Below are 70,050 nucleotides of genomic sequence, written 5' to 3' on the forward strand. Positions count from 1 at the left end.
CCCCTAATCAAGCTGAAAGGAGTCGGCCTCAAGCGGCTGCATGAAGTCCTGGAGGAACACGGGTCGGGTCGCGCTTTCCCAGACTTCTCCCTTAGGCTTCTCCGGAATTGTTGTTTCCAAAGTTCCAGCAGGAGTGCATTGGGTTGTCGGTCTATTTTCTTCCGATCGACCCCTGCTGCCACGAGATCACGCCACATCCGTGCGCGCGTTACTCTCTGAGGCCCGCGACCTCGCCCCTTTACCTTTGGTTTGGGCTTCCAGGTCTCAACTGCGCGGACCTCCTGTCTTAACTTCCTTCGCCTCCGGCTTTCAACATCCCCTACGGTGGCCATGGCAGTTGTAACTTCATGGATCCGTCGCCCCACATACGGTGTAAGAATAGCCACCGAGGATCCCAAAGCACTCGCAGGTGCAGTATCCAAAACCAGATCTCTCCTGCTGGCTGTTAAAAGCTCGTCATCCGGCCCCTGCATGTTAAGGTGAAAACTAGCATGTCTCATACCCATCTCACGGATGACCTGCGTAAGTTCCGTATATGACTGCCATTGACTCACAGTGTCTGGCAGCTCGCCAGCCTGTCCCCATACTGTGCGTACCGCAGCAGTCAGCCACTCCATTAGAGAATGGTTGCCCTGGTCGTGGGCCAACCTATGGCAGTGCTGTAACCTTTGTCGCAGGGACGGATGCACTGTCACGAAGGCTAGCTTTTCCATCTCGCCTGGGGAGCAGAGAATGCTGTCTGCTCCCTCATCCCATAAACGTAGTAGCCAAGCCGAGACTGGCTCTCCAGAGCGCTGTCGGTACCGCCTCCCCAGCTCCTGCAACTCAGTGGGAGTGTACGGGGTGTAGGCTGTGCACTGGGTCACAGCTGGCTTGCCGGCAGCAACGCCCCCGGGGCCCAAAGGTTGCTCACGTTTTACCCTTTGCTTCAAGATTGGCCGGGCTTGGGGCTTGGGAACCACGTTGTCTCCACTCGCTTCCTCCGCCTCTAGCTCAGAGTCTCCACTGTGGGGCCCCTCTTCCAACAGGCGGACCCGAGCTTCCAGTGCCTCCAACCGGGACACCTGGTCCGGCACCTGGGCCATTTCATGAAGCGCGTTTTCCGTGTTGAGACTCAAGGCCGTGAGGAACATCCGGACCACGCGGCCAGGTGTAGCCCTCTCCTCCTCCGGCAACCGCTCAGCCAGAGCCTGCAGGGCCCTCTCCCCGCTGGCCGGAGAGCCGTCCATGTCCTCCCACCGCTCCTTGTGGATCCAACTCCTGAGAACAGCGGCCACCGGGCACCACACACTGTGCGGTGGCCACACGTCCTCCTGCCCAGAGACAGACTCCATTCCTACCTGGTCGGAATCTTGCTCACCGTGCCAGGTGTCTGAGTGGGTGGAGTCCTCCGCGGAGGATGTCCGCAACCCTCGGAGCCCAAGGCCGCAGCAGATCACCAAAATGAAGGCAACGCCGTCCATGGCCAAGAGGGTGGTGTGCCAGCTGGAGGCTTGAGTCTCCCAGGCAGAGCGTGCCTCCCGTTCCCGTTGTCGCTCCTCATGGGCCTCCCGAAGCTGGGCTCTCACACGCACAAACCGCTCCACCATCCTTCGGTAGGTTTTGGGGGCACCGTACCCCGCTTACGAAACTGAGCTTTTATACGTATAAACTGCTCCAGGACATTCCGGAGAGTTTCGGCCGACACCACACCCTGCTCGCTGCGCCATCTGTCGTGCGGGACGGCCTGCGGGGTCTCTGCTCCCGCTCCCCACATAAGAACGCAGGATGTGGTGAGGCCAAAAAGGAACACCCACGGAGCCACAGGTAGGGGAGTCGTACCACTACGGTCTCACTGGAGGCTGGGTTCACACGACGACGACGTGCGACCTGCTGTCTGCTTTGCTGCCAACCCACCCCACCGACTCCTCGACTCTCCTCAACTTCCCTCGACTCTCCTCCGCAGCCGCGGCAGTTATATTAGCGGCCGATGGCTCAACGGTTACAGCTGACGGCCGTCTACTACCCGAGCCAGCACCCCTCCACGTGAGGCCGAGAGCCTGGAAACTGCTCTCTGGGGCTCTGTCCCGACACCCCCTCACTATAGAAGGTTTAAGCCCCCTCACTCTAGAAGTTGAAAGTCCCCTCTTCTTCTCCCTCTGCTCCGGACCCCTCTGGTTGTTCCTCTCCTCCCTGACCTCAGCTAGTTCAACTCCCCCCCACCGTTTCAACCCGTTGTTCCCCCCCCTCCCCCCCGCATCACATTCCGATACTTCCTCCACCACTGCCCAGCTTCCTCCGGACCTTTCTTCCCCTCCTCAACCTGATCCGGGCAACCTTATGCACCCCCAGCCACCCAGATCCCTCTCAGGGAAGTGGCCGGCGGTGAAGGCCCTGTTGGGGTCCATGTGCCTTTCTCGATGACAGACCTGAGTCACATTGAATCTAAGCTAGGCTTCTTTTCTTCTGGTCCCTCCCGCTCTCCTAAAGAGTTCGAATACCTCACATCTATATTGTCCCTTCCACGTGTACTAACCCATGAGAGGGATCCTAGCATTCCAAAAGCTAGGGAGACAGCCCAATCCGGACCGGACCGCTTAAAGAGAGACCATATGGTTAATTGTCTCCTTCGGGGCACGAAGGCAGCCGTTCAGAAAGCTGTCAGTTATGAAAAAGTTAGGGAAATCTACCAGGACCGCCATGAGAACCCAGCTGTTTTATTCTCTCTCGCCTTTCAGAAGCCCTACAAACCTACACCAATATTCATGCTGACTCTCCGCATGGCAGAGCTGCCTTAGCCACGCATTTCGTCTCCCGGTGGGCCCCTGATATTCGCAGGAAGCTTCAGAAATTAGAGAAGGGTCCTCACCCCCCCCTCCCAAACAGATCTTTTAGCACCGGCCTTTAAGGTCTTCAATAATCCAGACGAGGAGAGTAGACAGGCCCATACCCAGGCCTTCCAGATGGTTGCCGCAGCAGTTTCCCAGGCCGTAAGTTAGGCCGGGCCTGCCCCAAAGGAAAGAACTGGGACCCCAATCCTCTGCGCAGCCTAATTACCAAGTGCCTGCTTTAAATGTGGCCTCCCGGGACACTGGAGCCGCTCTTGCCCTAACCCAAGGCCTCCTGCTAAGCCTGGCCACACCTAGGAGGCCGTGGTGGCCAGTGGACGTCAGATTGCCCTCCAGCCCCTCCATGTCTTTCCTTCAAGACACGGGGGCCACTTACTCGGCACTCCCTGAATTTTCCGGCAAGCTCTCTCCCTCCCTCGGCTCGATTGTGGGGTCGATGGGATACTTTCTCACCCCATAGCTACCCGCCAGAGGGACATCCTTTTAAGATTCTCCTCCCCGCGCTTCTCTCCCTCACTTTCGTTATGCACTGCAGGGGCCACCAAAGGGGCTCTGGCCTTGTTGCCATCGGTAACAACAAGGCTGACAGGGAGGCATGCCGGGCCATCCCCCGCAGGGCCATCGTCCACAGCTCTCTGGAGAGCCTGTTACCAGTCAGGGAGCCCTGGGGGGTGGGGGGGGGCCTGGCTTGCCTCCACCGGAAAACTGCCCCTACTATCCACGTCCCTCCTCCCTGTTGCCCTTTCCCGCCTCCGCGCTGCACCGCACCCCCCCCCTCCCCCGGGCTCCAACTTTCCTCAGCCCGTTTTGCTACCCTTACTTAGGTAAGTCTTCCCTCTTTCATCCTCCGTCCGACTCGGTCAGATTTGCCGCCGGATACAAGACCTAGCGCTAGGCCTGACCGTGTCCCGGGGCCAGGCCCCTGGGTCAGCCGTCGGCAGGGACGCCTGCCCCGGTCTGCACCCTTCCCCTCCGCGGGACCGCAGGAAACCGGCAGCGGGACGCCCTGCCGTTTTCCCTTGTCCTCTGGCTGATTAAGAGGGTCTAGACTTTACCTCCTTTTGCCCCCTATCCTGTACGTCACCCTCCTCTGCTATCTCCCCTCCCCTGGACAGGGGGACCGGGCAGACACTTTTTTAAATCAACGCCTCTCCCATTTTAGTTGAATCCGTCTCTAATCCAAGCTCTGAACTCCTGCCTCCACGATGAGAGGCCCCCCTCCCCCACCTTTTCCTTGAGGGTTCCTTTGGGATTTATTTTTTTGTTTTGTTTTGTTTTGTTTTGTTTTTAAAGATTGTATTGGGGAACAGTGTGTACTTCCAGGACTTTTTTCCAAGACAAGTTGTTCTCCTTTCAGTTTTAGTTGTGGAGGGTGCCATTCAGCTTCAAGTTGTTGTCCTTTCAAGTCTTAGTTGTGCAGGGCGCAGCTCAGCTCCAGGTCCCGTTGCCGTGGCTAGTTGCAGGGGGGCACAGCCCACCATCCCTTGCGGGAGTCGAAACCGGCAACCTTGTGGTTGAGAGGACGCGCTCCAACCAACTGAGCCATCCGGGAGGCAGCTCAGCTCAAGGTGCCGTGTTCAATCTTAGTTGCAGGGGGCGCTGCCCACCATCCCTTGCGGGACTCCAGGAATTGAACTGGCAACCTTGTGGTCGAGAGCCCACTGGCCCATGTGGGAATCGAACCGGCAGCCTTCGGAGTGAGGAGCACGGAGCTCTAACCGCCTGAGCCACCGGGCGGGCGGGCCCCTGGTTCTATATTTTTAACCGGCACGTGGTTAAAAGATCCAGAGCTCATGGTTTAAAAAATAACAAGATAAACAACCAATGACAGAAACAAAGCCACAGGAGATCTAGATAGAGTTATCAGACTCTAACTATTCTGAATGTGTTCAAGGAAATTCTCTCAAATTGACAACTGAAGCAGACGACTAGAAACTATCAAAGAAAACCAAACCACAATTCTAGAACTGAAAAACGCAATGAGTTTAGGAACTTGGTGGCTAGGTTTAACGGCAGAATAGACAGACACAGCTGAAACCTGCACACAGATGTTTACGGCGGTGTTATACATAATTGCCAAAAATTGAAAGCGACCAAGACAGCTTTCCATAGGTGAACGGATAAACAAAGTGCCGTACGTCCAGAAAATAAAACGTTATTTGGTGATGACATTAGCTGCCAAGATACTAAAAGGCAGGGAGAAACCTTAAATGCCTACTGCTAAGTGAAAGAAGCCAGTCTGAAAAGGCTACGCGTTCCACGATTCTAACTACGTGACGTTCCGAAAAAGGAAAAACTACAGAGACAGTGAAAAGACTAGTAGTTTCCGGGGGTTAAGGGAATGAGGGAGATCACAACAGGTGGAATACGGTATTTTTAGGGCAGTGACATTATTCCGTATGATACGACAGTGCTGGATAAATGACATTCCGCGTTTGTCAGAATCCATAGAACTGTACAATAAAAGAGTGAACTCTAAGGTAAACTATGGAATTGAGGTAATAACGCGTCGACATTGGTTCATCCATTGTAACAAATGTACCACACCAGACAAGATGTTAATAACAGGGGGAGCTGGAGAGATAAGGGGAAGGGAAATATGTGAGAACTCTGTACTTTCTGCTTGATTTTCCTTTAAATCTAAAACCTCTCTAGAAAACAAAGTCTATCAGTTGTTGTTGTTTGTTTCTTTTTTAACCTATGGCAAACAGTGACACAGGAGAGTTAGCATGTCCCTAGGCAGACAGGGAGGTCCCTGGTGGAATAAACAAAGACAGTCATATCCTAAAACTTCAGGTTTTGAAATCACGCCTTCGCTCCAGGACATAATGTAACGAGGCCTTGAGATTGATCATAAAATTCCTTTTGGCCTGACAAATGGAGCAGATCTGATAGACAAAGAGTGGGTTACTTTGCTAATTCCTTTAGGATGGGCAAGCAGAACAAACCCGGTAGACGAATCTCATTAGAAGGCGCCAGTTCCCCGTCGTATTCAAACAAGTTCCCTTCTTCAAACAGCTCCCCTTCCCCAAGCAGGCAAGGGAAGGTAGAAAAGCGAGAGCTTTTGCCTCAGTCATGGGGCACCCCCCATTCGGGACCCCCTCCCGCTCGGGAGCTGCCACCTCTTCTCCTGCCTCTAAGAAACTATTATCCTCTTTTGAAAAACTCTTTGCCTCTCCCTGGTCCGCGTTTCCACTCTTCGGCTTCGGGAGACACGATCCCGGCCCACACCCAGAAACTGCCGGCAGACCCCACATCACCTACATCATTTGGGGGCTCGCTCGGGATTGAAGGAGAGGTAAATATTATCTGTGCCTCTCTACTTGCCCACCCTGTGGGCCTTCATCTTTTTTTTTTTTTTTTTTTTTTTTTGTCTCCTTTACTCTCTCATGCAAACAGTAGTCCTCCGTCAGCCATTTAAATGCGAAAAGCGCGGCGGCTACTCTTAAGACTCGGAGGGCAGGTCTTGCAGGAGGGCAGGTCTCCCTGGAGGGCTCTGGTTGATCCCCTCGGGCACTGAGCCGGAGGAATGTCAGCCACAGTCTAACTGCCTTCTCTCTCGCTTTCTCATTTCTCTTTCCACGAGGAGACTGAATACTGGCGCGTGGCCAGGACGGTGGGCCTTTGCGGACAACTGAGCGAATTTCGGCCGTGGCCACTCTACGGAAAATTTCCAAAGGGTCCTTCGTTTCTCTCCCAGCCCGACTGCCCGTAAGGGTGCCAGCAAGATGACTCCTCTGTCTCTGCTGTTCTTTCATCCTGTCGCTGTCTCTCCTCAACATTTGAGACGCCGGTCTAGGGTCTCTTCCCTGCGGGACCTTCTCAACACTCCCTGCCGACCTCAAGACATCTTAGGGTAAGAACGTGAACCTCCGCCTCTATAGGACATCTCTTGTCACCCAGGATAAGATATACTGGCATTTAACATTTCCTCTCAAATCATCCCCTGCTCTTCCGTGATCTCACTGTACTCTGGGGACTGCAGGCAGCAACTCTGCTGCCTGGCTCCGCACCTCCCCCACCCACCCCCACCCCCCCGCCCCCACTCCCCCACCCCACCCCCACCCCGCTCAGCCAGCCGGGCGGCCACCACAGCCCAGAGGGGGAAAGGCCCCCAAAGCGCAACTCCTCCGGAGCACCACCCGCCAGGCCACCTCAGCCAACTCCAGGCAAAGTTTTCAAGGAGGACCAACATATTCCAGACTCACTTTACCTTAAGGAGGAAACTTGATCTGAAACCTTTTGGGGCTTCCGTTTTTTCTCTTTTTTGCACTCTCTTACCCACTGGGAATCAAAACGTCCCCACTTGCCTTTCCGCACAGGCTACGTACCCAAGCTCCAAGCCTTGAGTATGTACTCCGCCCTTAAATACCTTTATTCAGAAGGCTACTGTTATATTAATCGTGCAATCAATTTCTGTGATGCCCGGAGTCGCGGTACACACCCCGCTACTTTAAAGCGTCCCATCATAGGCCACAGCCTTTTATCGGCCTGTAGGCCAACGCCGAACATTCAGGGTAGGCGCCCACCCGGAGGCCCGGGCCGGGCCGCCCAGGTAAGCGCGAATAATCCTGGCGCGCCTCGGAACCAGTCGCGCGGTGTGGTGTCCGTGGCCCACGCGTCTGGGGGACGCCTCAGAGCAGATTGTGGGAGACGACTTGCGAATTGCGAAGGGACGCCTTTCTCTTCTTCCTCCCTTTCCGATGGGCCATCAGCCCTCACGCGCCTACACCCCCCTGAACTGCATCTTGAAATATTGGGACAAATTTGACCCTCAGACTCTGAAGAAACAGCGCGTGATTTCCTTCTGTTCAGAGGTTTGGCCTAAATACTCATTGGAAGATGGGAAGACTTGGCCTTCTGAGGGAAGTGTTAATTATAATAACACTATCGTGCCACTAGACCTGTTTTGCAGAAAGGAGGGCAAATGGTCAGAAGTTCCATATGTTCAGGCTTTTTTTGCCCTGAGGGACAACCCAAATCTCTGTAAGAAACGTAAAGTTGAGCCGGCTCTTTTGGCTGTGATCTCTTGCCTCCCTTCCCCCAATGAGTCCCTTTTTAAGGGGACTCCTCCTAAGGGGACGCCTTCTAGGGGGACTCCTTCTAAGGAGACTCTCCCTAGGGAGACCCCTCCTCAAGAGACTCTTCCAAGAGAACTCCAGCGGGATCCTCCTCTCCTGAGGAGGACCCTTCGACAAACACCCATCTCCTGATCCACCTATAAACAGGAATGTGTGAGGCTGAGGTCACTGAAGGGAAAAAAGCGGCACGTTCGAAAGCCAAGTGGCTAATTCTCCAGCCAGCGCCCTTACTCCGCTGCTCTAAGTCCTAGGACTACGACGACCACCCACAGTGAGATTCATCAGAAGGGAAACAGCCTTTAGATTGGAGTCCCAAAATACTAAAGTCACAATACCTGTCACTGAATTTGTCAAGAAAATGGCTTAAATATCTAGCTATTTCAAAATACCAAAATACCGAGGTGTTAATTACTAGGTACATCGTAAGTTCATCTCTTTCTAACTTCTTGTCACACGAATGTTAGGAGACATTAAGCTCTGTTGATAAATATATTTTATTACTAAAACCGATGCTTTTAAAGGTTGCCAAATAGATTCCTGGGTTTGCCAGTGCAAGTGCCAATTGCTTGCTTTTGGTTGTCAGTATACACGTCACCAGAATAATTTTCTGTGTTTTATATTTTCCCAATCCGATCCTTGGTTACTCAAAAATTAAGTCTAAAAAACTAACTTTTGCTAACAGTCAAGGAAATTTTTATATCATACATCTGCTAAAGTTCATGTGCCTTCCTCAGTGTCAGCTACAGGCCAATATAAGGAAACTTCCTTAGCCTAATGTTGTTCCCTAACTGGCAGGGAAACCTAATGGTTCTGACCCGCTGTTCTGACATCCCCGATTAAGAGGCTCAGATCCTAGAAAAGGCCAGGAATCTGTTTAAATGTCTTTTTAACAGCCAAGGCAGAAAACCGAGGAATAAAGGAACAGTGAGACCAGAGCCTGAGACCAGAGACAGGCCAGACTTCTGGCCACAGTTATAGACGACCCAGGGCTGAAGCCACCTCAGGACACCCCAAATGCCCCAGAGGGAAAGCTCCAGATAAAAGAGCCTACTCCGGATATACAAGCCCAGATCACTGGATTCCTAAACCTCCAAAACAGCTGCGCCCCCTGTACAGACTACAGGGCACTACACCAGAGAGTAGGCCTCGTTCTGAAGGGAGCAAGGACCAGCTCCCTCCCCAAAAATGGCTGTCATCACTGTTGGGCCTGAAGTTCCCAGTGGCTCCCAGGCTGTTCTCGTCACAGGGGGTGAATCTGTGGGTGACCCTGACGTGGTAAGCCTATTAATTTTCTAATTGATATAGAAGCCATTTATTCTGTCTCAACTGCTCACGCGGGACCTTTTTCCTCTGAAAACTGCTTTGGGGTTGTAAAGATAAAGACAGCCCCCAGATTTGGGCTCACTTTGCTCAGCCTGTTTCTTATCATTGGTCTATACCTTAAAGAAAATATAAAATAAACAAGATTAAACTTCAGAAAGACTCGGAAACTATTTAAGTAAACAACTAGACCTCTTAGCACGCGGCTGACCCGCTTGCCTCCAGGCCATAGCTACAGCTGCCATCCTAGTTCCCAAAGCCACCAATGGGACAAGACTGAACCGTTTTCCTTCTTGCCCCACACCACATTCAAGGCTTTTGTAATGCTAATAAGCGTCACAGGCTCACTGATAGTTGCCTCCTACAACATCAGGCCTTCTTCAGAGGTCCTGTAATTCAAACGCGGACCTGCTCCACCCTTAATCTTGCCACCTTCCTCCCAGAGACAGAGGAAGAATTAACTGCCAATAAGTTTTAATACAAGCCTGTACGGCTAAAACAGACGTACAAAAAAATACCCCTAGACAACCCAGATCGGACGTTCTTCACTGATGAGCGTTCTTTTACAGACAAGGACATACGAAAGGCTAGATGGTCAAATGGCTTATTCAATAACAACAACCCTAAACGCCACCTCACAGGCTATCCATGCCATGAGACAAAAGTTAGGACAGGTCAGAATAACAGTTCTCAAACAAAGCTGCCACCCATTATCGACTTCTCAAACACAATCAAAAACATACAAAGTCTAAAGGGTTATGCTGTTTCAGTCTCTCTGATAGTTCACAGTTAATTCAAGGTTTCCAACATTAAACTGAAAACGAGATTCTTTGGTTGAGATTTGTCCTTCCTTCCTTCCCGGCTTCCTAGCTTAACAGGACTTAAAGAAGCCTTTCTTATGTTTCTGTTATTCATTATTACAGGAATCGTCTCTTGCTGCTGCCTACGGTGTATCTCTGCCTGTGGACCACTCACGAGCTGGCGACGACATGGCCTCCAAAGCAACAAACTCTTCATCTGGATATGCTCATCTACCGGGGACCCTTAGCTACACCTCTGGACAAGCCCTAGCTGCTGGTCTCTCTCTACGTCGTCCCTCCTCAGCCTGAAGTAGCCAGAGCGGTCGTCGCCCCTATCCCCGAACGGCAGTTAGGGTTTCATCTTCAGAGGGCGGCTTGATACAGGAGAGTTAGCATGTCCCTAGGTAGACAGGGAGGTCCCTGGTGGAATAAACAAAGAGTCATATCCTAAAACTTCAGGTTTTGAAGTCACTCCTTCGCACCTGTTTATATGGAACACTTCACTACAGGGGACAGGGTTTGTGATGTTTATAACTCTGAAGGAAGACTGAGAACACACTACGTTGGTCCGGGACCGGGCGGTGATCTCATCACGAGGTCACAGTCGCTCCCGAAAGACATGTTCGGGCGACTTCTCCAGCAATATTCAACATGCAGAGGGAGCATGGAAGGTGTAACTGGCCCAGGGTGAGAGTTCAGCGGACGGAAGGAGTATACATGAAGGAAAAGGGAACAAGGGATTTAGAGGGTGTTGGCAGGAGTGTGGCTTCCGTGACTGACCCAGGCTGATTTATGCTATTGGTAAAAACTGGCGGTGTTGAGGAAGGTGGAGATTTAATGGTCTCTGGTGCCATCTGTTGCCCAACTAAACGAAGAACTACCAGCTTCCCATTAATCCCTGAAGAACTATCCACCTGGAGAGGAGAAGAAATGCCTGATTTTAGCAATGTCCCGCAAAACGCCACCCTCCCAAGGCCGAGCTAGGGGCAGGGTGGGAGGTGGTAGTGGGCGGTTCAACTGCAGTGGCATCTGCTGTGGACAGCAGAGAAACAGCCGGTTTCAAAGAAGCCTCCCCTCATAGCGGAGGACCAGTAGTCCCAGGCCGGCTGTGAGGGGAAAACACAAGGTGCTTTTCAGATCTGTATGCATAGTCCGCTATCTACATATGATTATATTGGTATGTCTTCTCCCAAGGGTGAGCCTCTCTGTCACCCACCTATCTGGTGGTGGTGGTAATGACCCAGTTCTAGTTTTTCTTTCATGTATTCTTGTTACCTAGAGGAAGATATAGCCATATCCAGTCAATATAAACTTAACACTCTCTTGAAAAGGTTGTCTCAATAATCAAGTGAACTATGAACAGACTGACAATTAGGTTCGAGAACTCATCCTAGAAAAAGTGCCACGTACCTCACTGCTGAGCATCACGATGGTCACCTTCGAAGTACTCCCCTTGGGAAGCTACGCGCCCACACAAGCGCCTAGTCCACCCTTCAAAGCGATCGCGGACCTCCTTTCCTGGAATGGCCGTCAGAGCTGTCATCGTATTACCCTTGATGTCCCGAATGTCATCCAAATGTCTTCCTTGCAATATTTCCTTTGTCTTCGGGTAAAGAAAGAAGTCATTGGGGGCCAGATCAGTTTAGTTTTCCTTAAGTTTGAATTACGGGGTAGAGAAGCATCTTAATCTTGTCTGGGCTTCGACTCCTCGAGGTGGTCATTTGGCCCTTTGCTACACGACCATTCGGCTCATCTACAAATGTACACTTCATCCTCCACTGGTTACCTTTCCCAGAATAGCGTCTCCTCTGATCCGATAGGGAGCACCTTCGGAACATCTGGAAGCTTCTGCCAGCTGCAGGTAGTCTTGGCATTATTCCGAAATAAAGATACTCAGCTCTTGTCACTTCCTTTGGGGGGAGGGAGGTGTCACAAATGATATAGGACGCACATTTTATTCCCTTAGATACACACGCTTTTAGCTTGCGTTGACACCCTTGATGGAATTCTCTATGTGCTGAAATGTAACCACGGGTGTGTGTAAGCGGTACAATAGACTCCAGTGGAGTTGTATCAGCACTGTGGGACTGAACCCCCTCTGCCGTTTTGGGGTGTTTTTTAATCTTATTTTTGTGGATAATCTGGGTTACTCAATATCATCGTTCTAAAAGTCATTATGAATCTAACAAGATTAACTTTAACAAAAACTTGAACCATAACCTTTACTATTCAAGGATTTAACTTTAAGTCATTTTTACAGTATTATGTTCCGGCAATTCATTTGCATTGCCCACGATCATCTTTTCTCTTTCCAACTCAGATGACTTTTGTATCATTTAGTAACACTGTGTTTTTCCTACTGCTGGTCATGAAATGAATTTAGTGGGTCATAACAAGGAGTTTCCTCTTTTTTTTCTTTTTTTTTCTTTTTCCAAAGTGAAACATTTTATTTCAACGATACGTTTATCCCGGGGTGACCCCTGAGGAGCAGGGTCTCCCTTCTGCTGGGAGTTAAGTTCCCCACAGCTGTGTGGCCCCCAGGGGAGACAGGGCTGATGCCTGTCAAAAGGCGTTCCTGCTCCTGGCCCTGAAGCAAACACCTCCACCCCTCAGCAGATCCGGGAGCGCCCGCCGGGAGATCCACACCTCTGCTTGCCCCAGGTCCTCCCGCATCCGCTGAGGCCCCCTCTGCGTGCCCCTTGCCCCTGACTCTCCCTGCACGCGGCCGCGCGCCGCCCGGCGACCCCCGCTGGCGCGCGTGCGCGCGCTGGCGCGCCCCCGCGCGCTTTTGGCGGTCTCGGGCACGCGCGTCCATTGTTCCCTACTGCATCCCGGCAACAGGCCCAACGGTGGGCACTTCGCCTTCAGCCCTGTTGACAGCTGAAGGAGCTGGCTAGGAGCCTGCTGTCGAGCCAAAGACAGACCTCACCCAAGTGACCCATGGGCGGTTATCAGGGCAGGATCTGTCTCCCACGCCCGCCCCGGGCACCCGAGGGCCAGCACCACGGCGCTCGCCATGCCCACCGCGTTCACTGGGCCCGCCATCCTCACACAGCGGTCCGTGCCCCTCCGTTCTCTCGCAGGCCAAACTGCAGGTATCTGAGGAGTTTGCCTTCGTGCTTTCTCACAGCATCTCGGCGGCGATGTTCCATGCTCTCTCAAATGCTGCGCACTTTTCTGGGGTCCCTCATCTCAATCAGCAGGCATGGCCATCAGAGGGAAGCGGTGCTGTCGGCTCTGCACGCACAGATGGCCTGTAGCTCAGTGTCTCCGGTGGCCAATCAGGGAAGGAACCCTGATGGCACTGGGCGAGCACGGTCTGCTTTTAGGCCCCTGGGGGTCCAGGGAGGCCACTCAGTCTTCGTGCCCAGGCCTGGGACTCTGCGGAGAATCCTCCAGGCGACGAGCTCAGGAGACACGGGAAGGAACCCCGACGGCACTGGGCGAGCACGGTCTGCTTTCAGGCCCCTGGGGGTCCAGGGAGGCCACTCAGTCTTCTTGCCCAGGCCTGGGACTCTGCGGAGAATCCTCCAGGCGATGATCTCAGGAGACACGGGAAGGAACCCCGACGGCACTGGGCGAGCACGGTCTGCTTTCAGGCCCCTGGGGGTCCAGGGAGGCCACTCAGTCTTCGTGCCCAGGCCTGGGACTCTGCGGAGAATCCTCCAGGCGACGATCTCAGGAGACACGGGAAGGAACCCCGACGGCAGTGGGCGAGCACGGTCTGCATTTAGGGCCCTGGCGGTCTCTTGCCTCATTCCCAGGCCTGGGCTTCTGCAGAGAATCCCCCATAGGGAGGTCTCAGAAGACAAGGGCGACAAGAAATCCCAGACCTCCGTGCTAATCTCCTGCCCCAGAAGAAATGCCATCACGAGCTCATACAGCTCCACCCGAGGTTTCCCGCCTGCGCAGAGGAAGAGACGTACAGCCACAGCCACATCCCGTGCTCGGCTATTCCAGAAATCCTCCAAAAAAGTGAGCCAGGAGGGTCCTTCTCCTTCCTCGGCTCCCGGCCTTTCCCAGAAGTGCCAGCGTGAAAAGGAGGCAGATGGAACAAAGGGGCAGAGGCGAACCCGGACAGACGGCTCACCCACACGTGACGGTTCCAGGCCTCGAAAACGAAAGACTTGTCTTCTGCCGCGCAGGCGAGGGGACCCTGTGAGACTGCCAACACCCCCTGAGCTGGGCTTCCGAGTCACAGCGGCACACCTAGATGCGGAGAAGCAAGCTGCACTCCAGAGCATCCACAGAGCACTTCGGGGAGGTGAGACGGAGGCCATCCCAGACCTCAGTGCCATATGTGCTGTATGGAGCGGTCCTGCACCAGCTGTCCTTGCAGCTCCCAGCACGAATCCATAGGTGGCGAAGTACAGGAGGAAGCACGCCTGCTAAGGCCCAGTGACTCTCCCAGATTCTGCTGGAGGGGCTACCTCTGTGCATCTTTGTCACCCAGGAAGCACAGTCCACCAGGCTCCCTCTTCTGCCAGCCAGAGGCCCTGAAACGAGATAGCACCCTAACTATAGAAGTTTTAAGTCCCCTCACTATAGTAGTTTCCAGTCCCCTCAATAAGGAAGTTTTAAGCCCCTTCAGTATACAAGTTTTAAACCCCTCACTGTATGACTTTCCAGTCCCCTCAATTTAGAAGTTTTAAGACCCCCTCAGAATAGAAGTTTTAAGTTCCCTCAGTATAGAAGTTTTAAGTCCCCTCACTATAGAAGTTTTAAGTCCCCTCACTATAGAAGTTTTAAGGCCTTTCAGCATAGAAGTTTTCAGCCCCCTAGTATAGAAGCTTAAAGCCCTCTTAGTATAGAAGTTTTAAGCCCCCTCACTATAGAACTTTTTAAGCCCCCTCACTATAGAACTTTTTAAGCCCCCTCACTATAGAAGTTTTAAGGCCCCTCAAAATAGCAGTTTTCAGCCCACACCATAGAAGTTTCAAGTCCCCTCAGAATAGAAGCTTTAAGTCCCCTGAGTATACAAGTTTTAAGCCTCATCGGTATTGAAGTTTTCAGCCCCCTACTATAAAAGTTTTCAGCCCCTCACTATATGAGTTTTAAGTCCCCTCACTGTAGAAGTTCCCAGTCCCCTCAGAATAGAAGTTCTAAATCCCCTGAGTATACAAGTTTTAAGCCCCATCGGTATAGAAGTTTTCAGCCCCCTACTATACAAGTTTTCAGCCGCGTCACTATGTGAGTTTTAAGTCCCCTCACTACAGAAGATTTAAGTCCCCTCAGAAGAGAAGTTCTAAATTCCCTCACTGTAGAAGTTTTATGTCCCCTCAGTATAGAAGTCTTAAGAGCCCTCAGTAAAGAAGTTTCAAATCCCCTCACTATGGAAGCTTAAATTCCCTTACTATAGAAGTTTTAAGCCCCTCACTATGGAAGTTTTAAGCCCCATCAGTGAACAAGTTTCAAATCTTCTCACTATAGAATAGTAAGTTCCCTCACTATAGAAGTTTTAAGCGCCCTCACTAGAGAAGCTTTAAGCCCCCTCGGTAAGAAGTTTTCAGTGCCGTACTATAGAAGTTTTCAGCCCCTCACTATAGAACTTTTAAGCCCCCTCACTAAAGAAGTTTTCAGCCCCCTCACTATATGAGTTTTAAGTCCCCTCACTGTAGAAGTTTTCAGCCCCCTACTACGGAAGTTTTAAACCCCCCTCACTAGAGAAGTTGTAAGTCACCTCACTATAGAAGCTTTAAGGCCCCTCAGAATAAGTTTTAAACCCCCTCACTGTAGAAGTTTTAAGGCCCCTCAGAAGAGAAGTTTTACTTCCCCTCAGTAAAGAAGTTTTAATCCCCTCACTTTGGAAGCTTCAAGTCCCCTCACTGTAGATGTTTTAAGCCCCACACTAAAGAAGTTTTAAGCCCCCGCACTATAGAAGTTTTCAGTCCCATCAAAATAGAAGTTTTAAGTCCCCTCACTATAGAAGGTTTAAGGCCCCTCAAAATAGCAGTTTTAAGCCCACACCATAGAAGTTTCAAGTCCCCTCAGAATAGAAGTTTTAAGTCCCCTGAGTATACAAGTTTTAAGCCCCATCGGTATAGAAGTTTTCAGCCCCCTACTATACAAGTTTTCAGCCGCGTCACTATGTGAGTTTTAAGTCCCCTCACTACAGAAGATTTAAGTCCCCTCAGAAGAGAAGTTCTAAATTCCCTCACTGTAGAAGTTTTATGTCCCCTCAGTATAGAAGTCTTAAGAGCCCTCAGTAAAGAAGTTTCAAATCCCCTCACTATGGAAGCTTAAATTCCCTTACTATGGAAGTTTTAAGCCCCATCGGTGAAGAAGTTTCAAATCTTCTCACTACAGAATAGTAAGTTCCCTCACCATAGAAGTTTTAAGCGCCCTCACTAGAGAAGCTTTAAGCCCCCTCGGTAAGAAGTTTTCAGTGCCGTACTATAGAAGTTTTCAGCCCCTCACTATAGAACTTTTAAGCCCCCTCGCTAAAGAAGTTTTCAGCCCCCTCACTATATGAATTTTAAGTCCCCTCACCATAGAAGTTTCAAGTCCCCTCAGAATAGAAGTTTTAAGTCCCCTGATTATACAAGTTTTCAGCCCCATCGGTATAGGAGTTTTCAGCCCCCTCACTATATGAGTTTTAAGTCCCCTCACTATAGAAGTTTTAAGTCCCCTCACTATAGTAGTTTCAAGTCCCCTCAATTAGGAAGTTTTAAGCCCCTTCAGTATACAAGTTTTAAACCCCTCACTATATGACTTTTAAGTCCCCTCAATTTAGAAGTTTTAAGACCCCTCAGAATACAAGTTTTAAGTCCCCTCACTATAGAAGTTCTAAGTCCCCTCAATATGGAAGTCTTAAGACCCCTCAGGATACAAGTTTTCAACCCCTCACTATGTGAGTTTTAAGTCCCCTCACTACAGAAGATTTAAGTCCCCTCAGAATAGAGGTTCTAAATTCCCTCACTGTAGAAGTTTTATGTCCCCTCACTATAGAAGTCTTAAGCGCCCTCAGTAAAGAAGTTTCAAATCCCCTCACTATGGAAGCTTAAAGTCCCTCACTATAGAAGTTTTAAGCCCCTCACTATAGAAGTTTTAAGCCCCCTCACTATGGAAGTTTTAAGCCCCCTCACTATGGAAGTTTTAAGCCCCATCGGTGAAGAAGTTTCAAATCTTCTCAGTATAGAATAGTAAGTTCCCTCACCATAGAAGTTTTAAGCGCCCTCACTATAGAAGTTTTAAGCCACTCACTATAGAAGTTTTAAGTCCCCTCAGAATAGAAGTTTTAAGTCTCCTGAGTATAGAAGTTTTAAGCCCCTTCGGTATAGAACATTTCAGACTCCTACTATAGAAATTTTCAGCGCCCTCACTATAGAAGCTTTAAGCCCCCTCACTAAAGAATTTCTCAGCCCCCTCACTATATGAGTTTTCAGTCCCCTAAAAATAGAAGCTTTAAGTCCCCTCACTAAAGAATTTTTCAGCCCCCTCACTATATGAGTTTTAAGGCCCCTCACTATAGAAGTATTCAGTCCCCTCAGAATAGAAGTTTTAAGTCCCCTGCGTATAGAAGTTTTCAGCCCCCTACAACAGAAGTTTTAAGCCCCCTCACTATAGAACTTTTAAGCCCCCTCACTTAAGAATTTTTCAGCCCCCTCACTATAGAACTTTTAAGCCCCCTCACTAAAGAATTTTTCAGCCCCCTCACTATAGAACTTTTAAGCCCCCTCACTGGAGAATTTTTCAGCCCCCTCAGAATAGAAGTTTTACGCCCCCTCACTAAAGAATTTTTCAGCCCCCTCACTATAGAACTTTTAAGCCCCCTCACTGGAGAATTTTTCAGCCCCCTCAGAATAGAAGTTTTAAGCCCCCTCACTAGAGAATTTTTCAGCCCCCTCACTATAGAAGTTTTCAGTCCCCTAAAAATAGAAGTTTTAAGGCCCCTCAGAATAGCAGTTTTAAGCCCCCTCACCATAGAAGTTTCAAGTCCCCTCAGACTAGAAGTTTTAAGTCCCCTGAGTATAGAAGTTTTAAGTCCCCTGAGTATACAAGCTTTAAGCCCCATCGGTATAGAAGTTTTCAGCCCCCTACTGTACCAGTTTTCATCCCCCTCACTATAGAACTTTTAAGGCCCCCTAGGAATAGAAGTTTTACTTCCCTTCAGTAAAGAAGTTTTAATCCCCTCACTTTGGAAGCTTCAAGTCCCCTCAATGTAGAAATGTTAAGCCCCCTCACTATAGAAGTCGTCAGACCCTCACTATAGAAGTTTGAAGCACGCTCCGTATAGAATTTTAAGCCCCCCTCAATAGAGAAGTTTTAAGCCTCTTCAGTATAGGAGTTTAAAGCCCCCTTAATATAGAAGTTTTAAGCCCCCTCAGTGAAGAACTTTCAAGTCTTTCACTATAGAAGAGTAAGCCCCCTCACTGTAGAAGTTTTAAGCCCCCTCACTGTAGAAGTTTTAAGCCCCCTCACTATGGAAGTTTTCAGCCCCGTGTCGTGCGGGACGGCCTGCGGGATCTATGCTCCCGCCCCCCACATAAGAACGCAGGATGTGGTGAGGCCAAAAAGGAATACCCACAGAGCCATAGGTAGGGGAGTCATACCACTATGATCTCACTGGAGGCTGGGTTCACAGGACGTGCGACCTGCTGTCCGCTTTCCGGCCAACCGACCGACTCTCCTTGAGTCTCTTCGAATCTCCTCCACTTCCCTCGACTCTCCTCCGTAGCCGTGGCAGTTATATTAGTGGCCAATGGCTCAGTGGTTACAGCTGACGGCCAACCAGCCACAGCTAAGACGGCCATCTACCACCCGAGCCAACAGCCCTCCACCTGAGGCCGAGAGCCTGGAAACTGCTCTCTGGGGCTCTGTCCCCACACTCCACCGCTACAGGGTCTCCCCTCGCAATCTACTCGACAAGCGTCTTCCGCGAGGGGCCCTGTGCGAGGAGCCTGGAGGTGAATGCAATATCCTGGGCACAGCCAGGGTTTCTCAGGGCACCACCAGTCCTTCGGGGCACAGCCGGACTTCCTGGACTTCTTCGGGTACCACCAGTCTCCTCCTGCCCTCCTGGCAGGTGGTACTGTCGCACGGTAACCACGCGCCAAGGCTGCGGCAACACTTGAGGAGGGTGGTGAGCATGCCCGCGTGTCACCGCTTTCACCACCCGGATCCAGAGACGGAACTCTCCTACCGACGACTTCGGTAAGCTGAGGCCATGTAGCACGTCCACCGCTAGAATATACTCCGGAACGGGGGAGACTTAAACCTTTTAGGTACGAGGGGGAAGCCTTCCTATAGCCAGTGGTAAGGAAACGGCTTTCACGGTCACAGTCTTCCCCCCCCCCCCCCCTCGTAGCCATCAATGCAGATTGCTGGTCCGGGGAACAGTTCTGCGTTCCCATAAACAAGACTGCAGTCTGAGCCAGTGTCAACTAGGGCCAAAACCCTCTGCACATTAGAAGGGGACCAATGTAGGGACAGTTCCACGTGGGGCCTCCGGTCCCTGCTCGTCCCCTCTGACCGGGTACCTTGGCCCCACCCCTAATCAAGCTGAAAGGAGTCGGCCTCAAGCGGCTGCATGAAGTCCTGGAGGAACACGGGTCGGGTCGCGCTTTCCCAGACTTCTCCCTTAGGCTTCTCCGGAATTGTTGTTTCCAAAGTTCCAGCAGGAGTGCATTGGGTTGTCGGTCTATTTTCTTCCGATCGACCCCTGCTGCCACGAGATCACGCCACATCCGTGCGCGCGTTACTCTCTGAGGCCCGCGACCTCGCCCCTTTACCTTTGGTTTGGGCTTCCAGGTCTCAACTGCGCGGACCTCCTGTCTTAACTTCCTTCGCCTCCGGCTTTCAACATCCCCTACGGTGGCCATGGCAGTTGTAACTTCATGGATCCGTCGCCCCACATACGGTGTAAGAATAGCCACCGAGGATCCCAAAGCACTCGCAGGTGCAGTATCCAAAACCAGATCTCTCCTGCTGGCTGTTAAAAGCTCGTCATCCGGCCCCTGCATGTTAAGGTGAAAACTAGCATGTCTCATACCCATCTCACGGATGACCTGCGTAAGTTCTGTATATGACTGCCATTGACTCACAGTGTCTGGCAGCTCGCCAGCCTGTCCCCATACTGTGCGTACCGCAGCAGTCAGCCACTCCATTAGAGAATGGTTGCCCTGGTCGTGGGCCAACCTATGGCAGTGCTGTAACCTTTGTCGCAGGGACGGATGCACTGTCACGAAGGCTAGCTTTTCCATCTCGCCTGGGGAGCAGAGAATGCTGTCTGCTCCCTCATCCCATAAACGTAGTAGCCAAGCCGAGACTGGCTCTCCAGAGCGCTGTCGGTACCGCCTCCCCAGCTCCTGCAACTCAGTGGGAGTGTACGGGGTGTAGGCTGTGCACTGGGTCACAGCTGGCTTGCCGGCAGCAACGCCCCCGGGGCCCAAAGGTTGCTCACGTTTTACCCTTTGCTTCAAGATTGGCCGGGCTTGGGGCTTGGGAACCACGTTGTCTCCACTCGCTTCCTCCGCCTCTAGCTCAGAGTCTCCACTGTGGGGCCCCTCTTCCAACAGGCGGACCCGAGCTTCCAGTGCCTCCAACCGGGACACCTGGTCCGGCACCTGGGCCATTTCATGAAGCGCGTTTTCCGTGTTGAGACTCAAGGCCGTGAGGAACATCCGGACCACGCGGCCAGGTGTAGCCCTCTCCTCCTCCGGCAACCGCTCAGCCAGAGCCTGCAGGGCCCTCTCCCCGCTGGCCGGAGAGCCGTCCATGTCCTCCCACCGCTCCTTGTGGATCCAACTCCTGAGAACAGCGGCCACCGGGCACCACACACTGTGCGGTGGCCACACGTCCTCCTGCCCAGAGACAGACTCCATTCCTACCTGGTCGGAATCTTGCTCACCGTGCCAGGTGTCTGAGTGGGTGGAGTCCTCCGCGGAGGATGTCCGCAACCCTCGGAGCCCAAGGCCGCAGCAGATCACCAAAATGAAGGCAACGCCGTCCATGGCCAAGAGGGTGGTGTGCCAGCTGGAGGCTTGAGTCTCCCAGGCAGAGCGTGCCTCCCGTTCCCGTTGTCGCTCCTCATGGGCCTCCCGAAGCTGGGCTCTCACACGCACAAACCGCTCCACCATCCTTCGGTAGGTTTTGGGGGCACCGTACCCCGCTTACGAAACTGAGCTTTTATACGTATAAACTGCTCCAGGACATTCCGGAGAGTTTCGGCCGACACCACACCCTGCTCGCTGCGCCATCTGTCGTGCGGGACGGCCTGCGGGGTCTCTGCTCCCGCTCCCCACATAAGAACGCAGGATGTGGTGAGGCCAAAAAGGAACACCCACGGAGCCACAGGTAGGGGAGTCGTACCACTACGGTCTCACTGGAGGCTGGGTTCACACGACGACGACGTGCGACCTGCTGTCTGCTTTGCTGCCAACCCACCCCACCGACTCCTCGACTCTCCTCAACTTCCCTCGACTCTCCTCCGCAGCCGCGGCAGTTATATTAGCGGCCGATGGCTCAACGGTTACAGCTGACGGCCGTCTACTACCCGAGCCAGCACCCCTCCACGTGAGGCCGAGAGCCTGGAAACTGCTCTCTGGGGCTCTGTCCCGACACCCCCTCACTATAGAAGGTTTAAGCCCCCTCACTCTAGAAGTTGAAAGTCCCCTCTTCTTCTCCCTCTGCTCCGGACCCCTCTGGTTGTTCCTCTCCTCCCTGACCTCAGCTAGTTCAACTCCCCCCCACCGTTTCAACCCGTTGTTCCCCCCCCTCCCCCCCGCATCACATTCCGATACTTCCTCCACCACTGCCCAGCTTCCTCCGGACCTTTCTTCCCCTCCTCAACCTGATCCGGGCAACCTTATGCACCCCCAGCCACCCAGATCCCTCTCAGGGAAGTGGCCGGCGGTGAAGGCCCTGTTGGGGTCCATGTGCCTTTCTCGATGACAGACCTGAGTCACATTGAATCTAAGCTAGGCTTCTTTTCTTCTGGTCCCTCCCGCTCTCCTAAAGAGTTCGAATACCTCACATCTATATTGTCCCTTCCACGTGTACTAACCCATGAGAGGGATCCTAGCATTCCAAAAGCTAGGGAGACAGCCCAATCCGGACCGGACCGCTTAAAGAGAGACCATATGGTTAATTGTCTCCTTCGGGGCACGAAGGCAGCCGTTCAGAAAGCTGTCAGTTATGAAAAAGTTAGGGAAATCTACCAGGACCGCCATGAGAACCCAGCTGTTTTATTCTCTCTCGCCTTTCAGAAGCCCTACAAACCTACACCAATATTCATGCTGACTCTCCGCATGGCAGAGCTGCCTTAGCCACGCATTTCGTCTCCCGGTGGGCCCCTGATATTCGCAGGAAGCTTCAGAAATTAGAGAAGGGTCCTCACCCCCCCCTCCCAAACAGATCTTTTAGCACCGGCCTTTAAGGTCTTCAATAATCCAGACGAGGAGAGTAGACAGGCCCATACCCAGGCCTTCCAGATGGTTGCCGCAGCAGTTTCCCAGGCCGTAAGTTAGGCCGGGCCTGCCCCAAAGGAAAGAACTGGGACCCCAATCCTCTGCGCAGCCTAATTACCAAGTGCCTGCTTTAAATGTGGCCTCCCGGGACACTGGAGCCGCTCTTGCCCTAACCCAAGGCCTCCTGCTAAGCCTGGCCACACCTAGGAGGCCGTGGTGGCCAGTGGACGTCAGATTGCCCTCCAGCCCCTCCATGTCTTTCCTTCAAGACACGGGGGCCACTTACTCGGCACTCCCTGAATTTTCCGGCAAGCTCTCTCCCTCCCTCGGCTCGATTGTGGGGTCGATGGGATACTTTCTCACCCCATAGCTACCCGCCAGAGGGACATCCTTTTAAGATTCTCCTCCCCGCGCTTCTCTCCCTCACTTTCGTTATGCACTGCAGGGGCCACCAAAGGGGCTCTGGCCTTGTTGCCATCGGTAACAACAAGGCTGACAGGGAGGCATGCCGGGCCATCCCCCGCAGGGCCATCGTCCACAGCTCTCTGGAGAGCCTGTTACCAGTCAGGGAGCCCTGGGGGGTGGGGGGGGGCCTGGCTTGCCTCCACCGGAAAACTGCCCCTACTATCCACGTCCCTCCTCCCTGTTGCCCTTTCCCGCCTCCGCGCTGCACCGCACCCCCCCCCTCCCCCGGGCTCCAACTTTCCTCAGCCCGTTTTGCTACCCTTACTTAGGTAAGTCTTCCCTCTTTCATCCTCCGTCCGACTCGGTCAGATTTGCCGCCGGATACAAGACCTAGCGCTAGGCCTGACCGTGTCCCGGGGCCAGGCCCCTGGGTCAGCCGTCGGCAGGGACGCCTGCCCCGGTCTGCACCCTTCCCCTCCGCGGGACCGCAGGAAACCGGCAGCGGGACGCCCTGCCGTTTTCCCTTGTCCTCTGGCTGATTAAGAGGGTCTAGACTTTACCTCCTTTTGCCCCCTATCCTGTACGTCACCCTCCTCTGCTATCTCCCCTCCCCTGGACAGGGGGACCGGGCAGACACTTTTTTAAATCAACGCCTCTCCCATTTTAGTTGAATCCGTCTCTAATCCAAGCTCTGAACTCCTGCCTCCACGATGAGAGGCCCCCCTCCCCCACCTTTTCCTTGAGGGTTCCTTTGGGATTTATTTTTTTGTTTTGTTTTGTTTTGTTTTGTTTTTAAAGATTGTATTGGGGAACAGTGTGTACTTCCAGGACTTTTTTCCAAGACAAGTTGTTCTCCTTTCAGTTTTAGTTGTGGAGGGTGCCATTCAGCTTCAAGTTGTTGTCCTTTCAAGTCTTAGTTGTGCAGGGCGCAGCTCAGCTCCAGGTCCCGTTGCCGTGGCTAGTTGCAGGGGGGCACAGCCCACCATCCCTTGCGGGAGTCGAAACCGGCAACCTTGTGGTTGAGAGGACGCGCTCCAACCAACTGAGCCATCCGGGAGGCAGCTCAGCTCAAGGTGCCGTGTTCAATCTTAGTTGCAGGGGGCGCTGCCCACCATCCCTTGCGGGACTCCAGGAATTGAACTGGCAACCTTGTGGTCGAGAGCCCACTGGCCCATGTGGGAATCGAACCGGCAGCCTTCGGAGTGAGGAGCACGGAGCTCTAACCGCCTGAGCCACCGGGCGGGCGGGCCCCTGGTTCTATATTTTTAACCGGCACGTGGTTAAAAGATCCAGAGCTCATGGTTTAAAAAATAACAAGATAAACAACCAATGACAGAAACAAAGCCACAGGAGATCTAGATAGAGTTATCAGACTCTAACTATTCTGAATGTGTTCAAGGAAATTCTCTCAAATTGACAACTGAAGCAGACGACTAGAAACTATCAAAGAAAACCAAACCACAATTCTAGAACTGAAAAACGCAATGAGTTTAGGAACTTGGTGGCTAGGTTTAACGGCAGAATAGACAGACACAGCTGAAACCTGCACACAGATGTTTACGGCGGTGTTATACATAATTGCCAAAAATTGAAAGCGACCAAGACAGCTTTCCATAGGTGAACGGATAAACAAAGTGCCGTACGTCCAGAAAATAAAACGTTATTTGGTGATGACATTAGCTGCCAAGATACTAAAAGGCAGGGAGAAACCTTAAATGCCTACTGCTAAGTGAAAGAAGCCAGTCTGAAAAGGCTACGCGTTCCACGATTCTAACTACGTGACGTTCCGAAAAAGGAAAAACTACAGAGACAGTGAAAAGACTAGTAGTTTCCGGGGGTTAAGGGAATGAGGGAGATCACAACAGGTGGAATACGGTATTTTTAGGGCAGTGACATTATTCCGTATGATACGACAGTGCTGGATAAATGACATTCCGCGTTTGTCAGAATCCATAGAACTGTACAATAAAAGAGTGAACTCTAAGGTAAACTATGGAATTGAGGTAATAACGCGTCGACATTGGTTCATCCATTGTAACAAATGTACCACACCAGACAAGATGTTAATAACAGGGGGAGCTGGAGAGATAAGGGGAAGGGAAATATGTGAGAACTCTGTACTTTCTGCTTGATTTTCCTTTAAATCTAAAACCTCTCTAGAAAACAAAGTCTATCAGTTGTTGTTGTTTGTTTCTTTTTTAACCTATGGCAAACAGTGACACAGGAGAGTTAGCATGTCCCTAGGCAGACAGGGAGGTCCCTGGTGGAATAAACAAAGACAGTCATATCCTAAAACTTCAGGTTTTGAAATCACGCCTTCGCTCCAGGACATAATGTAACGAGGCCTTGAGATTGATCATAAAATTCCTTTTGGCCTGACAAATGGAGCAGATCTGATAGACAAAGAGTGGGTTACTTTGCTAATTCCTTTAGGATGGGCAAGCAGAACAAACCCGGTAGACGAATCTCATTAGAAGGCGCCAGTTCCCCGTCGTATTCAAACAAGTTCCCTTCTTCAAACAGCTCCCCTTCCCCAAGCAGGCAAGGGAAGGTAGAAAAGCGAGAGCTTTTGCCTCAGTCATGGGGCACCCCCCATTCGGGACCCCCTCCCGCTCGGGAGCTGCCACCTCTTCTCCTGCCTCTAAGAAACTATTATCCTCTTTTGAAAAACTCTTTGCCTCTCCCTGGTCCGCGTTTCCACTCTTCGGCTTCGGGAGACACGATCCCGGCCCACACCCAGAAACTGCCGGCAGACCCCACATCACCTACATCATTTGGGGGCTCGCTCGGGATTGAAGGAGAGGTAAATATTATCTGTGCCTCTCTACTTGCCCACCCTGTGGGCCTTCATCTTTTTTTTTTTTTTTTTTTTTTTTTGTCTCCTTTACTCTCTCATGCAAACAGTAGTCCTCCGTCAGCCATTTAAATGCGAAAAGCGCGGCGGCTACTCTTAAGACTCGGAGGGCAGGTCTTGCAGGAGGGCAGGTCTCCCTGGAGGGCTCTGGTTGATCCCCTCGGGCACTGAGCCGGAGGAATGTCAGCCACAGTCTAACTGCCTTCTCTCTCGCTTTCTCATTTCTCTTTCCACGAGGAGACTGAATACTGGCGCGTGGCCAGGACGGTGGGCCTTTGCGGACAACTGAGCGAATTTCGGCCGTGGCCACTCTACGGAAAATTTCCAAAGGGTCCTTCGTTTCTCTCCCAGCCCGACTGCCCGTAAGGGTGCCAGCAAGATGACTCCTCTGTCTCTGCTGTTCTTTCATCCTGTCGCTGTCTCTCCTCAACATTTGAGACGCCGGTCTAGGGTCTCTTCCCTGCGGGACCTTCTCAACACTCCCTGCCGACCTCAAGACATCTTAGGGTAAGAACGTGAACCTCCGCCTCTATAGGACATCTCTTGTCACCCAGGATAAGATATACTGGCATTTAACATTTCCTCTCAAATCATCCCCTGCTCTTCCGTGATCTCACTGTACTCTGGGGACTGCAGGCAGCAACTCTGCTGCCTGGCTCCGCACCTCCCCCACCCACCCCCACCCCCCCGCCCCCACTCCCCCACCCCACCCCCACCCCGCTCAGCCAGCCGGGCGGCCACCACAGCCCAGAGGGGGAAAGGCCCCCAAAGCGCAACTCCTCCGGAGCACCACCCGCCAGGCCACCTCAGCCAACTCCAGGCAAAGTTTTCAAGGAGGACCAACATATTCCAGACTCACTTTACCTTAAGGAGGAAACTTGATCTGAAACCTTTTGGGGCTTCCGTTTTTTCTCTTTTTTGCACTCTCTTACCCACTGGGAATCAAAACGTCCCCACTTGCCTTTCCGCACAGGCTACGTACCCAAGCTCCAAGCCTTGAGTATGTACTCCGCCCTTAAATACCTTTATTCAGAAGGCTACTGTTATATTAATCGTGCAATCAATTTCTGTGATGCCCGGAGTCGCGGTACACACCCCGCTACTTTAAAGCGTCCCATCATAGGCCACAGCCTTTTATCGGCCTGTAGGCCAACGCCGAACATTCAGGGTAGGCGCCCACCCGGAGGCCCGGGCCGGGCCGCCCAGGTAAGCGCGAATAATCCTGGCGCGCCTCGGAACCAGTCGCGCGGTGTGGTGTCCGTGGCCCACGCGTCTGGGGGACGCCTCAGAGCAGATTGTGGGAGACGACTTGCGAATTGCGAAGGGACGCCTTTCTCTTCTTCCTCCCTTTCCGATGGGCCATCAGCCCTCACGCGCCTACACCCCCCTGAACTGCATCTTGAAATATTGGGACAAATTTGACCCTCAGACTCTGAAGAAACAGCGCGTGATTTCCTTCTGTTCAGAGGTTTGGCCTAAATACTCATTGGAAGATGGGAAGACTTGGCCTTCTGAGGGAAGTGTTAATTATAATAACACTATCGTGCCACTAGACCTGTTTTGCAGAAAGGAGGGCAAATGGTCAGAAGTTCCATATGTTCAGGCTTTTTTTGCCCTGAGGGACAACCCAAATCTCTGTAAGAAACGTAAAGTTGAGCCGGCTCTTTTGGCTGTGATCTCTTGCCTCCCTTCCCCCAATGAGTCCCTTTTTAAGGGGACTCCTCCTAAGGGGACGCCTTCTAGGGGGACTCCTTCTAAGGAGACTCTCCCTAGGGAGACCCCTCCTCAAGAGACTCTTCCAAGAGAACTCCAGCGGGATCCTCCTCTCCTGAGGAGGACCCTTCGACAAACACCCATCTCCTGATCCACCTATAAACAGGAATGTGTGAGGCTGAGGTCACTGAAGGGAGAAAAGCGGCACGTTCGAAAGCCAAGTGGCTAATTCTCCAGCCAGCGCCCTTACTCCGCTGCTCTAAGTCCTAGGACTACGACGACCACCCACAGTGAGATTCATCAGAAGGGAAACAGCCTTTAGATTGGAGTCCCAAAATACTAAAGTCACAATACCTGTCACTGAATTTGTCAAGAAAATGGCTTAAATATCTAGCTATTTCAAAATACCAAAATACCGAGGTGTTAATTACTAGGTACATCGTAAGTTCATCTCTTTCTAACTTCTTGTCACACGAATGTTAGGAGACATTAAGCTCTGTTGATAAATATATTTTATTACTAAAACCGATGCTTTTAAAGGTTGCCAAATAGATTCCTGGGTTTGCCAGTGCAAGTGCCAATTGCTTGCTTTTGGTTGTCAGTATACACGTCACCAGAATAATTTTCTGTGTTTTATATTTTCCCAATCCGATCCTTGGTTACTCAAAAATTAAGTCTAAAAAACTAACTTTTGCTAACAGTCAAGGAAATTTTTATATCATACATCTGCTAAAGTTCATGTGCCTTCCTCAGTGTCAGCTACAGGCCAATATAAGGAAACTTCCTTAGCCTAATGTTGTTCCCTAACTGGCAGGGAAACCTAATGGTTCTGACCCGCTGTTCTGACATCCCCGATTAAGAGGCTCAGATCCTAGAAAAGGCCAGGAATCTGTTTAAATGTCTTTTTAACAGCCAAGGCAGAAAACCGAGGAATAAAGGAACAGTGAGACCAGAGCCTGAGACCAGAGACAGGCCAGACTTCTGGCCACAGTTATAGACGACCCAGGGCTGAAGCCACCTCAGGACACCCCAAATGCCCCAGAGGGAAAGCTCCAGATAAAAGAGCCTACTCCGGATATACAAGCCCAGATCACTGGATTCCTAAACCTCCAAAACAGCTGCGCCCCCTGTACAGACTACAGGGCACTACACCAGAGAGTAGGCCTCGTTCTGAAGGGAGCAAGGACCAGCTCCCTCCCCAAAAATGGCTGTCATCACTGTTGGGCCTGAAGTTCCCAGTGGCTCCCAGGCTGTTCTCGTCACAGGGGGTGAATCTGTGGGTGACCCTGACGTGGTAAGCCTATTAATTTTCTAATTGATATAGAAGCCATTTATTCTGTCTCAACTGCTCACGCGGGACCTTTTTCCTCTGAAAACTGCTTTGGGGTTGTAAAGATAAAGACAGCCCCCAGATTTGGGCTCACTTTGCTCAGCCTGTTTCTTATCATTGGTCTATACCTTAAAGAAAATATAAAATAAACAAGATTAAACTTCAGAAAGACTCGGAAACTATTTAAGTAAACAACTAGACCTCTTAGCACGCGGCTGACCCGCTTGCCTCCAGGCCATAGCTACAGCTGCCATCCTAGTTCCCAAAGCCACCAATGGGACAAGACTGAACCGTTTTCCTTCTTGCCCCACACCACATTCAAGGCTTTTGTAATGCTAATAAGCGTCACAGGCTCACTGATAGTTGCCTCCTACAACATCAGGCCTTCTTCAGAGGTCCTGTAATTCAAACGCGGACCTGCTCCACCCTTAATCTTGCCACCTTCCTCCCAGAGACAGAGGAAGAATTAACTGCCAATAAGTTTTAATACAAGCCTGTACGGCTAAAACAGACGTACAAAAAAATACCCCTAGACAACCCAGATCGGACGTTCTTCACTGATGAGCGTTCTTTTACAGACAAGGACATACGAAAGGCTAGATGGTCAAATGGCTTATTCAATAACAACAACCCTAAACGCCACCTCACAGGCTATCCATGCCATGAGACAAAAGTTAGGACAGGTCAGAATAACAGTTCTCAAACAAAGCTGCCACCCATTATCGACTTCTCAAACACAATCAAAAACATACAAAGTCTAAAGGGTTATGCTGTTTCAGTCTCTCTGATAGTTCACAGTTAATTCAAGGTTTCCAACATTAAACTGAAAACGAGATTCTTTGGTTGAGATTTGTCCTTCCTTCCTTCCCGGCTTCCTAGCTTAACAGGACTTAAAGAAGCCTTTCTTATGTTTCTGTTATTCATTATTACAGGAATCGTCTCTTGCTGCTGCCTACGGTGTATCTCTGCCTGTGGACCACTCACGAGCTGGCGACGACATGGCCTCCAAAGCAACAAACTCTTCATCTGGATATGCTCATCTACCGGGGACCCTTAGCTACACCTCTGGACAAGCCCTAGCTGCTGGTCTCTCTCTACGTCGTCCCTCCTCAGCCTGAAGTAGCCAGAGCGGTCGTCGCCCCTATCCCCGAACGGCAGTTAGGGTTTCATCTTCAGAGGGCGGCTTGATACAGGAGAGTTAGCATGTCCCTAGGTAGACAGGGAGGTCCCTGGTGGAATAAACAAAGAGTCATATCCTAAAACTTCAGGTTTTGAAGTCACTCCTTCGCAACCTGTTTATATGGAACACTTCACTACAGGGGACAGGGTTTGTGATGTTTATAACTCTGAAGGAAGACTGAGAACACACTACGTTGGTCCGGGACCGGGCGGTGATCTCATCACGAGGTCACAGTCGCTCCCGAAAGACATGTTCGGGCGACTTCTCCAGCAATATTCAACATGCAGAGGGAGCATGGAAGGTGTAACTGGCCCAGGGTGAGAGTTCAGCGGACGGAAGGAGTATACATGAAGGAAAAGGGAACAAGGGATTTAGAGGGTGTTGGCAGGAGTGTGGCTTCCGTGACTGACCCAGGCTGATTTATGCTATTGGTAAAAACTGGCGGTGTTGAGGAAGGTGGAGATTTAATGGTCTCTGGTGCCATCTGTTGCCCAACTAAACGAAGAACTACCAGCTTCCCATTAATCCCTGAAGAACTATCCACCTGGAGAGGAGAAGAAATGCCTGATTTTAGCAATGTCCCGCAAAACGCCACCCTCCCAAGGCCGAGCTAGGGGCAGGGTGGGAGGTGGTAGTGGGCGGTTCAACTGCAGTGGCATCTGCTGTGGACAGCAGAGAAACAGCCGGTTTCAAAGAAGCCTCCCCTCATAGCGGAGGACCAGTAGTCCCAGGCCGGCTGTGAGGGGAAAACACAAGGTGCTTTTCAGATCTGTATGCATAGTCCGCTATCTACATATGATTATATTGGTATGTCTTCTCCCAAGGGTGAGCCTCTCTGTCACCCACCTATCTGGTGGTGGTGGTAATGACCCAGTTCTAGTTTTTCTTTCATGTATTCTTGTTACCTAGAGGAAGATATAGCCATATCCAGTCAATATAAACTTAACACTCTCTTGAAAAGGTTGTCTCAATAATCAAGTGAACTATGAACAGACTGACAATTAGGTTCGAGAACTCATCCTAGAAAAAGTGCCACGTACCTCACTGCTGAGCATCACGATGGTCACCTTCGAAGTACTCCCCTTGGGAAGCTACGCGCCCACACAAGCGCCTAGTCCACCCTTCAAAGCGATCGCGGACCTCCTTTCCTGGAATGGCCGTCAGAGCTGTCATCGTATTACCCTTGATGTCCCGAATGTCATCCAAATGTCTTCCTTGCAATATTTCCTTTGTCTTCGGGTAAAGAAAGAAGTCATTGGGGGCCAGATCAGTTTAGTTTTCCTTAAGTTTGAATTACGGGGTAGAGAAGCATCTTAATCTTGTCTGGGCTTCGACTCCTCGAGGTGGTCATTTGGCCCTTTGCTACACGACCATTCGGCTCATCTACAAATGTACACTTCATCCTCCACTGGTTACCTTTCCCAGAATAGCGTCTCCTCTGATCCGATAGGGAGCACCTTCGGAACATCTGGAAGCTTCTGCCAGCTGCAGGTAGTCTTGGCATTATTCCGAAATAAAGATACTCAGCTCTTGTCACTTCCTTTGGGGGGAGGGAGGTGTCACAAATGATATAGGACGCACATTTTATTCCCTTAGATACACACGCTTTTAGCTTGCGTTGACACCCTTGATGGAATTCTCTATGTGCTGAAATGTAACCACGGGTGTGTGTAAGCGGTACAATAGACTCCAGTGGAGTTGTATCAGCACTGTGGGACTGAACCCCCTCTGCCGTTTTGGGGTGTTTTTTAATCTTATTTTTGTGGATAATCTGGGTTACTCAATATCATCGTTCTAAAAGTCATTATGAATCTAACAAGATTAACTTTAACAAAAACTTGAACCATAACCTTTACTATTCAAGGATTTAACTTTAAGTCATTTTTACAGTATTATGTTCCGGCAATTCATTTGCATTGCCCACGATCATCTTTTCTCTTTCCAACTCAGATGACTTTTGTATCATTTAGTAACACTGTGTTTTTCCTACTGCTGGTCATGAAATGAATTTAGTGGGTCATAACAAGGAGTTTCCTCTTTTTTTTCTTTTTTTTTCTTTTTCCAAAGTGAAACATTTTATTTCAACGATACGTTTATCCCGGGGTGACCCCTGAGGAGCAGGGTCTCCCTTCTGCTGGGAGTTAAGTTCCCCACAGCTGTGTGGCCCCCAGGGGAGACAGGGCTGATGCCTGTCAAAAGGCGTTCCTGCTCCTGGCCCTGAAGCAAACACCTCCACCCCTCAGCAGATCCGGGAGCGCCCGCCGGGAGATCCACACCTCTGCTTGCCCCAGGTCCTCCCGCATCCGCTGAGGCCCCCTCTGCGTGCCCCTTGCCCCTGACTCTCCCTGCACGCGGCCGCGCGCCGCCCGGCGACCCCCGCTGGCGCGCGTGCGCGCGCTGGCGCGCCCCCGCGCGCTTTTGGCGGTCTCGGGCACGCGCGTCCATTGTTCCCTACTGCATCCCGGCAACAGGCCCAACGGTGGGCACTTCGCCTTCAGCCCTGTTGACAGCTGAAGGAGCTGGCTAGGAGCCTGCTGTCGAGCCAAAGACAGACCTCACCCAAGTGACCCATGGGCGGTTATCAGGGCAGGATCTGTCTCCCACGCCCGCCCCGGGCACCCGAGGGCCAGCACCACGGCGCTCGCCATGCCCACCGCGTTCACTGGGCCCGCCATCCTCACACAGCGGTCCGTGCCCCTCCGTTCTCTCGCAGGCCAAACTGCAGGTATCTGAGGAGTTTGCCTTCGTGCTTTCTCACAGCATCTCGGCGGCGATGTTCCATGCTCTCTCAAATGCTGCGCACTTTTCTGGGGTCCCTCATCTCAATCAGCAGGCATGGCCATCAGAGGGAAGCGGTGCTGTCGGCTCTGCACGCACAGATGGCCTGTAGCTCAGTGTCTCCGGTGGCCAATCAGGGAAGGAACCCTGATGGCACTGGGCGAGCACGGTCTGCTTTTAGGCCCCTGGGGGTCCAGGGAGGCCACTCAGTCTTCGTGCCCAGGCCTGGGACTCTGCGGAGAATCCTCCAGGCGACGAGCTCAGGAGACACGGGAAGGAACCCCGACGGCACTGGGCGAGCACGGTCTGCTTTCAGGCCCCTGGGGGTCCAGGGAGGCCACTCAGTCTTCTTGCCCAGGCCTGGGACTCTGCGGAGAATCCTCCAGGCGATGATCTCAGGAGACACGGGAAGGAACCCCGACGGCACTGGGCGAGCACGGTCTGCTTTCAGGCCCCTGGGGGTCCAGGGAGGCCACTCAGTCTTCGTGCCCAGGCCTGGGACTCTGCGGAGAATCCTCCAGGCGACGATCTCAGGAGACACGGGAAGGAACCCCGACGGCAGTGGGCGAGCACGGTCTGCATTTAGGGCCCTGGCGGTCTCTTGCCTCATTCCCAGGCCTGGGCTTCTGCAGAGAATCCCCCATAGGGAGGTCTCAGAAGACAAGGGCGACAAGAAATCCCAGACCTCCGTGCTAATCTCCTGCCCCAGAAGAAATGCCATCACGAGCTCATACAGCTCCACCCGAGGTTTCCCGCCTGCGCAGAGGAAGAGACGTACAGCCACAGCCACATCCCGTGCTCGGCTATTCCAGAAATCCTCCAAAAAAGTGAGCCAGGAGGGTCCTTCTCCCTCCTCGGCTCCCGGCCTTTCCCAGAAGTGCCAGCGTGAAAAGGAGGCAGATGGAACAAAGGGGCAGAGGCGAACCCGGACAGACGGCTCACCCACACGTGACGGTTCCAGGCCTCGAAAACGAAAGACTTGTCTTCTGCCGCGCAGGCGAGGGGACCCTGTGAGACTGCCAACACCCCCTGAGCTGGGCTTCCGAGTCACAGCGGCACACCTAGATGCGGAGAAGCAAGCTGCACTCCAGAGCATCCACAGAGCACTTCGGGGAGGTGAGACGGAGGCCATCCCAGACCTCAGTGCCATATGTGCTGTATGGAGCGGTCCTGCACCAGCTGTCCTTGCAGCTCCCAGCACGAATCCATAGGTGGCGAAGTACAGGAGGAAGCACGCCTGCTAAGGCCCAGTGACTCTCCCAGATTCTGCTGGAGGGGCTACCTCTGTGCATCTTTGTCACCCAGGAAGCACAGTCCACCAGGCTCCCTCTTCTGCCAGCCAGAGGCCCTGAAACGAGATAGCACCCTAACTATAGAAGTTTTAAGTCCCCTCACTATAGTAGTTTCCAGTCCCCTCAATAAGGAAGTTTTAAGCCCCTTCAGTATACAAGTTTTAAACCCCTCACTGTATGACTTTCCAGTCCCCTCAATTTAGAAGTTTTAAGACCCCCTCAGAATAGAAGTTTTAAGTTCCCTCAGTATAGAAGTTTTAAGTCCCCTCACTATAGAAGTTTTAAGTCCCCTCACTATAGAAGTTTTAAGGCCTTTCAGCATAGAAGTTTTCAGCCCCCTAGTATAGAAGCTTAAAGCCCTCTTAGTATAGAAGTTTTAAGCCCCCTCACTATAGAACTTTTTAAGCCCCCTCACTATAGAACTTTTTAAGCCCCCTCACTATAGAACTTTTTAAGCCCCCTCACTATAGAAGTTTTAAGGCCCCTCAAAATAGCAGTTTTCAGCCCACACCATAGAAGTTTCAAGTCCCCTCAGAATAGAAGCTTTAAGTCCCCTGAGTATACAAGTTTTAAGCCTCATCAGTATTGAAGTTTTCAGCCCCCTACTATAAAAGTTTTCAGCCCCTCACTATATGAGTTTTAAGTCCCCTCACTGTAGAAGTTCCCAGTCCCCTCAGAATAGAAGTTCTAAATCCCCTGAGTATACAAGTTTTAAGCCCCATCGGTATAGAAGTTTTCAGCCCCCTACTATACAAGTTTTCAGCCGCGTCACTATGTGAGTTTTAAGTCCCCTCACTACAGAAGATTTAAGTCCCCTCAGAAGAGAAGTTCTAAATTCCCTCACTGTAGAAGTTTTATGTCCCCTCAGTATAGAAGTCTTAAGAGCCCTCAGTAAAGAAGTTTCAAATCCCCTCACTATGGAAGCTTAAATTCCCTTACTATAGAAGTTTTAAGCCCCTCACTATGGAAGTTTTAAGCCCCATCAGTGAACAAGTTTCAAATCTTCTCACTATAGAATAGTAAGTTCCCTCACTATAGAAGTTTTAAGCGCCCTCACTAGAGAAGCTTTAAGCCCCCTCGGTAAGAAGTTTTCAGTGCCGTACTATAGAAGTTTTCAGCCCCTCACTATAGAACTTTTAAGCCCCCTCACTAAAGAAGTTTTCAGCCCCCTCACTATATGAGTTTTAAGTCCCCTCACTGTAGAAGTTTTCAGCCCCCTACTACGGAAGTTTTAAACCCCCCTCACTAGAGAAGTTGTAAGTCACCTCACTATAGAAGCTTTAAGGCCCCTCAGAATAAGTTTTAAACCCCCTCACTGTAGAAGTTTTAAGGCCCCTCAGAAGAGAAGTTTTACTTCCCCTCAGTAAAGAAGTTTTAATCCCCTCACTTTGGAAGCTTCAAGTCCCCTCACTGTAGATGTTTTAAGCCCCACACTAAAGAAGTTTTAAGCCCCCGCACTATAGAAGTTTTCAGTCCCATCAAAATAGAAGTTTTAAGTCCCCTCACTATAGAAGGTTTAAGGCCCCTCAAAATAGCAGTTTTAAGCCCACACCATAGAAGTTTCAAGTCCCCTCAGAATAGAAGTTTTAAGTCCCCTGAGTATACAAGTTTTAAGCCCCATCGGTATAGAAGTTTTCAGCCCCCTACTATACAAGTTTTCAGCCGCGTCACTATGTGAGTTTTAAGTCCCCTCACTACAGAAGATTTAAGTCCCCTCAGAAGAGAAGTTCTAAATTCCCTCACTGTAGAAGTTTTATGTCCCCTCAGTATAGAAGTCTTAAGAGCCCTCAGTAAAGAAGTTTCAAATCCCCTCACTATGGAAGCTTAAATTCCCTTACTATGGAAGTTTTAAGCCCCATCGGTGAAGAAGTTTCAAATCTTCTCACTACAGAATAGTAAGTTCCCTCACCATAGAAGTTTTAAGCGCCCTCACTAGAGAAGCTTTAAGCCCCCTCGGTAAGAAGTTTTCAGTGCCGTACTATAGAAGTTTTCAGCCCCTCACTATAGAACTTTTAAGCCCCCTCGCTAAAGAAGTTTTCAGCCCCCTCACTATATGAATTTTAAGTCCCCTCACCATAGAAGTTTCAAGTCCCCTCAGAATAGAAGTTTTAAGTCCCCTGATTATACAAGTTTTCAGCCCCATCGGTATAGGAGTTTTCAGCCCCCTCACTATATGAGTTTTAAGTCCCCTCACTATAGAAGTTTTAAGTCCCCTCACTATAGTAGTTTCAAGTCCCCTCAATTAGGAAGTTTTAAGCCCCTTCAGTATACAAGTTTTAAACCCCTCACTATATGACTTTTAAGTCCCCTCAATTTAGAAGTTTTAAGACCCCTCAGAATACAAGTTTTAAGTCCCCTCACTATAGAAGTTCTAAGTCCCCTCAATATGGAAGTCTTAAGACCCCTCAGGATACAAGTTTTCAACCCCTCACTATGTGAGTTTTAAGTCCCCTCACTACAGAAGATTTAAGTCCCCTCAGAATAGAAGTTCTAAATTCCCTCACTGTAGAAGTTTTAAGTCCCCTCACTATAGAAGTCTAAGTCCCCTCAATGTGGAAGTTTTAAGCCCCTCAGGATACAAGTTTTCAACCCCTCACTATGTGAGTTTTAAGTCCCCTCACTACAGAAGATTTAAGTCCCCTCAGAATAGAGGTTCTAAATTCCCTCACTGTAGAAGTTTTATGTCCCCTCACTATAGAAGTCTTAAGCGCCCTCAGTAAAGAAGTTTCAAATCCCCTCACTATGGAAGCTTAAAGTCCCTCACTATAGAAGTTTTAAGCCCCTCACTATAGAAGTTTTAAGCCCCCTCACTATGGAAGTTTTAAGCCCCCTCACTATGGAAGTTTTAAGCCCCATCGGTGAAGAAGTTTCAAATCTTCTCAGTATAGAATAGTAAGTTCCCTCACCATAGAAGTTTTAAGCGCCCTCACTATAGAAGTTTTAAGCCACTCACTATAGAAGTTTTAAGTCCCCTCAGAATAGAAGTTTTAAGTCTCCTGAGTATAGAAGTTTTAAGCCCCTTCGGTATAGAACATTTCAGACTCCTACTATAGAAATTTTCAGCGCCCTCACTATAGAAGCTTTAAGCCCCCTCACTAAAGAATTTCTCAGCCCCCTCACTATATGAGTTTTCAGTCCCCTAAAAATAGAAGCTTTAAGTCCCCTCACTAAAGAATTTTTCAGCCCCCTCACTATATGAGTTTTAAGGCCCCTCACTATAGAAGTATTCAGTCCCCTCAGAATAGAAGTTTTAAGTCCCCTGCGTATAGAAGTTTTCAGCCCCCTACAACAGAAGTTTTAAGCCCCCTCACTATAGAACTTTTAAGCCCCCTCACTTAAGAATTTTTCAGCCCCCTCACTATAGAACTTTTAAGCCCCCTCACTAAAGAATTTTTCAGCCCCCTCACTATAGAACTTTTAAGCCCCCTCACTGGAGAATTTTTCAGCCCCCTCAGAATAGAAGTTTTACGCCCCCTCACTAAAGAATTTTTCAGCCCCCTCACTATAGAACTTTTAAGCCCCCTCACTGGAGAATTTTTCAGCCCCCTCAGAATAGAAGTTTTAAGCCCCCTCACTAGAGAATTTTTCAGCCCCCTCACTATAGAAGTTTTCAGTCCCCTAAAAATAGAAGTTTTAAGGCCCCTCAGAATAGCAGTTTTAAGCCCCCTCACCATAGAAGTTTCAAGTCCCCTCAGACTAGAAGTTTTAAGTCCCCTGAGTATAGAAGTTTTAAGTCCCCTGAGTATACAAGCTTTAAGCCCCATCGGTATAGAAGTTTTCAGCCCCCTACTGTACCAGTTTTCATCCCCCTCACTATAGAACTTTTAAGGCCCCCTAGGAATAGAAGTTTTACTTCCCTTCAGTAAAGAAGTTTTAATCCCCTCACTTTGGAAGCTTCAAGTCCCCTCAATGTAGAAATGTTAAGCCCCCTCACTATAGAAGTCGTCAGACCCTCACTATAGAAGTTTGAAGCACGCTCCGTATAGAATTTTAAGCCCCCCTCAATAGAGAAGTTTTAAGCCTCTTCAGTATAGGAGTTTAAAGCCCCCTTAATATAGAAGTTTTAAGCCCCCTCAGTGAAGAACTTTCAAGTCTTTCACTATAGAAGAGTAAGCCCCCTCACTGTAGAAGTTTTAAGCCCCCTCACTGTAGAAGTTTTAAGCCCCCTCACTATGGAAGTTTTCAGCCCCGTGTCGTGCGGGACGGCCTGCGGGATCTATGCTCCCGCCCCCCACATAAGAACGCAGGATGTGGTGAGGCCAAAAAGGAATACCCACAGAGCCATAGGTAGGGGAGTCATACCACTATGATCTCACTGGAGGCTGGGTTCACAGGACGTGCGACCTGCTGTCCGCTTTCCGGCCAACCGACCGACTCTCCTTGAGTCTCTTCGAATCTCCTCCACTTCCCTCGACTCTCCTCCGTAGCCGTGGCAGTTATATTAGTGGCCAATGGCTCAGTGGTTACAGCTGACGGCCAACCAGCCGCAGCTAAGACGGCCATCTACCACCCGAGCCAACAGCCCTCCACCTGAGGCCGAGAGCCTGGAAACTGCTCTCTGGGGCTCTGTCCCCACACTCCACCGCTACAGGGTCTCCCCTCGCAATCTACTCAACAAGCGTCTTCCGCGAGGGGCCCTGTGCGAGGAGCCTGGAGGTGAATGCAATATCCTGGGCACAGCCAGGGTTTCTCAGGGCACCACCAGTCCTTCAGGGCACAGCCGGACTTCCTGGACTTCTTCGGGTACCACCAGTCTCCTCCTGCCCTCCTGGCAGGTGGTACTGTCGCACGGTAACCACGCGCCAAGGCTGCGGCAACACTTGAGGAGGGTGGTGAGCATGCCCGCGTGTCACCGCTTTCACCACCCGGATCCAGAGACGGAACTCTCCTACCGACGACTTCGGTAAGCTGAGGCCATGTAGCACGTCCACCGCTAGAATATACTCCGGAACGGGGGAGACTTAAACCTTTTAGGTACGAGGGGGAAGCCTTCCTATAGCCAGTGGTAAGGAAACGGCTTTCACGGTCACAGTCTTCCCCCCCCCCCCCCTCGTAGCCATCAATGCAGATTGCTGGTCCGGGGAACAGTTCTGCATTCCCATAAACAAGACTGCAGTCTGAGCCAGTGTCAACTAGGGCCAAAACCCTCTGCACATTAGAAGGGGACCAATGTAGGGACAGTTCCACGTGGGGCCTCCGGTCCCTGCTCGTCCCCTCTGACCGGGTACCTTGGCCCCACCCCTAATCAAGCTGAAAGGAGTCGGCCTCAAGCGGCTGCATGAAGTCCTGGAGGAACACGGGTCGGGTCGCGCTTTCCCAGACTTCTCCCTTAGGCTTCTCCGGAATTGTTGTTTCCAAAGTTCCAGCAGGAGTGCATTGGGTTGTCGGTCTATTTTCTTCCGATCGACCCCTGCTGCCACGAGATCACGCCACATCCGTGCGCGCGTTACTCTCTGAGGCCCGCGACCTCGCCCCTTTACCTTTGGTTTGGGCTTCCAGGTCTCAACTGCGCGGACCTCCTGTCTTAACTTCCTTCGCCTCCGGCTTTCAACATCCCCTACGGTGGCCATGGCAGTTGTAACTTCATGGATCCGTCGCCCCACATACGGTGTAAGAATAGCCACCGAGGATCCCAAAGCACTCGCAGGTGCAGTATCCAAAACCAGATCTCTCCTGCTGGCTGTTAAAAGCTCGTCATCCGGCCCCTGCATGTTAAGGTGAAAACTAGCATGTCTCATACCCATCTCACGGATGACCTGAGTAAGTTCCGTATATGACTGCCATTGACTCACAGTGTCTGGCAGCTCGCCAGCCTGTCCCCATACTGTGCGTACCGCAGCAGTCAGCCACTCCATTAGAGAATGGTTGCCCTGGTCGTGGGCCAACCTATGGCAGTGCTGTAACCTTTGTCGCAGGGACGGATGCACTGTCACGAAGGCTAGCTTTTCCATCTCGCCTGGGGAGCAGAGAATGCTGTCTGCTCCCTCATCCCATAAACGTAGTAGCCAAGCCGAGACTGGCTCTCCAGAGCGCTGTCGGTACCGCCTCCCCAGCTCCTGCAACTCAGTGGGAGTGTACGGGGTGTAGGCTGTGCACTGGGTCACAGCTGGCTTGCCGGCAGCAACGCCCCCGGGGCCCAAAGGTTGCTCACGTTTTACCCTTTGCTTCAAGATTGGCCGGGCTTGGGGCTTGGGAACCACGTTGTCTCCACTCGCTTCCTCCGCCTCTAGCTCAGAGTCTCCACTGTGGGGCCCCTCTTCCAACAGGCGGACCCGAGCTTCCAGTGCCTCCAACCGGGACACCTGGTCCGGCACCTGGGCCATTTCATGAAGCGCGTTTTCCGTGTTGAGACTCAAGGCCGTGAGGAACATCCGGACCACGCGGCCAGGTGTAGCCCTCTCCTCCTCCGGCAACCGCTCAGCCAGAGCCTGCAGGGCCCTCTCCCCGCTGGCCGGAGAGCCGTCCATGTCCTCCCACCGCTCCTTGTGGATCCAACTCCTGAGAACAGCGGCCACCGGGCACCACACACTGTGCGGTGGCCACACGTCCTCCTGCCCAGAGACAGACTCCATTCCTACCTGGTCGGAATCTTGCTCACCGTGCCAGGTGTCTGAGTGGGTGGAGTCCTCCGCGGAGGATGTCCGCAACCCTCGGAGCCCAAGGCCGCAGCAGATCACCAAAATGAAGGCAACGCCGTCCATGGCCAAGAGGGTGGTGTGCCAGCTGGAGGCTTGAGTCTCCCAGGCAGAGCGTGCCTCCCGTTCCCGTTGTCGCTCCTCATGGGCCTCCCGAAGCTGGGCTCTCACACGCACAAACTGCTCCACCATCCTTCGGTAGGTTTTGGGGGCACCGTACCCCGCTTACGAAACTGAGCTTTTATACGTATAAACTGCTCCAGGACATTCCGGAGAGTTTCGGCCGACACCACACCCTGCTCGCTGCGCCATCTGTCGTGCGGGACGGCCTGCGGGGTCTCTGCTCCCGCTCCCCACATAAGAACGCAGGATGTGGTGAGGCCAAAAAGGAACACCCACGGAGCCACAGGTAGGGGAGTCGTACCACTACGGTCTCACTGGAGGCTGGGTTCACACGACGACGACGTGCGACCTGCTGTCTGCTTTGCTGCCAACCCACCCCACCGACTCCTCGACTCTCCTCAACTTCCCTCGACTCTCCTCCGCAGCCGCGGCAGTTATATTAGCGGCCGATGGCTCAACGGTTACAGCTGACGGCCGTCTACTACCCGAGCCAGCACCCCTCCACGTGAGGCCGAGAGCCTGGAAACTGCTCTCTGGGGCTCTGTCCCGACACCCCCTCACTATAGAAGGTTTAAGCCCCCTCACTCTAGAAGTTGAAAGTCCCCTCTTCTTCTCCCTCTGCTCCGGACCCCTCTGGTTGTTCCTCTCCTCCCTGACCTCAGCTAGTTCAACTCCCCCCCACCGTTTCAACCAGTTGTTCCCCCCACTCCCCCCCGCATCACATTCCGATACTTCCTCCACCACTGCCCAGCTTCCTCCGGACCTTTCTTCCCCTCCTCAACCTGATCCGGGCAACCTTATGCACCCCCAGCCACCCAGATCCCTCTCAGGGAAGTGGCCGGCGGTGAAGGCCCTGTTGGGGTCCATGTGCCTTTCTCGATGACAGACCTGAGTCACATTGAATCTAAGCTAGGCTTCTTTTCTTCTGGTCCCTCCCGCTCTCCTAAAGAGTTCGAATACCTCACATCTATATTGTCCCTTCCACGTGTACTAACCCATGAGAGGGATCCTAGCATTCCAAAAGCTAGGGAGACAGCCCAATCCGGACCGGACCGCTTAAAGAGAGACCATATGGTTAATTGTCTCCTTCGGGGCACGAAGGCAGCCGTTCAGAAAGCTGTCAGTTATGAAAAAGTTAGGGAAATCTACCAGGACCGCCATGAGAACCCAGCTGTTTTATTCTCTCTCGCCTTTCAGAAGCCCTACAAACCTACACCAATATTCATGCTGACTCTCCGCATGGCAGAGCTGCCTTAGCCACGCATTTCGTCTCCCGGTGGGCCCCTGATATTCGCAGGAAGCTTCAGAAATTAGAGAAGGGTCCTCACCCCCCCCTCCCAAACAGATCTTTTAGCACCGGCCTTTAAGGTCTTCAATAATCCAGACGAGGAGAGTAGACAGGCCCATACCCAGGCCTTCCAGATGGTTGCCGCAGCAGTTTCCCAGGCCGTAAGTTAGGCCGGGCCTGCCCCAAAGGAAAGAACTGGGACCCCAATCCTCTGCGCAGCCTAATTACCAAGTGCCTGCTTTAAATGTGGCCTCCCGGGACACTGGAGCCGCTCTTGCCCTAACCCAAGGCCTCCTGCTAAGCCTGGCCACCCCTAGGAGGCCGTGGTGGCCAGTGGACGTCAGATTGCCCTCCAGCCCCTCCATGTCTTTCCTTCAAGACACGGGGGCCACTTACTCGGCACTCCCTGAATTTTCCGGCAAGCTCTCTCCCTCCCTCGGCTCGATTGTGGGGTCGATGGGATACTTTCTCACCCCATAGCTACCCGCCAGAGGGACATCCTTTTAAGATTCTCCTCCCCGCGCTTCTCTCCCTCACTTTCGTTATGCACTGCAGGGGCCACCAAAGGGGCTCTGGCCTTGTTGCCATCGGTAACAACAAGGCTGACAGGGAGGCATGCCGGGCCATCCCCCGCAGGGCCATCGTCCACAGCTCTCTGGAGAGCCTGTTACCAGTCAGGGAGCCCTGGGGGGTGGGGGGGGGCCTGGCTTGCCTCCACCGGAAAACTGCCCCTACTATCCACGTCCCTCCTCCCTGTTGCCCTTTCCCGCCTCCGCGCTGCACCGCACCCCCCCCCTCCCCCGGGCTCCAACTTTCCTCAGCCCGTTTTGCTACCCTTACTTAGGTAAGTCTTCCCTCTTTCATCCTCCGTCCGACTCGGTCAGATTTGCCGCCGGATACAAGACCTAGCGCTAGGCCTGACCGTGTCCCGGGGCCAGGCCCCTGGGTCAGCCGTCGGCAGGGACGCCTGCCCCGGTCTGCACCCTTCCCCTCCGCGGGACCGCAGGAAACCGGCAGCGGGACGCCCTGCCGTTTTCCCTTGTCCTCTGGCTGATTAAGAGGGTCTAGACTTTACCTCCTTTTGCCCCCTATCCTGTACGTCACCCTCCTCTGCTATCTCCCCTCCCCTGGACAGGGGGACCGGGCAGACACTTTTTTAAATCAACGCCTCTCCCATTTTAGTTGAATCCGTCTCTAATCCAAGCTCTGAACTCCTGCCTCCACGATGAGAGGCCCCCCTCCCCCACCTTTTCCTTGAGGGTTCCTTTGGGATTTATTTTTTTGTTTTGTTTTGTTTTGTTTTGTTTTTAAAGATTGTATTGGGGAACAGTGTGTACTTCCAGGACTTTTTTCCAAGACAAGTTGTTCTCCTTTCAGTTTTAGTTGTGGAGGGTGCCATTCAGCTTCAAGTTGTTGTCCTTTCAAGTCTTAGTTGTGCAGGGCGCAGCTCAGCTCCAGGTCCCGTTGCCGTGGCTAGTTGCAGGGGGGCACAGCCCACCATCCCTTGCGGGAGTCGAAACCGGCAACCTTGTGGTTGAGAGGACGCGCTCCAACCAACTGAGCCATCCGGGAGGCAGCTCAGCTCAAGGTGCCGTGTTCAATCTTAGTTGCAGGGGGCGCTGCCCACCATCCCTTGCGGGACTCCAGGAATTGAACTGGCAACCTTGTGGTCGAGAGCCCACTGGCCCATGTGGGAATCGAACCGGCAGCCTTCGGAGTGAGGAGCACGGAGCTCTAACCGCCTGAGCCACCGGGCGGGCGGGCCCCTGGTTCTATATTTTTAACCGGCACGTGGTTAAAAGATCCAGAGCTCATGGTTTAAAAAATAACAAGATAAACAACCAATGACAGAAACAAAGCCACAGGAGATCTAGATAGAGTTATCAGACTCTAACTATTCTGAATGTGTTCAAGGAAATTCTCTCAAATTGACAACTGAAGCAGACGACTAGAAACTATCAAAGAAAACCAAACCACAATTCTAGAACTGAAAAACGCAATGAGTTTAGGAACTTGGTGGCTAGGTTTAACGGCAGAATAGACAGACACAGCTGAAACCTGCACACAGATGTTTACGGCGGTGTTATACATAATTGCCAAAAATTGAAAGCGACCAAGACAGCTTTCCATAGGTGAACGGATAAACAAAGTGCCGTACGTCCGGAAAATAAAACGTTATTTGGTGATGACATTAGCTGCCAAGATACTAAAAGGCAGGGAGAAACCTTAAATGCCTACTGCTAAGTGAAAGAAGCCAGTCTGAAAAGGCTACGCGTTCCACGATTCTAACTACGTGACGTTCCGAAAAAGGAAAAACTACAGAGACAGTGAAAAGACTAGTAGTTTCCGGGGGTTAAGGGAATGAGGGAGATCACAACAGGTGGAATACGGTATTTTTAGGGCAGTGACATTATTCCGTATGATACGACAGTGCTGGATAAATGACATTCCGCGTTTGTCAGAATCCATAGAACTGTACAATAAAAGAGTGAACTCTAAGGTAAACTATGGAATTGAGGTAATAACGCGTCGACATTGGTTCATCCATTGTAACAAATGTACCACACCAGACAAGATGTTAATAACAGGGGGAGCTGGAGAGATAAGGGGAAGGGAAATATGTGAGAACTCTGTACTTTCTGCTTGATTTTCCTTTAAATCTAAAACCTCTCTAGAAAACAAAGTCTATCAGTTGTTGTTGTTTGTTTCTTTTTTAACCTATGGCAAACAGTGACACAGGAGAGTTAGCATGTCCCTAGGCAGACAGGGAGGTCCCTGGTGGAATAAACAAAGACAGTCATATCCTAAAACTTCAGGTTTTGAAATCACGCCTTCGCTCCAGGACATAATGTAACGAGGCCTTGAGATTGATCATAAAATTCCTTTTGGCCTGACAAATGGAGCAGATCTGATAGACAAAGAGTGGGTTACTTTGCTAATTCCTTTAGGATGGGCAAGCAGAACAAACCCGGTAGACGAATCTCATTAGAAGGCGCCAGTTCCCCGTCGTATTCAAACAAGTTCCCTTCTTCAAACAGCTCCCCTTCCCCAAGCAGGCAAGGGAAGGTAGAAAAGCGAGAGCTTTTGCCTCAGTCATGGGGCACCCCCCATTCGGGACCCCCTCCCGCTCGGGAGCTGCCACCTCTTCTCCTGCCTCTAAGAAACTATTATCTTCTTTTGAAAAACTCTTTGCCTCTCCCTGGTCCGCGTTTCCACTCTTCGGCTTCGGGAGACACGATCCCGGCCCACACCCAGAAACTGCCGGCAGACCCCACATCACCTACATCATTTGGGGGCTCGCTCGGGATTGAAGGAGAGGTAAATATTATCTGTGCCTCTCTACTTGCCCACCCTGTGGGCCTTCATCTTTTTTTTTTTTTTTTTTTTTTTTTGTCTCCTTTACTCTCTCATGCAAACAGTAGTCCTCCGTCAGCCATTTAAATGCGAAAAGCGCGGCGGCTACTCTTAAGACTCGGAGGGCAGGTCTTGCAGGAGGGCAGGTCTCCCTGGAGGGCTCTGGTTGATCCCCTCGGGCACTGAGCCGGAGGAATGTCAGCCACAGTCTAACTGCCTTCTCTCTCGCTTTCTCATTTCTCTTTCCACGAGGAGACTGAATACTGGCGCGTGGCCAGGACGGTGGGCCTTTGCGGACAACTGAGCGAATTTCGGCCGTGGCCACTCTACGGAAAATTTCCAAAGGGTCCTTCGTTTCTCTCCCAGCCCGACTGCCCGTAAGGGTGCCAGCAAGATGACTCCTCTGTCTCTGCTGTTCTTTCATCCTGTCGCTGTCTCTCCTCAACATTTGAGACGCCGGTCTAGGGTCTCTTCCCTGCGGGACCTTCTCAACACTCCCTGCCGACCTCAAGACATCTTAGGGTAAGAACGTGAACCTCCGCCTCTATAGGACATCTCTTGTCACCCAGGATAAGATATACTGGCATTTAACATTTCCTCTCAAATCATCCCCTGCTCTTCCGTGATCTCACTGTACTCTGGGGACTGCAGGCAGCAACTCTGCTGCCTGGCTCCGCACCTCCCCCACCCACCCCCACCCCCCCGCCCCCACTCCCCCACCCCACCCCCACCCCGCTCAGCCAGCCGGGCGGCCACCACAGCCCAGAGGGGGAAAGGCCCCCAAAGCGCAACTCCTCCGGAGCACCACCCGCCAGGCCACCTCAGCCAACTCCAGGCAAAGTTTTCAAGGAGGACCAACATATTCCAGACTCACTTTACCTTAAGGAGGAAACTTGATCTGAAACCTTTTGGGGCTTCCGTTTTTTCTCTTTTTTGCACTCTCTTACCCACTGGGAATCAAAACGTCCCCACTTGCCTTTCCGCACAGGCTACGTACCCAAGCTCCAAGCCTTGAGTATGTACTCCGCCCTTAAATACCTTTATTCAGAAGGCTACTGTTATATTAATCGTGCAATCAATTTCTGTGATGCCCGGAGTCGCGGTACACACCCCGCTACTTTAAAGCGTCCCATCATAGGCCACAGCCTTTTATCGGCCTGTAGGCCAACGCCGAACATTCAGGGTAGGCGCCCACCCGGAGGCCCGGGCCGGGCCGCCCAGGTAAGCGCGAATAATCCTGGCGCGCCTCGGAACCAGTCGCGCGGTGTGGTGTCCGTGGCCCACGCGTCTGGGGGACGCCTCAGAGCAGATTGTGGGAGACGACTTGCGAATTGCGAAGGGACGCCTTTCTCTTCTTCCTCCCTTTCCGATGGGCCATCAGCCCTCACGCGCCTACACCCCCCTGAACTGCATCTTGAAATATTGGGACAAATTTGACCCTCAGACTCTGAAGAAACAGCGCGTGATTTCCTTCTGTTCAGAGGTTTGGCCTAAATACTCATTGGAAGATGGGAAGACTTGGCCTTCTGAGGGAAGTGTTAATTATAATAACACTATCGTGCCACTAGACCTGTTTTGCAGAAAGGAGGGCAAATGGTCAGAAGTTCCATATGTTCAGGCTTTTTTTGCCCTGAGGGACAACCCAAATCTCTGTAAGAAACGTAAAGTTGAGCCGGCTCTTTTGGCTGTGATCTCTTGCCTCCCTTCCCCCAATGAGTCCCTTTTTAAGGGGACTCCTCCTAAGGGGACGCCTTCTAGGGGGACTCCTTCTAAGGAGACTCTCCCTAGGGAGACCCCTCCTCAAGAGACTCTTCCAAGAGAACTCCAGCGGGATCCTCCTCTCCTGAGGAGGACCCTTCGACAAACACCCATCTCCTGATCCACCTATAAACAGGAATGTGTGAGGCTGAGGTCACTGAAGGGAAAAAAGCGGCACGTTCGAAAGCCAAGTGGCTAATTCTCCAGCCAGCGCCCTTACTCCGCTGCTCTAAGTCCTAGGACTACGACGACCACCCACAGTGAGATTCATCAGAAGGGAAACAGCCTTTAGATTGGAGTCCCAAAATACTAAAGTCACAATACCTGTCACTGAATTTGTCAAGAAAATGGCTTAAATATCTAGCTATTTCAAAATACCAAAATACCGAGGTGTTAATTACTAGGTACATCGTAAGTTCATCTCTTTCTAACTTCTTGTCACACGAATGTTAGGAGACATTAAGCTCTGTTGATAAATATATTTTATTACTAAAACCGATGCTTTTAAAGGTTGCCAAATAGATTCCTGGGTTTGCCAGTGCAAGTGCCAATTGCTTGCTTTTGGTTGTCAGTATACACGTCACCAGAATAATTTTCTGTGTTTTATATTTTCCCAATCCGATCCTTGGTTACTCAAAAATTAAGTCTAAAAAACTAACTTTTGCTAACAGTCAAGGAAATTTTTATATCATACATCTGCTAAAGTTCATGTGCCTTCCTCAGTGTCAGCTACAGGCCAATATAAGGAAACTTCCTTAGCCTAATGTTGTTCCCTAACTGGCAGGGAAACCTAATGGTTCTGACCCGCTGTTCTGACATCCCCGATTAAGAGGCTCAGATCCTAGAAAAGGCCAGGAATCTGTTTAAATGTCTTTTTAACAGCCAAGGCAGAAAACCGAGGAATAAAGGAACAGTGAGACCAGAGCCTGAGACCAGAGACAGGCCAGACTTCTGGCCACAGTTATAGACGACCCAGGGCTGAAGCCACCTCAGGACACCCCAAATGCCCCAGAGGGAAAGCTCCAGATAAAAGAGCCTACTCCGGATATACAAGCCCAGATCACTGGATTCCTAAACCTCCAAAACAGCTGCGCCCCCTGTACAGACTACAGGGCACTACACCAGAGAGTAGGCCTCGTTCTGAAGGGAGCAAGGACCAGCTCCCTCCCCAAAAATGGCTGTCATCACTGTTGGGCCTGAAGTTCCCAGTGGCTCCCAGGCTGTTCTCGTCACAGGGGGTGAATCTGTGGGTGACCCTGACGTGGTAAGCCTATTAATTTTCTAATTGATATAGAAGCCATTTATTCTGTCTCAACTGCTCACGCGGGACCTTTTTCCTCTGAAAACTGCTTTGGGGTTGTAAAGATAAAGACAGCCCCCAGATTTGGGCTCACTTTGCTCAGCCTGTTTCTTATCATTGGTCTATACCTTAAAGAAAATATAAAATAAACAAGATTAAACTTCAGAAAGACTCGGAAACTATTTAAGTAAACAACTAGACCTCTTAGCACGCGGCTGACCCGCTTGCCTCCAGGCCATAGCTACAGCTGCCATCCTAGTTCCCAAAGCCACCAATGGGACAAGACTGAACCGTTTTCCTTCTTGCCCCACACCACATTCAAGGCTTTTGTAATGCTAATAAGCGTCACAGGCTCACTGATAGTTGCCTCCTACAACATCAGGCCTTCTTCAGAGGTCCTGTAATTCAAACGCGGACCTGCTCCACCCTTAATCTTGCCACCTTCCTCCCAGAGACAGAGGAAGAATTAACTGCCAATAAGTTTTAATACAAGCCTGTACGGCTAAAACAGACGTACAAAAAAATACCCCTAGACAACCCAGATCGGACGTTCTTCACTGATGAGCGTTCTTTTACAGACAAGGACATACGAAAGGCTAGATGGTCAAATGGCTTATTCAATAACAACAACCCTAAACGCCACCTCACAGGCTATCCATGCCATGAGACAAAAGTTAGGACAGGTCAGAATAACAGTTCTCAAACAAAGCTGCCACCCATTATCGACTTCTCAAACACAATCAAAAACATACAAAGTCTAAAGGGTTATGCTGTTTCAGTCTCTCTGATAGTTCACAGTTAATTCAAGGTTTCCAACATTAAACTGAAAACGAGATTCTTTGGTTGAGATTTGTCCTTCCTTCCTTCCCGGCTTCCTAGCTTAACAGGACTTAAAGAAGCCTTTCTTATGTTTCTGTTATTCATTATTACAGGAATCGTCTCTTGCTGCTGCCTACGGTGTATCTCTGCCTGTGGACCACTCACGAGCTGGCGACGACATGGCCTCCAAAGCAACAAACTCTTCATCTGGATATGCTCATCTACCGGGGACCCTTAGCTACACCTCTGGACAAGCCCTAGCTGCTGGTCTCTCTCTACGTCGTCCCTCCTCAGCCTGAAGTAGCCAGAGCGGTCGTCGCCCCTATCCCCGAACGGCAGTTAGGGTTTCATCTTCAGAGGGCGGCTTGATACAGGAGAGTTAGCATGTCCCTAGGTAGACAGGGAGGTCCCTGGTGGAATAAACAAAGAGTCATATCCTAAAACTTCAGGTTTTGAAGTCACTCCTTCGCAACCTGTTTATATGGAACACTTCACTACAGGGGACAGGGTTTGTGATGTTTATAACTCTGAAGGAAGACTGAGAACACACTACGTTGGTCCGGGACCGGGCGGTGATCTCATCACGAGGTCACAGTCGCTCCCGAAAGACATGTTCGGGCGACTTCTCCAGCAATATTCAACATGCAGAGGGAGCATGGAAGGTGTAACTGGCCCAGGGTGAGAGTTCAGCGGACGGAAGGAGTATACATGAAGGAAAAGGGAACAAGGGATTTAGAGGGTGTTGGCAGGAGTGTGGCTTCCGTGACTGACCCAGGCTGATTTATGCTATTGGTAAAAACTGGCGGTGTTGAGGAAGGTGGAGATTTAATGGTCTCTGGTGCCATCTGTTGCCCAACTAAACGAAGAACTACCAGCTTCCCATTAATCCCTGAAGAACTATCCACCTGGAGAGGAGAAGAAATGCCTGATTTTAGCAATGTCCCGCAAAACGCCACCCTCCCAAGGCCGAGCTAGGGGCAGGGTGGGAGGTGGTAGTGGGCGGTTCAACTGCAGTGGCATCTGCTGTGGACAGCAGAGAAACAGCCGGTTTCAAAGAAGCCTCCCCTCATAGCGGAGGACCAGTAGTCCCAGGCCGGCTGTGAGGGGAAAACACAAGGTGCTTTTCAGATCTGTATGCATAGTCCGCTATCTACATATGATTATATTGGTATGTCTTCTCCCAAGGGTGAGCCTCTCTGTCACCCACCTATCTGGTGGTGGTGGTAATGACCCAGTTCTAGTTTTTCTTTCATGTATTCTTGTTACCTAGAGGAAGATATAGCCATATCCAGTCAATATAAACTTAACACTCTCTTGAAAAGGTTGTCTCAATAATCAAGTGAACTATGAACAGACTGACAATTAGGTTCGAGAACTCATCCTAGAAAAAGTGCCACGTACCTCACTGCTGAGCATCACGATGGTCACCTTCGAAGTACTCCCCTTGGGAAGCTACGCGCCCACACAAGCGCCTAGTCCACCCTTCAAAGCGATCGCGGACCTCCTTTCCTGGAATGGCCGTCAGAGCTGTCATCGTATTACCCTTGATGTCCCGAATGTCATCCAAATGTCTTCCTTGCAATATTTCCTTTGTCTTCGGGTAAAGAAAGAAGTCATTGGGGGCCAGATCAGTTTAGTTTTCCTTAAGTTTGAATTACGGGGTAGAGAAGCATCTTAATCTTGTCTGGGCTTCGACTCCTCGAGGTGGTCATTTGGCCCTTTGCTACACGACCATTCGGCTCATCTACAAATGTACACTTCATCCTCCACTGGTTACCTTTCCCAGAATAGCGTCTCCTCTGATCCGATAGGGAGCACCTTCGGAACATCTGGAAGCTTCTGCCAGCTGCAGGTAGTCTTGGCATTATTCCGAAATAAAGATACTCAGCTCTTGTCACTTCCTTTGGGGGGAGGGAGGTGTCACAAATGATATAGGACGCACATTTTATTCCCTTAGATACACACGCTTTTAGCTTGCGTTGACACCCTTGATGGAATTCTCTATGTGCTGAAATGTAACCACGGGTGTGTGTAAGCGGTACAATAGACTCCAGTGGAGTTGTATCAGCACTGTGGGACTGAACCCCCTCTGCCGTTTTGGGGTGTTTTTTAATCTTATTTTTGTGGATAATCTGGGTTACTCAATATCATCGTTCTAAAAGTCATTATGAATCTAACAAGATTAACTTTAACAAAAACTTGAACCATAACCTTTACTATTCAAGGATTTAACTTTAAGTCATTTTTACAGTATTATGTTCCGGCAATTCATTTGCATTGCCCACGATCATCTTTTCTCTTTCCAACTCAGATGACTTTTGTATCATTTAGTAACACTGTGTTTTTCCTACTGCTGGTCATGAAATGAATTTAGTGGGTCATAACAAGGAGTTTCCTCTTTTTTTTCTTTTTTTTTCTTTTTCCAAAGTGAAACATTTTATTTCAACGATACGTTTATCCCGGGGTGACCCCTGAGGAGCAGGGTCTCCCTTCTGCTGGGAGTTAAGTTCCCCACAGCTGTGCGGCCCCCAGGGGAGACAGGGCTGATGCCTGTCAAAAGGCGTTCCTGCTCCTGGCCCTGAAGCAAACACCTCCACCCCTCAGCAGATCCGGGAGCGCCCGCCGGGAGATCCACACCTCTGCTTGCCCCAGGTCCTCCCGCATCCGCTGAGGCCCCCTCTGCGTGCCCCTTGCCCCTGACTCTCCCTGCACGCGGCCGCGCGCCGCCCGGCGACCCCCGCTGGCGCGCGTGCGCGCGCTGGCGCGCCCCCGCGCGCTTTTGGCGGTCTCGGGCACGCGCGTCCATTGTTCCCTACTGCATCCCGGCAACAGGCCCAACGGTGGGCACTTCGCCTTCAGCCCTGTTGACAGCTGAAGGAGCTGGCTAGGAGCCTGCTGTCGAGCCAAAGACAGACCTCACCCAAGTGACCCATGGGCGGTTATCAGGGCAGGATCTGTCTCCCACGCCCGCCCCGGGCACCCGAGGGCCAGCACCACGGCGCTCGCCATGCCCACCGCGTTCACTGGGCCCGCCATCCTCACACAGCGGTCCGTGCCCCTCCGTTCTCTCGCAGGCCAAACTGCAGGTATCTGAGGAGTTTGCCTTCGTGCTTTCTCACAGCATCTCGGCGGCGATGTTCCATGCTCTCTCAAATGCTGCGCACTTTTCTGGGGTCCCTCATCTCAATCAGCAGGCATGGCCATCAGAGGGAAGCGGTGCTGTCGGCTCTGCACGCACAGATGGCCTGTAGCTCAGTGTCTCCGGTGGCCAATCAGGGAAGGAACCCTGATGGCACTGGGCGAGCACGGTCTGCTTTTAGGCCCCTGGGGGTCCAGGGAGGCCACTCAGTCTTCGTGCCCAGGCCTGGGACTCTGCGGAGAATCCTCCAGGCGACGAGCTCAGGAGACACGGGAAGGAACCCCGACGGCACTGGGCGAGCACGGTCTGCTTTCAGGCCCCTGGGGGTCCAGGGAGGCCACTCAGTCTTCTTGCCCAGGCCTGGGACTCTGCGGAGAATCCTCCAGGCGATGATCTCAGGAGACACGGGAAGGAACCCCGACGGCACTGGGCGAGCACGGTCTGCTTTCAGGCCCCTGGGGGTCCAGGGAGGCCACTCAGTCTTCGTGCCCAGGCCTGGGACTCTGCGGAGAATCCTCCAGGCGACGATCTCAGGAGACACGGGAAGGAACCCCGACGGCAGTGGGCGAGCACGGTCTGCATTTAGGGCCCTGGCGGTCTCTTGCCTCATTCCCAGGCCTGGGCTTCTGCAGAGAATCCCCCATAGGGAGGTCTCAGAAGACAAGGGCGACAAGAAATCCCAGACCTCCGTGCTAATCTCCTGCCCCAGAAGAAATGCCATCACGAGCTCATACAGCTCCACCCGAGGTTTCCCGCCTGCGCAGAGGAAGAGACGTACAGCCACAGCCACATCCCGTGCTCGGCTATTCCAGAAATCCTCCAAAAAAGTGAGCCAGGAGGGTCCTTCTCCCTCCTCGGCTCCCGGCCTTTCCCAGAAGTGCCAGCGTGAAAAGGAGGCAGATGGAACAAAGGGGCAGAGGCGAACCCGGACAGACGGCTCACCCACACGTGACGGTTCCAGGCCTCGAAAACGAAAGACTTGTCTTCTGCCGCGCAGGCGAGGGGACCCTGTGAGACTGCCAACACCCCCTGAGCTGGGCTTCCGAGTCACAGCGGCACACCTAGATGCGGAGAAGCAAGCTGCACTCCAGAGCATCCACAGAGCACTTCGGGGAGGTGAGACGGAGGCCATCCCAGACCTCAGTGCCATATGTGCTGTATGGAGCGGTCCTGCACCAGCTGTCCTTGCAGCTCCCAGCACGAATCCATAGGTGGCGAAGTACAGGAGGAAGCACGCCTGCTAAGGCCCAGTGACTCTCCCAGATTCTGCTGGAGGGGCTACCTCTGTGCATCTTTGTCACCCAGGAAGCACAGTCCACCAGGCTCCCTCTTCTGCCAGCCAGAGGCCCTGAAACGAGATAGCACCCTAACTATAGAAGTTTTAAGTCCCCTCACTATAGTAGTTTCCAGTCCCCTCAATAAGGAAGTTTTAAGCCCCTTCAGTATACAAGTTTTAAACCCCTCACTGTATGACTTTCCAGTCCCCTCAATTTAGAAGTTTTAAGACCCCCTCAGAATAGAAGTTTTAAGTTCCCTCAGTATAGAAGTTTTAAGTCCCCTCACTATAGAAGTTTTAAGTCCCCTCACTATAGAAGTTTTAAGGCCTTTCAGCATAGAAGTTTTCAGCCCCCTAGTATAGAAGCTTAAAGCCCTCTTAGTATAGAAGTTTTAAGCCCCCTCACTATAGAACTTTTTAAGCCCCCTCACTATAGAACTTTTTAAGCCCCCTCACTATAGAACTTTTTAAGCCCCCTCACTATAGAAGTTTTAAGGCCCCTCAAAATAGCAGTTTTCAGCCCACACCATAGAAGTTTCAAGTCCCCTCAGAATAGAAGCTTTAAGTCCCCTGAGTATACAAGTTTTAAGCCTCATCGGTATTGAAGTTTTCAGCCCCCTACTATAAAAGTTTTCAGCCCCTCACTATATGAGTTTTAAGTCCCCTCACTGTAGAAGTTCCCAGTCCCCTCAGAATAGAAGTTCTAAATCCCCTGAGTATACAAGTTTTAAGCCCCATCGGTATAGAAGTTTTCAGCCCCCTACTATACAAGTTTTCAGCCGCGTCACTATGTGAGTTTTAAGTCCCCTCACTACAGAAGATTTAAGTCCCCTCAGAAGAGAAGTTCTAAATTCCCTCACTGTAGAAGTTTTATGTCCCCTCAGTATAGAAGTCTTAAGAGCCCTCAGTAAAGAAGTTTCAAATCCCCTCACTATGGAAGCTTAAATTCCCTTACTATAGAAGTTTTAAGCCCCTCACTATGGAAGTTTTAAGCCCCATCAGTGAACAAGTTTCAAATCTTCTCACTATAGAATAGTAAGTTCCCTCACTATAGAAGTTTTAAGCGCCCTCACTAGAGAAGCTTTAAGCCCCCTCGGTAAGAAGTTTTCAGTGCCGTACTATAGAAGTTTTCAGCCCCTCACTATAGAACTTTTAAGCCCCCTCACTAAAGAAGTTTTCAGCCCCCTCACTATATGAGTTTTAAGTCCCCTCACTGTAGAAGTTTTCAGCCCCCTACTACGGAAGTTTTAAACCCCCCTCACTAGAGAAGTTGTAAGTCACCTCACTATAGAAGCTTTAAGGCCCCTCAGAATAAGTTTTAAACCCCCTCACTGTAGAAGTTTTAAGGCCCCTCAGAAGAGAAGTTTTACTTCCCCTCAGTAAAGAAGTTTTAATCCCCTCACTTTGGAAGCTTCAAGTCCCCTCACTGTAGATGTTTTAAGCCCCACACTAAAGAAGTTTTAAGCCCCCGCACTATAGAAGTTTTCAGTCCCATCAAAATAGAAGTTTTAAGTCCCCTCACTATAGAAGGTTTAAGGCCCCTCAAAATAGCAGTTTTAAGCCCACACCATAGAAGTTTCAAGTCCCCTCAGAATAGAAGTTTTAAGTCCCCTGAGTATACAAGTTTTAAGCCCCATCGGTATAGAAGTTTTCAGCCCCCTACTATACAAGTTTTCAGCCGCGTCACTATGTGAGTTTTAAGTCCCCTCACTACAGAAGATTTAAGTCCCCTCAGAAGAGAAGTTCTAAATTCCCTCACTGTAGAAGTTTTATGTCCCCTCAGTATAGAAGTCTTAAGAGCCCTCAGTAAAGAAGTTTCAAATCCCCTCACTATGGAAGCTTAAATTCCCTTACTATGGAAGTTTTAAGCCCCATCGGTGAAGAAGTTTCAAATCTTCTCACTACAGAATAGTAAGTTCCCTCACCATAGAAGTTTTAAGCGCCCTCACTAGAGAAGCTTTAAGCCCCCTCGGTAAGAAGTTTTCAGTGCCGTACTATAGAAGTTTTCAGCCCCTCACTATAGAACTTTTAAGCCCCCTCGCTAAAGAAGTTTTCAGCCCCCTCACTATATGAATTTTAAGTCCCCTCACCATAGAAGTTTCAAGTCCCCTCAGAATAGAAGTTTTAAGTCCCCTGATTATACAAGTTTTCAGCCCCATCGGTATAGGAGTTTTCAGCCCCCTCACTATATGAGTTTTAAGTCCCCTCACTATAGAAGTTTTAAGTCCCCTCACTATAGTAGTTTCAAGTCCCCTCAATTAGGAAGTTTTAAGCCCCTTCAGTATACAAGTTTTAAACCCCTCACTATATGACTTTTAAGTCCCCTCAATTTAGAAGTTTTAAGACCCCTCAGAATAGAAGTTTTAAGTCCCCTCACTATAGAAGTTCTAAGTCCCCTCAATATGGAAGTCTTAAGACCCCTCAGGATACAAGTTTTCAACCCCTCACTATGTGAGTTTTAAGTCCCCTCACTACAGAAGATTTAAGTCCCCTCAGAATAGAAGTTCTAAATTCCCTCACTGTAGAAGTTTTAAGTCCCCTCACTATAGAAGTCTAAGTCCCCTCAATGTGGAAGTTTTAAGCCCCTCAGGATACAAGTTTTCAACCCCTCACTATGTGAGTTTTAAGTCCCCTCACTACAGAAGATTTAAGTCCCCTCAGAATAGAGGTTCTAAATTCCCTCACTGTAGAAGTTTTATGTCCCCTCACTATAGAAGTCTTAAGCGCCCTCAGTAAAGAAGTTTCAAATCCCCTCACTATGGAAGCTTAAAGTCCCTCACTATAGAAGTTTTAAGCCCCTCACTATAGAAGTTTTAAGCCCCCTCACTATGGAAGTTTTAAGCCCCCTCACTATGGAAGTTTTAAGCCCCATCGGTGAAGAAGTTTCAAATCTTCTCAGTATAGAATAGTAAGTTCCCTCACCATAGAAGTTTTAAGCGCCCTCACTATAGAAGTTTTAAGCCACTCACTATAGAAGTTTTAAGTCCCCTCAGAATAGAAGTTTTAAGTCTCCTGAGTATAGAAGTTTTAAGCCCCTTCGGTATAGAACATTTCAGACTCCTACTATAGAAATTTTCAGCGCCCTCACTATAGAAGCTTTAAGCCCCCTCACTAAAGAATTTCTCAGCCCCCTCACTATATGAGTTTTCAGTCCCCTAAAAATAGAAGCTTTAAGTCCCCTCACTAAAGAATTTTTCAGCCCCCTCACTATATGAGTTTTAAGGCCCCTCACTATAGAAGTATTCAGTCCCCTCAGAATAGAAGTTTTAAGTCCCCTGCGTATAGAAGTTTTCAGCCCCCTACAACAGAAGTTTTAAGCCCCCTCACTATAGAACTTTTAAGCCCCCTCACTTAAGAATTTTTCAGCCCCCTCACTATAGAACTTTTAAGCCCCCTCACTAAAGAATTTTTCAGCCCCCTCACTATAGAACTTTTAAGCCCCCTCACTGGAGAATTTTTCAGCCCCCTCAGAATAGAAGTTTTACGCCCCCTCACTAAAGAATTTTTCAGCCCCCTCACTATAGAACTTTTAAGCCCCCTCACTGGAGAATTTTTCAGCCCCCTCAGAATAGAAGTTTTAAGCCCCCTCACTAGAGAATTTTTCAGCCCCCTCACTATAGAAGTTTTCAGTCCCCTAAAAATAGAAGTTTTAAGGCCCCTCAGAATAGCAGTTTTAAGCCCCCTCACCATAGAAGTTTCAAGTCCCCTCAGACTAGAAGTTTTAAGTCCCCTGAGTATAGAAGTTTTAAGTCCCCTGAGTATACAAGCTTTAAGCCCCATCGGTATAGAAGTTTTCAGCCCCCTACTGTACCAGTTTTCATCCCCCTCACTATAGAACTTTTAAGGCCCCCTAGGAATAGAAGTTTTACTTCCCTTCAGTAAAGAAGTTTTAATCCCCTCACTTTGGAAGCTTCAAGTCCCCTCAATGTAGAAATGTTAAGCCCCCTCACTATAGAAGTCGTCAGACCCTCACTATAGAAGTTTGAAGCACGCTCCGTATAGAATTTTAAGCCCCCCTCAATAGAGAAGTTTTGAGCCTCTTCAGTATAGGAGTTTAAAGCCCCCTTAATATAGAAGTTTTAAGCCCCCTCAGTGAAGAACTTTCAAGTCTTTCACTATAGAAGAGTAAGCCCCCTCACTGTAGAAGTTTTAAGCCCCCTCACTGTAGAAGTTTTAAGCCCCCTCACTATGGAAGTTTTCAGCCCCGTGTCGTGCGGGACGGCCTGCGGGATCTATGCTCCCGCCCCCCACATAAGAACGCAGGATGTGGTGAGGCCAAAAAGGAATACCCACAGAGCCATAGGTAGGGGAGTCATACCACTATGATCTCACTGGAGGCTGGGTTCACAGGACGTGCGACCTGCTGTCCGCTTTCCGGCCAACCGACCGACTCTCCTTGAGTCTCTTCGAATCTCCTCCACTTCCCTCGACTCTCCTCCGTAGCCGTGGCAGTTATATTAGTGGCCAATGGCTCAGTGGTTACAGCTGACGGCCAACCAGCCACAGCTAAGACGGCCATCTACCACCCGAGCCAACAGCCCTCCACCTGAGGCCGAGAGCCTGGAAACTGCTCTCTGGGGCTCTGTCCCCACACTCCACCGCTACAGGGTCTCCCCTCGCAATCTACTCAACAAGCGTCTTCCGCGAGGGGCCCTGTGCGAGGAGCCTGGAGGTGAATGCAATATCCTGGGCACAGCCAGGGTTTCTCAGGGCACCACCAGTCCTTCGGGGCACAGCCGGACTTCCTGGACTTCTTCGGGTACCACCAGTCTCCTCCTGCCCTCCTGGCAGGTGGTACTGTCGCACGGTAACCACGCGCCAAGGCTGCGGCAACACTTGAGGAGGGTGGTGAGCATGCCCGCGTGTCACCGCTTTCACCACCCGGATCCAGAGACGGAACTCTCCTACCGACGACTTCGGTAAGCTGAGGCCATGTAGCACGTCCACCGCTAGAATATACTCCGGAACGGGGGAGACTTAAACCTTTTAGGTACGAGGGGGAAGCCTTCCTATAGCCAGTGGTAAGGAAACGGCTTTCACGGTCACAGTCTTCCCCCCCCCCCCCTCGTAGCCATCAATGCAGATTGCTGGTCCGGGGAACAGTTCTGCGTTCCCATAAACAAGACTGCAGTCTGAGCCAGTGTCAACTAGGGCCAAAACCCTCTGCACATTAGAAGGGGACCAATGTAGGGACAGTTCCACGTGGGGCCTCCGGTCCCTGCTCGTCCCCTCTGACCGGGTACCTTGGCCCCACCCCTAATCAAGCTGAAAGGAGTCGGCCTCAAGCGGCTGCATGAAGTCCTGGAGGAACACGGGTCGGGTCGCGCTTTCCCAGACTTCTCCCTTAGGCTTCTCCGGAATTGTTGTTTCCAAAGTTCCAGCAGGAGTGCATTGGGTTGTCGGTCTATTTTCTTCCGATCGACCCCTGCTGCCACGAGATCACGCCACATCCATGCGCGCGTTACTCTCTGAGGCCCGCGACCTCGCCCCTTTACCTTTGGTTTGGGCTTCCAGGTCTCAACTGCGCGGACCTCCTGTCTTAACTTCCTTCGCCTCCGGCTTTCAACATCCCCTACGGTGGCCATGGCAGTTGTAACTTCATGGATCCGTCGCCCCACATACGGTGTAAGAATAGCCACCGAGGATCCCAAAGCACTCGCAGGTGCAGTATCCAAAACCAGATCTCTCCTGCTGGCTGTTAAAAGCTCGTCATCCGGCCCCTGCATGTTAAGGTGAAAACTAGCATGTCTCATACCCATCTCACGGATGACCTGAGTAAGTTCCGTATATGACTGCCATTGACTCACAGTGTCTGGCAGCTCGCCAGCCTGTCCCCATACTGTGCGTACCGCAGCAGTCAGCCACTCCATTAGAGAATGGTTGCCCTGGTCGTGGGCCAACCTATGGCAGTGCTGTAACCTTTGTCGCAGGGACGGATGCACTGTCACGAAGGCTAGCTTTTCCATCTCGCCTGGGGAGCAGAGAATGCTGTCTGCTCCCTCATCCCATAAACGTAGTAGCCAAGCCGAGACTGGCTCTCCAGAGCGCTGTCGGTACCGCCTCCCCAGCTCCTGCAACTCAGTGGGAGTGTACGGGGTGTAGGCTGTGCACTGGGTCACAGCTGGCTTGCCGGCAGCAACGCCCCCGGGGCCCAAAGGTTGCTCACGTTTTACCCTTTGCTTCAAGATTGGCCGGGCTTGGGGCTTGGGAACCACGTTGTCTCCACTCGCTTCCTCCGCCTCTAGCTCAGAGTCTCCACTGTGGGGCCCCTCTTCCAACAGGCGGACCCGAGCTTCCAGTGCCTCCAACCGGGACACCTGGTCCGGCACCTGGGCCATTTCATGAAGCGCGTTTTCCGTGTTGAGACTCAAGGCCGTGAGGAACATCCGGACCACGCGGCCAGGTGTAGCCCTCTCCTCCTCCGGCAACCGCTCAGCCAGAGCCTGCAGGGCCCTCTCCCCGCTGGCCGGAGAGCCGTCCATGTCCTCCCACCGCTCCTTGTGGATCCAACTCCTGAGAACAGCGGCCACCGGGCACCACACACTGTGCGGTGGCCACACGTCCTCCTGCCCAGAGACAGACTCCATTCCTACCTGGTCGGAATCTTGCTCACCGTGCCAGGTGTCTGAGTGGGTGGAGTCCTCCGCGGAGGATGTCCGCAACCCTCGGAGCCCAAGGCCGCAGCAGATCACCAAAATGAAGGCAACGCCGTCCATGGCCAAGAGGGTGGTGTGCCAGCTGGAGGCTTGAGTCTCCCAGGCAGAGCGTGCCTCCCGTTCCCGTTGTCGCTCCTCATGGGCCTCCCGAAGCTGGGCTCTCACACGCACAAACTGCTCCACCATCCTTCGGTAGGTTTTGGGGGCACCGTACCCCGCTTACGAAACTGAGCTTTTATACGTATAAACTGCTCCAGGACATTCCGGAGAGTTTCGGCCGACACCACACCCTGCTCGCTGCGCCATCTGTCGTGCGGGACGGCCTGCGGGGTCTCTGCTCCCGCTCCCCACATAAGAACGCAGGATGTGGTGAGGCCAAAAAGGAACACCCACGGAGCCACAGGTAGGGGAGTCGTACCACTACGGTCTCACTGGAGGCTGGGTTCACACGACGACGACGTGCGACCTGCTGTCTGCTTTGCTGCCAACCCACCCCACCGACTCCTCGACTCTCCTCAACTTCCCTCGACTCTCCTCCGCAGCCGCGGCAGTTATATTAGCGGCCGATGGCTCAACGGTTACAGCTGACGGCCGTCTACTACCCGAGCCAGCACCCCTCCACGTGAGGCCGAGAGCCTGGAAACTGCTCTCTGGGGCTCTGTCCCGACACCCCCTCACTATAGAAGGTTTAAGCCCCCTCACTCTAGAAGTTGAAAGTCCCCTCTTCTTCTCCCTCTGCTCCGGACCCCTCTGGTTGTTCCTCTCCTCCCTGACCTCAGCTAGTTCAACTCCCCCCCACCGTTTCAACCAGTTGTTCCCCCCACTCCCCCCCGCATCACATTCCGATACTTCCTCCACCACTGCCCAGCTTCCTCCGGACCTTTCTTCCCCTCCTCAACCTGATCCGGGCAACCTTATGCACCCCCAGCCACCCAGATCCCTCTCAGGGAAGTGGCCGGCGGTGAAGGCCCTGTTGGGGTCCATGTGCCTTTCTCGATGACAGACCTGAGTCACATTGAATCTAAGCTAGGCTTCTTTTCTTCTGGTCCCTCCCGCTCTCCTAAAGAGTTCGAATACCTCACATCTATATTGTCCCTTCCACGTGTACTAACCCATGAGAGGGATCCTAGCATTCCAAAAGCTAGGGAGACAGCCCAATCCGGACCGGACCGCTTAAAGAGAGACCATATGGTTAATTGTCTCCTTCGGGGCACGAAGGCAGCCGTTCAGAAAGCTGTCAGTTATGAAAAAGTTAGGGAAATCTACCAGGACCGCCATGAGAACCCAGCTGTTTTATTCTCTCTCGCCTTTCAGAAGCCCTACAAACCTACACCAATATTCATGCTGACTCTCCGCATGGCAGAGCTGCCTTAGCCACGCATTTCGTCTCCCGGTGGGCCCCTGATATTCGCAGGAAGCTTCAGAAATTAGAGAAGGGTCCTCACCCCCCCCTCCCAAACAGATCTTTTAGCACCGGCCTTTAAGGTCTTCAATAATCCAGACGAGGAGAGTAGACAGGCCCATACCCAGGCCTTCCAGATGGTTGCCGCAGCAGTTTCCCAGGCCGTAAGTTAGGCCGGGCCTGCCCCAAAGGAAAGAACTGGGACCCCAATCCTCTGCGCAGCCTAATTACCAAGTGCCTGCTTTAAATGTGGCCTCCCGGGACACTGGAGCCGCTCTTGCCCTAACCCAAGGCCTCCTGCTAAGCCTGGCCACACCTAGGAGGCCGTGGTGGCCAGTGGACGTCAGATTGCCCTCCAGCCCCTCCATGTCTTTCCTTCAAGACACGGGGGCCACTTACTCGGCACTCCCTGAATTTTCCGGCAAGCTCTCTCCCTCCCTCGGCTCGATTGTGGGGTCGATGGGATACTTTCTCACCCCATAGCTACCCGCCAGAGGGACATCCTTTTAAGATTCTCCTCCCCGCGCTTCTCTCCCTCACTTTCGTTATGCACTGCAGGGGCCACCAAAGGGGCTCTGGCCTTGTTGCCATCGGTAACAACAAGGCTGACAGGGAGGCATGCCGGGCCATCCCCCGCAGGGCCATCGTCCACAGCTCTCTGGAGAGCCTGTTACCAGTCAGGGAGCCCTGGGGGGTGGGGGGGGGCCTGGCTTGCCTCCACCGGAAAACTGCCCCTACTATCCACGTCCCTCCTCCCTGTTGCCCTTTCCCGCCTCCGCGCTGCACCGCACCCCCCCCCTCCCCCGGGCTCCAACTTTCCTCAGCCCGTTTTGCTACCCTTACTTAGGTAAGTCTTCCCTCTTTCATCCTCCGTCCGACTCGGTCAGATTTGCCGCCGGATACAAGACCTAGCGCTAGGCCTGACCGTGTCCCGGGGCCAGGCCCCTGGGTCAGCCGTCGGCAGGGACGCCTGCCCCGGTCTGCACCCTTCCCCTCCGCGGGACCGCAGGAAACCGGCAGCGGGACGCCCTGCCGTTTTCCCTTGTCCTCTGGCTGATTAAGAGGGTCTAGACTTTACCTCCTTTTGCCCCCTATCCTGTACGTCACCCTCCTCTGCTATCTCCCCTCCCCTGGACAGGGGGACCGGGCAGACACTTTTTTAAATCAACGCCTCTCCCATTTTAGTTGAATCCGTCTCTAATCCAAGCTCTGAACTCCTGCCTCCACGATGAGAGGCCCCCCTCCCCCACCTTTTCCTTGAGGGTTCCTTTGGGATTTATTTTTTTGTTTTGTTTTGTTTTGTTTTGTTTTTAAAGATTGTATTGGGGAACAGTGTGTACTTCCAGGACTTTTTTCCAAGACAAGTTGTTCTCCTTTCAGTTTTAGTTGTGGAGGGTGCCATTCAGCTTCAAGTTGTTGTCCTTTCAAGTCTTAGTTGTGCAGGGCGCAGCTCAGCTCCAGGTCCCGTTGCCGTGGCTAGTTGCAGGGGGGCACAGCCCACCATCCCTTGCGGGAGTCGAAACCGGCAACCTTGTGGTTGAGAGGACGCGCTCCAACCAACTGAGCCATCCGGGAGGCAGCTCAGCTCAAGGTGCCGTGTTCAATCTTAGTTGCAGGGGGCGCTGCCCACCATCCCTTGCGGGACTCCAGGAATTGAACTGGCAACCTTGTGGTCGAGAGCCCACTGGCCCATGTGGGAATCGAACCGGCAGCCTTCGGAGTGAGGAGCACGGAGCTCTAACCGCCTGAGCCACCGGGCGGGCGGGCCCCTGGTTCTATATTTTTAACCGGCACGTGGTTAAAAGATCCAGAGCTCATGGTTTAAAAAATAACAAGATAAACAACCAATGACAGAAACAAAGCCACAGGAGATCTAGATAGAGTTATCAGACTCTAACTATTCTGAATGTGTTCAAGGAAATTCTCTCAAATTGACAACTGAAGCAGACGACTAGAAACTATCAAAGAAAACCAAACCACAATTCTAGAACTGAAAAACGCAATGAGTTTAGGAACTTGGTGGCTAGGTTTAACGGCAGAATAGACAGACACAGCTGAAACCTGCACACAGATGTTTACGGCGGTGTTATACATAATTGCCAAAAATTGAAAGCGACCAAGACAGCTTTCCATAGGTGAACGGATAAACAAAGTGCCGTACGTCCGGAAAATAAAACGTTATTTGGTGATGACATTAGCTGCCAAGATACTAAAAGGCAGGGAGAAACCTTAAATGCATACTGCTAAGTGAAAGAAGCCAGTCTGAAAAGGCTACGCGTTCCACGATTCTAACTACGTGACGTTCCGAAAAAGGAAAAACTACAGAGACAGTGAAAAGACTAGTAGTTTCCGGGGGTTAAGGGAATGAGGGAGATCACAACAGGTGGAATACGGTATTTTTAGGGCAGTGACATTATTCCGTATGATACGACAGTGCTGGATAAATGACATTCCGCGTTTGTCAGAATCCATAGAACTGTACAATAAAAGAGTGAACTCTAAGGTAAACTATGGAATTGAGGTAATAACGCGTCGACATTGGTTCATCCATTGTAACAAATGTACCACACCAGACAAGATGTTAATAACAGGGGGAGCTGGAGAGATAAGGGGAAGGGAAATATGTGAGAACTCTGTACTTTCTGCTTGATTTTCCTTTAAATCTAAAACCTCTCTAGAAAACAAAGTCTATCAGTTGTTGTTGTTTGTTTCTTTTTTAACCTATGGCAAACAGTGACACAGGAGAGTTAGCATGTCCCTAGGCAGACAGGGAGGTCCCTGGTGGAATAAACAAAGACAGTCATATCCTAAAACTTCAGGTTTTGAAATCACGCCTTCGCTCCAGGACATAATGTAACGAGGCCTTGAGATTGATCATAAAATTCCTTTTGGCCTGACAAATGGAGCAGATCTGATAGACAAAGAGTGGGTTACTTTGCTAATTCCTTTAGGATGGGCAAGCAGAACAAACCCGGTAGACGAATCTCATTAGAAGGCGCCAGTTCCCCGTCGTATTCAAACAAGTTCCCTTCTTCAAACAGCTCCCCTTCCCCAAGCAGGCAAGGGAAGGTAGAAAAGCGAGAGCTTTTGCCTCAGTCATGGGGCACCCCCCATTCGGGACCCCCTCCCGCTCGGGAGCTGCCACCTCTTCTCCTGCCTCTAAGAAACTATTATCCTCTTTTGAAAAACTCTTTGCCTCTCCCTGGTCCGCGTTTCCACTCTTCGGCTTCGGGAGACACGATCCCGGCCCACACCCAGAAACTGCCGGCAGACCCCACATCACCTACATCATTTGGGGGCTCGCTCGGGATTGAAGGAGAGGTAAATATTATCTGTGCCTCTCTACTTGCCCACCCTGTGGGCCTTCATCTTTTTTTTTTTTTTTTTTTTTTTTTGTCTCCTTTACTCTCTCATGCAAACAGTAGTCCTCCGTCAGCCATTTAAATGCGAAAAGCGCGGCGGCTACTCTTAAGACTCGGAGGGCAGGTCTTGCAGGAGGGCAGGTCTCCCTGGAGGGCTCTGGTTGATCCCCTCGGGCACTGAGCCGGAGGAATGTCAGCCACAGTCTAACTGCCTTCTCTCTCGCTTTCTCATTTCTCTTTCCACGAGGAGACTGAATACTGGCGCGTGGCCAGGACGGTGGGCCTTTGCGGACAACTGAGCGAATTTCGGCCGTGGCCACTCTACGGAAAATTTCCAAAGGGTCCTTCGTTTCTCTCCCAGCCCGACTGCCCGTAAGGGTGCCAGCAAGATGACTCCTCTGTCTCTGCTGTTCTTTCATCCTGTCGCTGTCTCTCCTCAACATTTGAGACGCCGGTCTAGGGTCTCTTCCCTGCGGGACCTTCTCAACACTCCCTGCCGACCTCAAGACATCTTAGGGTAAGAACGTGAACCTCCGCCTCTATAGGACATCTCTTGTCACCCAGGATAAGATATACTGGCATTTAACATTTCCTCTCAAATCATCCCCTGCTCTTCCGTGATCTCACTGTACTCTGGGGACTGCAGGCAGCAACTCTGCTGCCTGGCTCCGCACCTCCCCCACCCACCCCCACCCCCCCGCCCCCACTCCCCCACCCCACCCCCACCCCGCTCAGCCAGCCGGGCGGCCACCACAGCCCAGAGGGGGAAAGGCCCCCAAAGCGCAACTCCTCCGGAGCACCACCCGCCAGGCCACCTCAGCCAACTCCAGGCAAAGTTTTCAAGGAGGACCAACATATTCCAGACTCACTTTACCTTAAGGAGGAAACTTGATCTGAAACCTTTTGGGGCTTCCGTTTTTTCTCTTTTTTGCACTCTCTTACCCACTGGGAATCAAAACGTCCCCACTTGCCTTTCCGCACAGGCTACGTACCCAAGCTCCAAGCCTTGAGTATGTACTCCGCCCTTAAATACCTTTATTCAGAAGGCTACTGTTATATTAATCGTGCAATCAATTTCTGTGATGCCCGGAGTCGCGGTACACACCCCGCTACTTTAAAGCGTCCCATCATAGGCCACAGCCTTTTATCGGCCTGTAGGCCAACGCCGAACATTCAGGGTAGGCGCCCACCCGGAGGCCCGGGCCGGGCCGCCCAGGTAAGCGCGAATAATCCTGGCGCGCCTCGGAACCAGTCGCGCGGTGTGGTGTCCGTGGCCCACGCGTCTGGGGGACGCCTCAGAGCAGATTGTGGGAGACGACTTGCGAATTGCGAAGGGACGCCTTTCTCTTCTTCCTCCCTTTCCGATGGGCCATCAGCCCTCACGCGCCTACACCCCCCTGAACTGCATCTTGAAATATTGGGACAAATTTGACCCTCAGACTCTGAAGAAACAGCGCGTGATTTCCTTCTGTTCAGAGGTTTGGCCTAAATACTCATTGGAAGATGGGAAGACTTGGCCTTCTGAGGGAAGTGTTAATTATAATAACACTATCGTGCCACTAGACCTGTTTTGCAGAAAGGAGGGCAAATGGTCAGAAGTTCCATATGTTCAGGCTTTTTTTGCCCTGAGGGACAACCCAAATCTCTGTAAGAAACGTAAAGTTGAGCCGGCTCTTTTGGCTGTGATCTCTTGCCTCCCTTCCCCCAATGAGTCCCTTTTTAAGGGGACTCCTCCTAAGGGGACGCCTTCTAGGGGGACTCCTTCTAAGGAGACTCTCCCTAGGGAGACCCCTCCTCAAGAGACTCTTCCAAGAGAACTCCAGCGGGATCCTCCTCTCCTGAGGAGGACCCTTCGACAAACACCCATCTCCTGATCCACCTATAAACAGGAATGTGTGAGGCTGAGGTCACTGAAGGGAAAAAAGCGGCACGTTCGAAAGCCAAGTGGCTAATTCTCCAGCCAGCGCCCTTACTCCGCTGCTCTAAGTCCTAGGACTACGACGACCACCCACAGTGAGATTCATCAGAAGGGAAACAGCCTTTAGATTGGAGTCCCAAAATACTAAAGTCACAATACCTGTCACTGAATTTGTCAAGAAAATGGCTTAAATATCTAGCTATTTCAAAATACCAAAATACCGAGGTGTTAATTACTAGGTACATCGTAAGTTCATCTCTTTCTAACTTCTTGTCACACGAATGTTAGGAGACATTAAGCTCTGTTGATAAATATATTTTATTACTAAAACCGATGCTTTTAAAGGTTGCCAAATAGATTCCTGGGTTTGCCAGTGCAAGTGCCAATTGCTTGCTTTTGGTTGTCAGTATACACGTCACCAGAATAATTTTCTGTGTTTTATATTTTCCCAATCCGATCCTTGGTTACTCAAAAATTAAGTCTAAAAAACTAACTTTTGCTAACAGTCAAGGAAATTTTTATATCATACATCTGCTAAAGTTCATGTGCCTTCCTCAGTGTCAGCTACAGGCCAATATAAGGAAACTTCCTTAGCCTAATGTTGTTCCCTAACTGGCAGGGAAACCTAATGGTTCTGACCCGCTGTTCTGACATCCCCGATTAAGAGGCTCAGATCCTAGAAAAGGCCAGGAATCTGTTTAAATGTCTTTTTAACAGCCAAGGCAGAAAACCGAGGAATAAAGGAACAGTGAGACCAGAGCCTGAGACCAGAGACAGGCCAGACTTCTGGCCACAGTTATAGACGACCCAGGGCTGAAGCCACCTCAGGACACCCCAAATGCCCCAGAGGGAAAGCTCCAGATAAAAGAGCCTACTCCGGATATACAAGCCCAGATCACTGGATTCCTAAACCTCCAAAACAGCTGCGCCCCCTGTACAGACTACAGGGCACTACACCAGAGAGTAGGCCTCGTTCTGAAGGGAGCAAGGACCAGCTCCCTCCCCAAAAATGGCTGTCATCACTGTTGGGCCTGAAGTTCCCAGTGGCTCCCAGGCTGTTCTCGTCACAGGGGGTGAATCTGTGGGTGACCCTGACGTGGTAAGCCTATTAATTTTCTAATTGATATAGAAGCCATTTATTCTGTCTCAACTGCTCACGCGGGACCTTTTTCCTCTGAAAACTGCTTTGGGGTTGTAAAGATAAAGACAGCCCCCAGATTTGGGCTCACTTTGCTCAGCCTGTTTCTTATCATTGGTCTATACCTTAAAGAAAATATAAAATAAACAAGATTAAACTTCAGAAAGACTCGGAAACTATTTAAGTAAACAACTAGACCTCTTAGCACGCGGCTGACCCGCTTGCCTCCAGGCCATAGCTACAGCTGCCATCCTAGTTCCCAAAGCCACCAATGGGACAAGACTGAACCGTTTTCCTTCTTGCCCCACACCACATTCAAGGCTTTTGTAATGCTAATAAGCGTCACAGGCTCACTGATAGTTGCCTCCTACAACATCAGGCCTTCTTCAGAGGTCCTGTAATTCAAACGCGGACCTGCTCCACCCTTAATCTTGCCACCTTCCTCCCAGAGACAGAGGAAGAATTAACTGCCAATAAGTTTTAATACAAGCCTGTACGGCTAAAACAGACGTACAAAAAAATACCCCTAGACAACCCAGATCGGACGTTCTTCACTGATGAGCGTTCTTTTACAGACAAGGACATACGAAAGGCTAGATGGTCAAATGGCTTATTCAATAACAACAACCCTAAACGCCACCTCACAGGCTATCCATGCCATGAGACAAAAGTTAGGACAGGTCAGAATAACAGTTCTCAAACAAAGCTGCCACCCATTATCGACTTCTCAAACACAATCAAAAACATACAAAGTCTAAAGGGTTATGCTGTTTCAGTCTCTCTGATAGTTCACAGTTAATTCAAGGTTTCCAACATTAAACTGAAAACGAGATTCTTTGGTTGAGATTTGTCCTTCCTTCCTTCCCGGCTTCCTAGCTTAACAGGACTTAAAGAAGCCTTTCTTATGTTTCTGTTATTCATTATTACAGGAATCGTCTCTTGCTGCTGCCTACGGTGTATCTCTGCCTGTGGACCACTCACGAGCTGGCGACGACATGGCCTCCAAAGCAACAAACTCTTCATCTGGATATGCTCATCTACCGGGGACCCTTAGCTACACCTCTGGACAAGCCCTAGCTGCTGGTCTCTCTCTACGTCGTCCCTCCTCAGCCTGAAGTAGCCAGAGCGGTCGTCGCCCCTATCCCCGAACGGCAGTTAGGGTTTCATCTTCAGAGGGCGGCTTGATACAGGAGAGTTAGCATGTCCCTAGGTAGACAGGGAGGTCCCTGGTGGAATAAACAAAGAGTCATATCCTAAAACTTCAGGTTTTGAAGTCACTCCTTCGCAACCTGTTTATATGGAACACTTCACTACAGGGGACAGGGTTTGTGATGTTTATAACTCTGAAGGAAGACTGAGAACACACTACGTTGGTCCGGGACCGGGCGGTGATCTCATCACGAGGTCACAGTCGCTCCCGAAAGACATGTTCGGGCGACTTCTCCAGCAATATTCAACATGCAGAGGGAGCATGGAAGGTGTAACTGGCCCAGGGTGAGAGTTCAGCGGACGGAAGGAGTATACATGAAGGAAAAGGGAACAAGGGATTTAGAGGGTGTTGGCAGGAGTGTGGCTTCCGTGACTGACCCAGGCTGATTTATGCTATTGGTAAAAACTGGCGGTGTTGAGGAAGGTGGAGATTTAATGGTCTCTGGTGCCATCTGTTGCCCAACTAAACGAAGAACTACCAGCTTCCCATTAATCCCTGAAGAACTATCCACCTGGAGAGGAGAAGAAATGCCTGATTTTAGCAATGTCCCGCAAAACGCCACCCTCCCAAGGCCGAGCTAGGGGCAGGGTGGGAGGTGGTAGTGGGCGGTTCAACTGCAGTGGCATCTGCTGTGGACAGCAGAGAAACAGCCGGTTTCAAAGAAGCCTCCCCTCATAGCGGAGG

The 70,050-nt window shown here is 51.2% G+C and overlaps 3 protein-coding genes across 3 annotated transcripts; all 3 read left to right on the forward strand.

Moving 5' to 3' along the window:
• The first annotated feature begins 13,234 nt into the window (after positions 1–13,234).
• On the forward strand, positions 13,235–14,727 carry LOC148755776 (putative POM121-like protein 1). The gene is made up of 2 exons (XM_088789856.1): positions 13,235–13,285; positions 13,645–14,727. Exons 1-2 carry the CDS (start codon positions 13,235–13,237, stop codon positions 14,386–14,388), a joined length of 795 nt encoding a protein of 264 aa, XP_088645982.1. The 3' UTR covers positions 14,389–14,727.
• Positions 14,728–32,753: 18,026 nt separating this feature from the next.
• Positions 32,754–34,246, forward strand: LOC148755777 (putative POM121-like protein 1). The gene is made up of 2 exons (XM_088789857.1): positions 32,754–32,804; positions 33,164–34,246. Exons 1-2 carry the CDS (start codon positions 32,754–32,756, stop codon positions 33,905–33,907), a joined length of 795 nt encoding a protein of 264 aa, XP_088645983.1. The 3' UTR covers positions 33,908–34,246.
• Positions 34,247–52,461: 18,215 nt separating this feature from the next.
• LOC148755778 (putative POM121-like protein 1) lies at positions 52,462–53,954 on the forward strand. The gene is made up of 2 exons (XM_088789858.1): positions 52,462–52,512; positions 52,872–53,954. Exons 1-2 carry the CDS (start codon positions 52,462–52,464, stop codon positions 53,613–53,615), a joined length of 795 nt encoding a protein of 264 aa, XP_088645984.1. The 3' UTR covers positions 53,616–53,954.
• Positions 53,955–70,050: the final 16,096 nt, after the last annotated feature.

Source organism: Rhinolophus sinicus, chromosome 14, assembly GCF_057876585.1.
Source record: "Rhinolophus sinicus isolate RSI-liver-muscle chromosome 14, RSI-T2T, whole genome shotgun sequence".
Lineage (NCBI taxonomy): Eukaryota > Metazoa > Chordata > Mammalia > Chiroptera > Rhinolophidae > Rhinolophus > Rhinolophus sinicus.

Coding starts and splice junctions, on each gene's coding strand:
- LOC148755776 (XM_088789856.1), top strand. CDS start 13,235: ATGGCCATCAGAGGGAAGCGGTGCTGTCGGCTCTGCACGCACAGATGG. Junction 13,286..13,644: donor TCTGCACGCACAGATGGCCT/GTAGCTCAGTGT, acceptor CTGGGGGTCCAG/GGAGGCCACTCAGTCTTCGT.
- LOC148755777 (XM_088789857.1), top strand. CDS start 32,754: ATGGCCATCAGAGGGAAGCGGTGCTGTCGGCTCTGCACGCACAGATGG. Junction 32,805..33,163: donor TCTGCACGCACAGATGGCCT/GTAGCTCAGTGT, acceptor CTGGGGGTCCAG/GGAGGCCACTCAGTCTTCGT.
- LOC148755778 (XM_088789858.1), top strand. CDS start 52,462: ATGGCCATCAGAGGGAAGCGGTGCTGTCGGCTCTGCACGCACAGATGG. Junction 52,513..52,871: donor TCTGCACGCACAGATGGCCT/GTAGCTCAGTGT, acceptor CTGGGGGTCCAG/GGAGGCCACTCAGTCTTCGT.